This window comes from Paramacrobiotus metropolitanus, unplaced genomic scaffold (assembly GCF_019649055.1).
Source record: "Paramacrobiotus metropolitanus isolate TYO unplaced genomic scaffold, Prichtersi_v1.0 Parri_scaffold0000010, whole genome shotgun sequence".
NCBI classification, from domain to species: Eukaryota; Metazoa; Tardigrada; class Eutardigrada; order Parachela; family Macrobiotidae; genus Paramacrobiotus; species Paramacrobiotus metropolitanus.
The window spans coordinates 1,892,572-1,949,753 of NW_026570230.1; the positions used below are offsets into that span (position 1 = coordinate 1,892,572).

Below are 57,182 nucleotides of genomic sequence, written 5' to 3' on the forward strand. Positions count from 1 at the left end.
GAAATTGTCCCATTTAATGTTCTTTATAATCATCTCGTGCGCGTTATAACCTACGTCTAAAAGTACCGTGTAAAAACGGGTTCAAACTTGATATCCATGTTGTTCAATGGAAGGGACACCTGCTGAGCTTTTGACGTACTAGACGCTAATGGATTTCCTGTTGTGCCAGTGTGGGACTGTGGGTTACCGTCGGATTGTTTGACTCGTAAGATGCACTTACAGGTCGCGTTAGGCATATAAGTGCGTGGAGCCGCATGGCGAACAATAGCCATAACAATTTCAGTTAGGGTTATTTCTGAACATATTTCAATTATAGATCTATTACAATTCAGCAAAACAATAATATTCTGGTGGTCCTCCAAATGCCACACTCCACCCCGGTTCGCCAGGTAGCACTTTTTTGACGTGTGTTGCGCAGACCCGAGACGTGACGGCGACAGTATGTTTAAGTAGAGTTATCGCGCAATGTTTGACGTTAATTGGTACGTCTGGAGTACGTAGACTACGTAAAATTACAACGAAATTGTTACAATTAAAACACATCCGTCCTGGCTTTGTATTTTGACGGTGCTCGGCACATGTAATCCATGAATGCCTTTTTACGAAATCGAACCGGGCACGTAATTAATAATTGTGCATTTGCGCTGTATTTAGAATGTACATCATGAGTCATGATAAACTCCATAATGCGATGTTACTTCTGTTATGAACAAGTATATACAATTGTATGCATACGCAAACTCATACCGAGTAGTGTTTGTTTCTTGGACAAAAACTTAGAAATCAGTCTGTTTGAGTTGTACTTTGCCTCTCGCGAAGATTAAACACGATTTTATCAAATTTTCCGTCACAATATTTTCTGATTTGTATTGTTATATGAAGCACCCAAGTCAAGTTGTTCTAGTCATAATAAAATACTAAACAGTATAAAATCACTAGAAGACTTTTGCGAACAACTAGTACATAAACGCTTCGTGATATTGCAATACAATTTTAATAGCAAGTTAGAAATACCCAAAACCGAATTAAGCTGCATATCGGCGGCAAATGCAGATAAGCTGAAGGGTCAGCAAATCCATGGATCAGCTAGCTGGAGCTCTAAATACACGACAGGATCGTCAGAATAAATCGTACCCATGCTGACGCAGGAAGACCAATAGGGGCGTTACCGTGGAATTGGGCGTGGACGTCGTATTGAAAGTGGGAATAAAATCCGCTGGAGGCTCAATGAACGGCGAAGGAGTGAATGTCGCGTTAAATAACGCCTCCGTTTCTTTAGTTGCCCGCATGGCCACAATGGCAGCATTGAGACGCGCCATGGTTTCCGGAGCTGTATGTAGCAAAAATCAGCCATGATTTTTGAGCGCTTTGGTAAGAAAGTAGTAATGCGTATCATGATTATAATCATCTTACGAGAGAGAAGCGATGTATTTCTTTTTATAAAACTTAAGACATATCGACTGCTTTCGAGCGGTTTTCTCATTGTTTCACGTACCGCTTTTCACCGCAAAACTGGAGAAAACCGGCAGTGGAGTGGACGCGCCCTGCATAGTGTCCAGAAACAAATCCGGGTACTTCGGATCTCTTATGGCTGTGTCAACAACGGGCGTTCGTCCGACCAGAGTCGTTTTGCCATCCTGAACGGCTTTCAGTGCATCAGCCAGTGTTCCGGGCTGCGCACTGTCACCTTGTGGCGGTCCTAACTGACCGGATACTGGATAATTTCCTGGTTGCGCCTATTTAAACAAAAATAATAATTTCAGCAATTACCGCTGTGCCTGTGGCACCATATTGCTGCTAGTCCTCTCTTTATTCACCTGTGGTACAACGTATTATTAGGTAATCAAAAAAACAACGGCAAATAGCGTGCTACAATTACCGGCAAATAGGCTCAAGGCCGTCATCGGCAAATAGGCTTAGTCATCGTTATAGATAACGTACGGTACAAATATAACACTGCATCGCGCTGATTTTCGTATAAAAAGGTTAATACTCTACTACTAGTTTTTCATAAAGGTCATGCTGCATCACTGCTAAAAGTCTACCTATGTGACGTGATTTAGGCATGAAAGTGCAACGTACCTGCATTGTTTGTTGCGTTGGTGTGGTGCTGAGAACGGATACCGTGGTGACATCCATCTTTTTCTTATTCCTCACTTGTATAACATGAGAGCCCCAAATCGGATATGTGAAATGTAGATCGCCACTGAAAACGCCGTCATTTTCCACAGCCGCCGCAAAAATGTCGAGATTGTATTTCTGCATAATATATGCATATAAAAAGATTGCAGCAGATTAGTTATTATCAGCAGGCTGTGGTTAAAATAAAGGTACATACTCGATCCATAATCCAGTTTTTCGCTTCGGTGAAGTCATGAGCAAAAGTAATATTATCCAGATCCAGATTTAATGCTCCATATTGCGCGAAACGTTTCAGGAGATTCGGTATAAATCCTGTTTTATCCTTGTTGAATAGGTATGGAATCTGCAAGAATATATCGTGCGCTGCAAAACTCAAGCCAGTTTGTATTGAGATTATTTTGCTACCTCCACAGTAACGATCTTCAGCTTCTTGTCAATCGGATATATGGACGTAAACTGGGCAAAGCCGGTACTAACAATTGTCACGCATAGTAAAGCAAACAGAATATTCCGCGACATTGTGGCTAGTAGGAAAGTGTAAATCTTAAGAAAATGGTATAAGAGATTGCTAAACTATGTAATAGTAACCGCCAATACGCCATGTGCAACTACATTTGGGGTTCTTAAAGCATTTCTCGTGAGATTTCTGGAGATTCAGCAGAAAACGTGAAGTAGGCCACGATATAACGTGCGCGACGGAAATCGGTGCAGTAATGCTGATGGGGCATCTTACAGGTTCCGGTTTTTCTAAGAAGTGAAAACGACTTCCGGTACATACGCCGCGCTTTGTGCAGTTAACTGAAAACTTCAAACGTCAATTGATTCACGTGTTACCGAAATTGAAGTGGGGACAGATTTACGTTCGAAACCGCATTTATGCTGATTTAATGACAAAAACCAGGTTGCGAGAAGCCGGGTTTGCTTGGCGATCGTGACCGATCAACATACAAGGTACGAGTACACCTACGTACGTTAGGGAACACGACTGTACTTCTGCACGTTCATTTTCAAGGTTGTAAGCTTTATGACTTAATTAAATGTATTTGCTAATGCATTTAGCCACATTAAATATATCAGCTCGTGACAATCATGCACTGCACTTTGTACAAGTACAGCAGAAAGTACGTACAAATTATATAATACAAATGTACAATGTCCAGTGTAATGCGGCATACGTTAACAAAAAACGAGTCCCGGGTTATATCTACGATATATAGATATATATGGCTTGTATATATAGTTTACTATTTCAACTAAGCCGGCAGCAGAATTCGTTTACGCTACAGAATTCCTTACAACCGTACTTAATTTTATGCAGCCATTGTTTTGATAATGATGGGCGTAAATGGTTTCAGTTAAACAATTTTCTGAGGCTACATCGTCGTGGAACGACGTTAAAGTTGTTAATAAACAAGTTAGCGAGCCACCTGTTTGCGAATTACCAGTGCTTTTCTCAAGCGAATTTATGTAGCTGGCCGTAAACGGGTGGGAGTTTGACAAAAAGTCTGGCCGCATAAAAGCAACCGTGACACGAAAATAAACATTTGTTTAAGTCTGTATTACTCGTTCGGTAAAGCCGGGTATGATGGTTGGTAACAAAGCACAAATCCACAATGAAATTCCTATATCCAAAGGGATCGGGATTATGTAATTCTGCACGATAGCAATTCCGCATCTTGTTTACAGACTGCAGCATCAGCATGTTTGGATACTCATCTCTTTTCGTTTGTTTTGTTGTTAGTGGGACGTGAGTGTTTAATAATGTGATCATTGCGATGTGGTGACCTCAAAAGACAGTTTGGTTATTAACAGACATTACATATACAGTCTGTATACTGTGTTGCTGTAAGTTCTGTGCGCGCTGTAATTAATACACTTATATAAAAGATGGCCGCTTCTACGTCAGTGAAACATCACCTAGTTGACCTTTGCCGTCCCCTGCTTCTTCTTATGAGTATAGGTGGCTGTTTTTACCATACTGATGATTTTTTTAAAGACAACGTTGCAAGCCCCAAGTTACTGGAAGACAGCTCGTCAGTGAAGGAAAAACCTCGCAAATGCAACATCAGTCGCTACTGGAATTGGACGGCAGTGACCATACTGATTGTCTACTTTGGAAAATATTTGTGGAATTTTCAAAGTTTACTGCGCGAAATGGGGAATCCACTAAGCGGCAGCAATCTATCCGGTTTCGTGTTAACATTGACATTTCTCATCTGGTTCATTCAAGTTGTTTCCTGGCACATTATGTTGATTAATTCATGCCAAACCAAATGTTTCGACAAACTGTACATCCAATGGGAAGTACTGCGTTTTAGCTCGAGCGACGCAAACCTTGCTACACAACTGCCACGCAAACGAAACTGGATTGTTATAGCGGCAATTATTTTTACCCTACTCAATGTGCAAAGTATTTGGTCGGCTGTACTGATCGACAATGGGACATTCGATGCGCAGCGGCACATGTTATTTGCTGGAATGGACGGTTCTGCTCTGAAGACCATCAATATTGTCATTTGTATGGCTGGACATTTTGTTGCGAGTTTTGTTTACATCCTTCCGCTAATGCTCTTTGCACTGTTGGGTGACTGCGTTTGTGCCGAATTTGACAGTCTATATAAGCATTTGCAAAGGCATATTACCTCAGATGGCGAAATTATTCATCGGTCAGTGGAGTGGTACCGGCAAGCTCACGAAAAGCTGTGTGTTCTGATTGAGATGATCGATGAGATATTCGCACCAGTTGTTTTAGTCGGCATTTTTGCGAGTGTACTAGAAATGTTCATGCTCGTGTTTACCGTGTCGGATTTTTTGACGCACGGACGGTTTACCGCTCTTATCGCCTTTAATGAATTTTTCTGGTTCTCCTTCCATTTTGGTCAAGTGTGCATCAGTACCGTCATCGGGATAAAGGTCAACAGAGCGGTGAGAATGTGCGTCGAGTCAGTTTAAGGGCGTTTCCCATTATTCGGTTTTGCTGTTGTAGGCTCACTCCATTCTGCAGTTGCTGTACAAGCTGAATATTCCCAGGTTGAAGCAGTCGGGAGAAATTCCTAGTCTGTCGGTATTTTTGAATAAGCTTACCGGTAACCATATCGGCTTTACGTGCGGAGGCTTGTTTACCATTGACGCTTCGGCTGTGTTGACTGTAAGCGATTATGCCGTCTCTTTTGTTGAATCTCTGTGGGGTATAAACACCAGTTCACAACATCTTTGAACGTTTTACAGATATCCGGAACTTATATCACTTACCAGCTTTTGCTGTTTCAATTGCAAAAAGATTTCGGCTCACCTACCGATACCACCGCCGCTGTGTCTGTATTCGATCAAATTCATAACGTAACAAAGTAGAACAAAATGTACAAAAGTACTGTCTCTCCCCGTATAAAGGATAACTGTTAACTGTCCATGTACAAAGTACTTCACGAAAAAGTTTTCACTTTTCAGAGCGGTGATAATATGACCGTTTCTCCGCGCTATGCTATCTGACTTACTGTTGTACGATATTATTTACAAAATGTGTTAAATAATGCAATCGTTATTTTGCATTACATTAAATTTACTGTATGCGATCGAAAGAGGGCAGAGATTTCGTAATTCTACGCTAGCACTATGCACACGCTTTGGCAAGGCCTAAACAAAGCTGCTAGTAGGCTATCGCATCGAGTAGTTTGGTCTTGAAGTTGTATTGTATATTTCTATTCAAATACAAAATTACAAGCTGTTACACGAACGTCAAAAAATCCATAATTTTAATTAGGTTGACCAGCGTTGATTTATCTATGCGCGCAGCGACAGTCGCAAAGCGAATATGTGTACATAGAGATGGGCAAACTAAAATTAGTCGACTAATTAACGGTTAACTTCGGTTAACCTGACCAAAACTAAAAAAATTAGTTTAGCAAACTTTGGTAACTAAAAAATTTAGTAAGAAGCTTTTTAGTGACTAAATATTTTAGTCAAGTTGATTTTAGTTACTAAATTTCCACGGTTAACAGGTTAACCAAAATTATTTGGTTAGGGCCCTAGCAGACTAAGCCCAAATATACAAAATAAATTCATTGGTGCATTACACTCCTTCCCTGTACTCAGTACTAAAATTAGTCGACTAATTAACGGTTAACTTCGGTTAACCTGACCAAAACTAAAAAAATTAGTTTAGCAAACTTTGGTAACTAAAAAATTTAGTAAGAAGCTTTTTAGTGACTAAATATTTTAGTCAAGTTGATTTTAGTTACTAAATTTCCACGGTTAACCGGTTAACCAAAATTGTTTGGTTAGGGCCCTAGCAGACTAAGCCCAAATATACAAAATAAATTCATTGGTGCATTACACTCCTTCCCTTCCCCTAATAATCGCCTCAAGTATGATCAAATAGCGAAACTACGGACGGACGACTGCAGCAGTACCAGGAGGTGTGTAATGCATCTTGATTTACGGCTATATTATTCCAGTGTCTGAGTGAGCCGCAATTAAATGACTGTTTATATACGTGTTCTGTAAAGTTTAAGCTCGTCTGGCTCGGCAACCATAGGCGTACGGCGAAATGAGCAATATATTTTTACAAATGACAATAGCTTGGACGCAGTAAATTACACTTGATTTGAAAACCGAAAAATTTAACTTTAGTCTCGGTTAACCTTGGTTAACCGGTTAAAAATTTTAACCAACTCGTGGTTAACCGCTAAGAAATTTAGTCGCCAGCGTTTAGTTGACTAAAAGGTTTAACCAAGTCAGTTTTAGCAACTAAAACTTTTAACCGAGTTTTAGTTTAGTTTAGTCAGTTTTAGTTTGCCCATCTCTATGTGTACACACTAATACACAGAGTTACCTTGGTAGCTGATCCTTTTATCTTTCACATGTGAGACTGCCGAAAACAGCTTTTTTGCCTAAAAGCATGCAAATTACCTAGTCAATATGCGTGAAAATAGTAGTACAGTACTTTAGAATGCGGCACCTAACGACATCGATCTGTGAAGCAAAATTCGCACAATACTGTAATTTGTTGAGACAGATGTGGTCATCCGAGCGACATTTCACCTTTTAATAATTATTATTATAATGTTTATTTCTAATAAGAATTAGAAATAAACACAGTACATCATTTTAAACCGCTAGAAATTATGGCCTTGACAACTTCTCAACATACAACTTCCAACACAACGAGAGCAAAATGTCAACGAATATGAAAAAAATAAAACTGCATGATTATCTATCCCCTTCCCCCGTCCAACGTTCCATACGTAATGCGGCGTACACATTCATCCCGGTAAAGCACTGTCAAGGCCGTTTAAGTTTCATCTGTACACAGCCGAAGCCAAAATTGCAGGATGGCAGCCGGCATTGATGTAGCTCCCAACGATCCGCATCGGCGTCGTACACTTCAATGGTCTCATTCTCAGCACCGATCGGTCCAATGCCACCGAGAACGTACAGCTTCCCGTCCACGCAGCCAAATCCCGGACGCCAGCGCGGATAAACCAGATCGCCTGTATTAGCAAAAATACTACGGGCCGATTCCCATGCAAACGATTTTCATGTAAATCCAGAATCATACCCCGTACCCGTATACGACCATTGCGTACAATGTAATACGAAAACACAAACCTTTCTTCTGCCATTGATTGGTTACGGGGTTGTAGGCCTCTACGTCCACGAGGTCTTCGTCGTCCATTTCTCCACCTACACAAATACAGTAAGAACTAATTGCTAGAACTAATTAAGTTCATTCATTGAGGTACCAACTACGTAAATCAGCCCGCTGGGCGCCAGACATGCAGAGCAGCTGTAACGTGGAGTGGGCATATCGGCCAGTCGTCTCCAAGCGTTAACTGCAGGGCTGTAGGCGAACACCAAGCTGCTAGCGCGTCCCTTCTTGTCTACACCACCGACTGCGTACAACAGCCCGCTATGTCCCATCATATGCAAGCCCCTCAGAGCAACGGGTAGAGAGGCCACCGCACTCCAGGAATTGCTCCTGAAATCATAGGCTTCCACGGACGACAGTTCTTCGCCAGACCCAGGTGTACAGCCGCCGGCCACATAAACGCGACCGTTCAGGACAGCCAAACCTGCCGAATGGCGCGGTGTCTGCATGTCGGCCACCGGCGGTCCCCACTCCTCACGCAGGCCTGTGTATCGGTTGTCGACTTCGATGGTCTTGAAGTCATACTTGCTGGAGATCATCATCCAACGATCGTCCAACATCACTGCCCCCAAGCAGTCCTGGCGCAGTGGAAACTCCTTCAGACGCCACACTGCCGGGATTGACGGGCAGAAGATCTCGACCGCAGCTCCTTTCTCATTCTTATCCCCACCGCCCAAGCAGACTAACACTTCCCGCGCACATGACGCCAGAAAAACAATATTAACTTATATTTGTTCCACAACAAAGTCCATAATGTCCATTAGACGTAGAGAGTAAAACCAGGCTCAGGTCGATCAAACTAAGCAGTCCAAGTCCCAAGCAATGAAATAATCATGAAAAACGTACTGCGCCTGTCTCAAGTCTAAATATACTAACCATCGGCTTCACAAGAAGCCAGATCGTACAACTTTGTACCGCTTCAGTGACTCTTACCGAATGAATGTCGCGGTGTGGTGTTCTGCGTTGACATGCCAGCCAATCCGGACGGGGGCGGTGGCATTTCCGTCGGCACACTGGCCAAGGTCCCAACATACTCCTGTCGACACTGGTCCGTCAAAGAAGAAACGCGGACACTCTGCAGGACCGTGTGTAGGTGAGTCAGTCGCTCGGGACGGCCGTAATCCAACCAGCGCAGCACCGCCTCCCACACTTCATCCTCACTAAACACCTCCACGTCATCGGATGCGATCAGGGCATTTAGCTGCAACAAAAAAACCTGTACAATTTAAAAACATTATCTCATTACAGCTAGCATAATGTCGCTGAGTAAACTGCGTCATAGGAAGACCACACATGTTCTACACCGGATTTCTCCCATTTAATCAAACTCCGCACCTGTTGCGCGTCCATCTGCAGGAAATCCTGGCTGTGCGCCAAGCGCAGGAAATGAGGATGGATGATAGTCAAGGCTTTCTCGGCCAGATATGGATTAGCGTGATTAGAAGCCAGAGCATAGACCAGCAGGCAGTTGGACAGGCTCATGTGCTCTTCAACGAATTTCCAACACTTCTTGGCAACCGTAGTCATCTGCAGAAACTCCGCGGCAATCAGTATGACTTCCACGTTGTTTTCGTTCAGGCTTAGATCCAGGGTATAGGCATATTTTACTAACCTACATAGAACGACTGTAATTAACAGTTTGCACTGGGAAATGTGACAAGTCAGCTCCGCTCCAGCCATCACGATTTACCATTCATGGTACCATTTTTTTTGCGATCAGGAAGACGCCCAGACAAACGTCGTACAATCATAATAATTATCTTATTCTATACTTATTAATTTAAAAGTACTGTACAGTACTCGTATCATACAGCAGCACACTTTTGCCACTTTGCCTTTGCCTCGTATACCATGCACTGTAAAGTGTAAAATATCGACTTGTTACGATTTTAGAACCAGCTTCTTATCGTTAAAAGTTAAAACTTAAAACTTAAAGACCTTCCTGACTTTTAATTGATAATCTACTTTCTGTTAGTTTTTGTTAGCCATTAGACAGCTCAATCATTAGCTGCGCTTCCCTGAATATTCCGTTTGGGACTGACTGACTCTTTATCATCCTTATTTCCTACGCGATGTCGAAGCCGAACAGTTTTACAGATCCTCTTCCTGAATGTCCCGCTGACGCTGTGGAATTTCTACGCGGACTGCGGGATCTGCAGTCGACGGGCGCCTTCTGTGATGTTGTCTTGAAAGGCAACGGCGAATCCTCGGTGGGCATTCCGTGCCATCGTAGTGTGCTCAGCGTGCAGAGCCCCTATTTTCGCGCCATCTTTACTCACAACTGGAAAGAGTCATCCGAGCCAGAATTCCAGCTACGAAACATCGATAACCGCACGTTGAACGAGTGAGTAATGGTAAACAGCGTAACATGATATTAATTCGGCTGAACAAGCTGTCCGAGCAGTCATGAACTGGAATTGGAACTTTAGCAGTGCGAGTCGTGAAATGATTGATGACGCTGCAGATTTGCCGCTTGCTCCTTCGCCAACACCACACTACAGATGGTTCTGTATGACTGTTTAAGTTTATCTTACCTTCCTGTTTAATTTATGGCCAAACATGATCAAACTTAACTCGCTGTGCAGGTTGGTAATGTATGCCTACACGATGGATCTGAGCCTCAGCGATGACAACGTGGTGCCCGTGTTGATTGCTGCGCAGTTTCTGCAAATGACTCCAGTGGCCAGACTCTGCTGGGCATACTTGGAGAAGCACATGAGCCTGTCCAACTGTCTGACCGTCCACGCTCTGGCTTCTCAGCACCACAATCCCCGTCTGTCTCACACAGCGCTGGCCTTAATCCATCCAAATTTCCTGCGCTTGGCGCAAAGCCAGGACTTCCTGCAGATGGACGCGCAACAGGTGCCGAGTCTACTTACTGGGCGATATTACAGCGTAGCAGATCATATGCGGTTTTGTCAGTGAGAGTCAGCACAATGACCGTGGCGGTTTTCTCAGCGACAATAAGCTGACGCTAATGAAACAGTGCTCTTACATTGCACATTTTATTTGTTTGCAGCTGACTGCGCTGATCGCATCGGATGAAGTGGAAGTCTTCAGTGAGGATGAGGTATTGGAAGCTGTGCTGCGCTGGTTGGATTACGACCGCGCCCGACGGTTGGCGCACGTGCCCACAGTCCTGCATAGTGTTCGCGCTATCTTCCTGAGCGTCCCGTCTCGACAGGAGTACGATGAGGCCCTGGCTGGTGCACCGACGGGCATGCCACCGTGTCCGTCCGGAATGTTCGGTGAATGGACCGGCGGAATGACACTGAACACCACCCCGCGGCCTTCTTTCGGTATGGGTGACTCAGTTGGTTAAAGTGGTAATTATATTTGGTTTGCCCGACCTGGTTTCTCATATAGCAGATAGTTTGACTTTTATTATCCTGAGTCAGGACGGAGAACGCTATAGACGGTGAATTCGCTGGTCAGGTTAATTTACACTCCGAAAATGCATTGTTTTGGTCGATATAAGCTTCGAATTCATGTTAAGCCGATACAAACATATAATGGAAATTATGGAGGAATGCCAGTTAATGTAGTTTTATTGGTGTCAGGTGCGCAGGAAGTGATCGTCTGTGTGGGCGGTGGCGATGATAATGAGGATGGAGCTACGGTGGAGGTTTTCAATCCGTTGATCCCGGCAGTATGGCGCCTGAAAGAATTGGATATGTTCGCGGATTGCTTGAATGCAGTTATGATGGACGATCGTTGGATGATGATCTCCAGCATGCGTGGTTTAAAGACCGTTAAACGCAACAGCCGCTACACGGGCCTGCGTGGCAAGTGGGGACCGCCCGTGGCCGACATGCAGACACTGCGCCACTCAGAAGGTTTGGCTGCCCTGAATGGTCGCGTTTATGCGGCCGGTGGCTATATACCTTTTGGTGACCCAGTGTCGTCCGTGGAAGCATATGATTTCAAAAGCAATTCCTGGAGTGCGGTAGCCGCTCTGCCTGTTGGTGTTATGGGCTTGGAGATAGTGACATGGAACGGGAAGTTGTACGCATTCGGTGGGGAAATCGAAGAGGGAAACGGTAGCAGTTTGGCGCTGGCCTACGACCCCGAAGCAGATAACTGGGCGCGACTGGCCGACATGCCCACTGCACGTTACGGTTGCGCTGCGTGTGTGGCGCCCAGCGGGCTGATTTACGTTGTCGGTACGAGTATTGCTGAGCATCATGACAGAGTTTAATTCCTCAGGTAATTCCTTCGGTACATTGTGTAGGTGGAGAATTAAACGACCAGTACTCTGCGCTCGTGGAGGCTTACAACCCCGTCACCAATCAGTGGCAGAGGAAAGGTAGGTGTATATCCGTTGTAAATACTTGGAGAAGCCCTGCACGTCTGCGGCAATAGGTGTTCAAATGAAAATCGTGTTGTCAGTGCCATGTTTTGCCATGACAGGGGATTTGGTCCAACCGCGCTGGTTGCCGGGGTGTATATCTCTTGACGGGAAACTCTTCGTTCTGGGTGGGGCGGGACCGAAAGGTGTTGAAAGGGACACCATCGAAGTATACGACCCCGATGCGGATTGTTGGAAGCTTCATGAATGCCGGCTATCGTCTGGCAACTTTGGTTTCGGCTGCGTAAAGATGAAACTGAAGTCAGCTTGACGTTGCTTTTCCGTCCTCGTTTTTTTATGAGTTTTGTCTCTAATTTGGTGGCATTTTGGATGTTTTGGGTGAAGATTTCCCAGATGCTAAGACCATTATTCTAGGTTATTCGTTTCTGCTCCAGAGATTTTACCATGAATTTAAATATCGTTCGGAGGATCTTTTGTAGACCAAATTTGTCAGCCGTGTTTCAGTAAATAACTGGAATAACAAGTTTTCTCCAGATTGATCTTATACTCGTTCCCTCGCGTATATAAATGCAATTCACGAAATTTAGTGTGCTTCGTGATTATTTCGCTAATTTAATGTGCAAGTGTAGAAGCACTGCAGAAATATTTTCGACAGTTTTACGCGTTTTCGACATTTTTAATCGGAAATCCGGTTTATTTCTAATCTAATTTGTTTTGTTTTCAGTTTAAATAAGGACATTATAGGGTCAACAAAATACGTAGGTAACAGTCATTATTATAATAATTATGCAGTACGAGTATTGCGCGACCACCGCTAAAAATACCTTGATATCGAAAAAATATAAAATTTCGACTATAAGGTTGTGGCACCATTACCGGCGAACACTAGGTGACTACTGTAGAGTACACTTTAACGGTTTCTGAATCGTGACAATCACCAAACAGCCAACTTTCGCAGTTGAGGGGATTGCCTGAGGCCTCACATATGCCTGACAGCCAATGCTATCTCAGTGTTATACTTCGTCCCCGTATTGGTTATGTATTTCCGATCGCTAAACGTTCCCGGTATCAGTAAGCTATGGACTTGTCCGGATTTCCAGGTACCCAGTCGGTAGCGGACAAGTTTGGCCAAAGCCAGCCGGTAGTCGCCCTTCATCGCAAAGCAAATCAGCTAAAACATCGAAAAGCGGTAAAATTTTGTTATTATTATAAGAACATATATTAAATTTCGATTTACCGGATTCACAGCGTATCCGAACAGCTGACCGGCTGCCATCCAAATGAGAATTAAAGGGAAGTCTACATCATCGGGCGCCACCCGGATGATTGTAATCAATACCGGTAAGAGCATCGAGCAGCCAGCAATCAGTATAAACGATAAACACATCATGTTGGTGGTGACCATCCGTCTGTAACGCCTGTTATTCTGCTGATCACCAACTGATCGTTCTAACCCAATATGTCGTCTTTTCCTTAAAATATCTCCGTAGATGATAACGTACAAAGCAGCCGTGGCAGCACTGGGTATATAAAATCCCGTATAAAACATGAACGTTCCAAAGCGTCCGCTGGGCGCCGTGGCACACGTACCTATCGGAAGCATGAAAAACACAACTCCCACGTTAAACCAACCCAAACCGGCATATAGAAAGGCTGCACTCCATAATAAGGTCACCATTATTATTTCACTGCGTTTGCTGGAAAATCGCCGGTATCGGTGCGGAAAACACAGCGCCACCGTGCGGTTAACCGCAATGTAAAGGTCAAACCAGTTGGACGCAAATCGCAGCGCCAGCTGGATCCACTGATACAGTTTGCAGTATTTCGTGTCGATGGACCAGTGTAAGATCTGTTTACGGTATAAACTGGTGGCGACGATGGGAAAACTGAAACCGCACAATAGCGCGTATGATACAAGGCAATGGGCGATTAGTAATCCGCATCCACTGCGCAGATTCCGATTGGAAAAGATGAGGCACGCAATGAGAAGATTTCCTATCGCGCCTTCGAAGGAACCAAATAAATAGACTGCAGTCCATAGTTTCACCGATTTCTCGGGGATATAACCAAGAGATTTGTTCGACGTGATGTTGAAACAAGAACTATTAGCCACACAGCGTGAAGACATTTTTATAATGGCAATTACTCTGTGTCAGACGTTGTCTTGAACAGAGTCTCAGCGTCAAACAGACAACAATCGTATGCTGTATTAGGAATGCTGGAAAACCCATCATGATGAATAAAACGGTGTAACGTTTCTGCTATAAGTACATGTTGCGCTGGGATGACCTTTCGACCTTGCACGAGGGGAAAGAATGCTGGGACTGAATAGATGATTATTATTAAAACATTTCATTGTGTCGTGCAAAGCGAAGAATGCCTTACATACCGTATAAACCCTTACTCCTCCACTGGAAGCCGGTTGTTGCAAAGACGCATGCTACCATACTTAACCAGCACGATAAGCTGTTTTAATCAGGATTACTTCCATGCACAATTGACCTGCGACAAGATGCAGAATACTGAGAATAGGGAGAACACCCACTCGGTACAGACTAATTCCGATGTTTAGAGACGGCCACGACCTTTTGGATATCTGCTTGTCAGTCGACCTAGGCCTGTAATATGTGGCGACGGATACTTTGTCAAAGGATGACGGGCGCCGGACGAGAAACTGCATTTCCTATTATCGGAGAAGTCAGTGCTAATATGTGTACCAGTGCCACCAACCGCGGTGGATGCAAAAACATCCGCCGTACGCTAAACTATCGTTGTTTCCGCGCACAGCACCACACCCGTGGAGTCTTGTTAATTAGAAAGCATAACCGTCAACCGTCGTCGCCCTAATCTGACTTATTTGCTCGAGGAAAACGGAAGAAACGTGTTAGGTACATTCATGCAATTTATCCCAGTGTTGAACGGATCAATGCTAGCCGGTAATGCGTAATCCGTACGTGCAGCGTTTAATTACAAAATAAGTCCCGCAGTTGCAACTGAATTTTATCTACAAAACCGCTTGCATTAAATTTATAAAATTAGGGGCGCGGGCAGGCGAGTTTGTCATTGGTCATTTGCTAACTAATACAGATTATCCACCGCACATCCTACGCTGCTTGTCAATAATTGATGATTTATTCCAGTTTTAGATTTTAAAAATTTATCACGCTTCTCTGTGGAGTTTGTTGTATCCTTCAATGTACTTACTCGTATTGTGCATATCGCCAGATGGACGCTCTCTTAGCTCTCAGCTGTTACTTGAAAATAACTGTACAGCGTTGCGCTGCATATTTTTGTCCTCCTATTTCAGTTATTAAGATATTAATACTGAATGTTTTCATGCTTCTTTCTGCCTGAGTGAGGGAATAGTGGCGAATAGTATACAGACGTACACGTGTACCTTTATAGTGGTGAAGTAATTTTCATGCGGCGTTTTACAATTCTTACTCGCACGCGGATGGTGTTAAGTAAATAATCGGCATTTCGCATTGTATGGTTTTAGATTTCCTGCGAATTTGTATTTGCGTAATGTATCAATCCCCTATAGAGTAATCTTTAGGATAAATCATTAGAAACCAGGTTTTCGTTTTTCATTGTTTAATATTAGCGTCATGCCGGCTTAACGCAAAAAGCGGTATACAGTATCCAATCAAACGGCACACTAATACGTATTTTGGCCCGATTACAAAAGCAGAATAATTACAGAGGCATAACATTGCTGTTGAACTCCGAAGTCTATACTAGAGGGAATACGGAGGCATCAACCACTAAAGGCATTGCAATATTAATGCTCAAGAAATTTCATACAATTTCAGCGCAGAAGTTACTTAAAATTTTTCTAAAAATTTATCCCAGGGTCGTAGTCCGTCGAGTACGTACTCCTAAAATGTCCTACCTCAACAACGACATCGATATCATTCTGCATCGATTACAAATCGACTGTATTCCTAAAAATACGGCGAAATTGCTGTTACGCACCGATTAGTTCAGCAATCACTAATCTCTTTAAATATGTCTGACAACTAAGGCTAGATGAGTATTAAATTTTGCTCCCGTCTCGGAAACATGTTTCCGTTGGCTTCCAGTTGCCGGTGAAATACTGTGATCTTGCTTGCCTTTGGGCGTTGAAAATAGTGAGCGGAGTATCCTCGCCAACGTAAAACGATAATCGGCTTTCATTGCGAAGCACACAAGCTGCAGTAATTAAAAGAGAATGACAGTCATGTAATGGTAATTCATTGTTACGCATGATGCGTAATGACTACGAATTTCGCAAGGCCATAATCTGAAAATTTCTACTTTTTGACTTACAGGATTTACAGCAAAACCAACAAGCTGAGTGGCTGCCATCCAAATCAGTACTAACGGATAATTCACGTCATCTTCGGCAACTTTAATGATGGTGATCAATACAGGCAAAATTACTGAGCAGCCCGCGGTCATTAGAAACGAGACACACATCATATTCGTGGTGACCATTCGTTTGCGGCGTCTGCTGTCTTCACCCGCTGCACCATCCAGCCCAAGATGTCGTTGTCTCAGAACCATCGCATAGATAAACACGTATAATCTGGCGGTGGTTGCACTCGGGAAATAAAACCCCGTAAAATAAATGAACGTCCCCAAGCGTCCGTTTGGCAAACTGGCACACGTCCCTATAGGGATCACCACAAAACTGAACCCCACATCAAACCAGCCTAAACCGGCGTAGAGGAACGCCACAATCCATAACACCGTGACAACCGTCACTTCGGTTCGTTTGTGGGAGAAACCGCGGTACCGGTGCGGTAGGCATAATGCCACCATCCGGTTGATGGCGATATAAAGGTCAAGCCAGTTGGACACGAACCGGCATCCCATCTGTATCCACTGGTATATTTTACAGTGTTTCGGGTCCATTTGCCAGTTTAGCATCTGTCGCCGGTAGACGCTAGTGGCGACAATAGGAAAGTTGAAGCCACACAGAATTGTATAAGCCAAAAGACAGTGAGCGATCAGTAATCCGCATCCAGTGCGGAGACTGCGGTTGGAAAAGATCAGGTATGAAATCAGCAGATTGCCAATGGCCCCCTCGAAACAAGAAAATAGATAGACGCCTGCCCATGCCTTCACCCAGTGGGCGGAAATTGGGACAAATGAAATATTAGACGTTGTAATTGTAATAATATTATCATAGCCAGAGTTATTAGCCAAAATAGACGCACTGTAACTATACATTTTCGCGTAGCGCGAACCAGAAGTAGCATCAAATTTATGGAAAAGAAAAGAAAGTCAACATCGGAGAAAATCACAGCGGCAACGTTTTCGTCAGTTAACGCATTCAATTGAAGAAGAATAGCGAAAGACAAAAAACGGAAGAGTCGAGGCACACTTTACGCACAATTTCGCAGATGTTTGGATTTGTTAGCGATTTCTTTGTCAACATGGCAAACACAGTATTTCTTGATGCACGAGTAGTTAAAGGTTTCCTCGATTACTCACTGAAGCATGTTGAGAAGTTGAATGTCTTTTTAATTAAATCAGTGTGAAGCGAGCTGTTAAGCGTTTAAAGTCTCTGTTCTCCATAATCCAGATCACCCGCTTCCGGTATCTTCTGCGATGCGTGCTCCACTGAAAAAAGAGGTGCGGCAACGTTTTCCTCCTTTATACAGTTTCAAGGCCTACCTTACGATCCAGTGCAATAGTTAGTTTCATACGGAGATACTTTTCTCGTAAGAGATACATACTGTCTCATCAGGATGATCCTGTACTCGAAAGGTTGGTATATTGGACACCAGGATTACGTTGCAAGAACGCTTCTTTGCAATGATTATCCTGTGGACCTTTACTTACCGTTAGCAATACAATACGACGGACAGGAGCTACATTCAGACCGACAACAAGCCAAATAAGAACAATTAAGAATTTCATTGCCAGAGCGGAAAAAATTATCCAACAATTTTACCCAGTCTCCATGCAAGGGTTTCAGTTTTTTGTTTCTCCAGTTTTCGTTGTCACGCGTGTTTTGATGGTCGGGCGGCTACCGTGCTGCAAAATGTACGGCTTTTTTTCTCCTAGAACACAACCGTTTCTGAGATGTACTTGGGGACGTGGATGTCTGTTCTTGTACAGTCACTTGGCTTCCTGGTGCTTCCATCTGGCATCTGGTAAACAGGATCCCCAATCGGTTCATCATAAATAGCCTCGATACTGGTGTTCCCGGATAATTCGTGGTCGCCCGAACAGCATACCGGTGTGCGACTGCTGGCTTCTCGCGCAAGGACACAGACGCTCCGTTCCACAAAAGTAGAACAGTAGTCCAGATGAGACTGGACAAAAGGTCAAAGCATTGAGAATCACACAGGTCGTCTGCTGCATGATTAATAAGAGAAATTTCATGACTAACGCTCTAATGCGTCCCAGGAATTACTGTTTGCACCACAGAAATACATATTTCGTGCCTGTCAGCAAATGTGCAGTTTATACGTCACGAATACCGGAGGAATACAATTACAACTTCAAAAAGCAATATTCGGCAGGATGGCAGTATTCTACTCCAAACTTGAACTGCGATAAGGTACGTATATGTTGTCAAAATACCATTATTAAATTAAACATGTCACCGCCGTAAAACGGATTCGCCTGGTAAACGGGCGCCGTAGTAAACGGGCGCCGAGTGTTTTTTCACCGTAATAACGTTAAACATGATTCATGAGTAGTTTACAGTTAATTCTGCTGTATGGGGAAAGAAAAGCTACCCGTTTCACATAAAGCAATAGTATTGTACCGAAACGTGCTTTGGAGTTTGGAATGAATGTACCGTGTACTCGTCTTGATAAACTGTGCAGTCTGCTGTTGACCTTATTGCTGTTGATCATGACCTTATTGCGCATCGGTGGATTGACATTGCTCTACTTGTCAATTCCAAAGACTTTTCGGGTGATGCGGCAACGGCAGTGGCCCGAAGACTAATCTAAACGAATCGTTTCCTGAACTAGGGAACTGCTGACCAATCGTCACTTTACCGTTTTGTTGGGGCAAACAGTTTGCAGAGTGTGCATTTGCAAGTAATACTGCGTGCCGATGAACCCGTCACCAACAAAGTCTTATCTGGTTTCGTTGACATATATTATTTTCTCTGTTATTAAACAGGCCCCAAAAACATAATTAAACTACGTGAATTATTTTTCCTGTTATGGAACTGCTATGTTATCAACACTGTACTGTATCATTTGGGTTAAAGTTGTGCTTGCCGATGATCCTATGTATCGGTAATAAAACTTGATCTGGCTGCGCATTGACGTTACTCTAGGAGTGCGAGAGGAATGAATGAACATTCCATCTGTTCATTCATTCCTCTCGTACTCCTAGAGTAACTGCAATGGCTTGCGTTAATACACCGTATTTCCCGTGGTATGGCAGCTTAATGCGTCGCTGCTCCATATTAAATGTGACTGCTTTCCAGATCGTATCTTGAGTATCAGTGGGATTTGTAAAATTAGAATAAAACAAAGAATGTTTTAACCAGTAAGCTGCATTCAAGTGTAAGCACGGGCCTGAAGTCCAACACAACAGGGTCCCTCTGCTTGTCAGCAATGTGTCTACACTGTAGGGTAAAACTGGACACAAAGTGCCGGTGGATTTTCTTTATTGATAAGGCCTTGATACTGACCTGGTGAGAGTAAGCCAACAAGAGATTACTTATGTAAACTGCAGCTACTGCCCAGTTATTTGCGGTTCTATTGTGCAATAGATTACCGGAAGGTACATCACTTAATAACTGGTACGTTTTCAACAGCAATCGGATCTTTCGCAAACACAAAATTTAATACGTCTGCATAATAGCAGTTTCGAAAATTCTTGGCTTGGTTCGTATTATGCTAACTATAGTTTGTTATCATGGCGTCAACCGATACGCATGTTATAATTATTATTACTGGTCTGCTCTGCTTTAGATATGTATTCCCAAAAACGAGTTACTCCTCATTTAACCTTCTGGTAGGGCTCCTGTTTTGCTTTTACTCCTACTATCTAAATAATCTTTTGCTGCTGCGTCTGACGTCCTGAGTTTTTTAGTATTAAACTCAGTCTTCAGATACTGTAATTACAGATAGAAACCGTGACGATCACTTTTGTAAACAAGATAAGGTCAAACGCAACAGCCGCTCCGTTCCATTGCGGAAGGAGCGCTTTATTACGAGTTATCGATACATCCTGCAGGCTGCAAGGTAATGCAGTATCATCGAAGTCACCATGGACGAAGTTATACATTACTGGTGAGTGATGACACTAGTAAGTAAGTGATTAAGATGCTGTGCGGTCCCGTAAGTCTGTGGTAACAATCGAGAGAAAGCAACAGAGACAAGGTCATTTTTCAATTTGAAAAATTATTGTGCTTGCCTTCCTACTGACCTCATAGCGCATGATACGCAGGTCCATAGCGGCTTGTGCATGTGCGCTAACCTGACGTGATTTAAATAATAAATCTGGCATCTCAGTTTGCTAAAAGTCACGTTGTGGAATGCAGCCTGCAAGAAATTGCCGGAAATTATTTGACTGCATGGCATGTTCCTTGTGTGACGTTCCTGTTTCTGGGCGTGTCGACTGGTATGTTTTACGGATTCAGAAGTCAAAGGCTCAAAGCGCTTAGAAAAATTTATGAAATCAGCCGCAGTTACTGTAATAAAGTCCTTTAATTAAACATGAGCATGTGCGAGTACAAAGCCAAGCTGCCGCGCCGGCCGAGACAGAATCCATATACACGCACATTCCCAAGAGGAAGGCCGAAAATATGAAGTATTTCCTCGATTGTGCAGGTTCTACAGTACGCACTTGGCAAGTCTAGCTTTATTAATTTTGATGCTCATCAACGGATAAGGACATGTGAGAATGTCTGTTTACGGGCTTGGATAGTCGAAAATAAATCAGATGATAAATCTTTTGAACATACGCTTTCCGTACAAATTCCGCCTGGAACAGCAAGGACAGCATAAACGACTAAACGCGTATAACGAAAATTCAGTTTTTTAGGTTCGCGATGTCCTGGAACTGCACCACAAATAGCGCCGCATTTCATAATACCACAGTGAATATTTCCATTCCAGCCAAATTGGTGAAACCATGGGGCGCCGTATATCTGTTTCTGTGCTTCAAAGGAGCCGTTGGCAATCTACTTATCGTATGTCTGACCCTGGCCAACCGAAAACTCCGCACCGGATGCGGCTTGCTAATCGCACACTGCCTCCTGACTTATACAATACTATGTGGTTTCAGTTTTCCCATTGTTGGCACTAGTGTTTACCGCAAACTTGTATACGACTGGCAAATGGACCCTAAACACTGCAAACTGTTCCAGTGGATACAGATGGGAGCGCGGTTCGCTTCCCACTGGTTTGACCTTTATATCGCTATCAACCGGATAGTGGCGCTGATCTTTCCGCATCATTATCGTAGATTTTCCCGTAAAACTGTCCAGGGTTTTGTTGTGGCATTCATATGGATAGGAGCTTTTGGAACTTCCCTTTTGGGCTGGTTTGATTGGGCTTTGACATTTGTAATGATCCCATTAGGAACATGTGCTTGTATACCAAAAGGACACTTTGGAATGATACTATACACGATTGTTTTCTATCTGCCAAGTGTGATCACGGCTGGGTTATACATCTCGATTTATCTTAAGATTCTTACGAGGCGACACCAAACCGAACCTGAAAGAGGAATCCACGAAAATCAGCAAAGTATACGCCAGAAGCGGATGGTTACCACCAATATGATGTGTGTCTCATTTGTATTTGCTGGCGGGTGTTCAGTTATTTTACCGGTGCTGGCTGCCATCGTTCACGTTGACGAAGACGATGTTCGTTATCCGCTAATGGTAATGTGGATGGGTGCCGCTCAGCTGCTTGGATATACTGTCAATCCTGTAAGCAAAAGCAAAGCTATAAGATAAAGTTTAAGGTCAAGTTCTTCGGAACATTTCGCGAGACGTTATACGAGAAAGCGCGAGAAATACGCTTGCATATAAATGAATGTGCAAGGAAAACTCCAGTCTTTTTCGCCGACGAATTTGTTGTACTCGTAGACTGTGGTTAGTTTTTGATCCATTTAGCACTTAACAAGTAACTTGCTCGTAATGTTTTCCCCATTTTTGACAGCAGGCGCTCCAGCGCTCGTAGTCGGTTGAAGTGGCGTAATGATTGATCCTGTTTTTTTCCCAGATAATTTGTTTCCTGATGAATCCTCGCTACCGCCTTGCACTGCGGCAAGCGACACTGGCCATGCTTCTGATTCGAACTTCCACAGTCCACTGAAGGAAATATCTCTAGCGCTCCTAAATGCCCCTACCTGCGTGTGGAATTTATGGAAATCAAAATACCAGCAGTGCTGTACCATCTGTAAACTGAGACTACATCCTGTAATTAAAGTACTGCAGTTTGAGGAAGTCCTTCGCCTCCCATTAGATTTTGGAACAAATATTTCCAGTTGCCAGACGCATGTTTCTCCATCAATACTGTGAAAATGCCGAACATAATATTAGATTACCATTTACCAGTCAGCTGCAATTTTATAAATATAAGTATCATAAATATAGATATATATACATATATGTACCCGTACCCTGTATGCAAAAATCTTTCTGCGCGCCGCTTAGGTTTTGACATTGTTAAAATAATTACTGTGATGTTAGGACAGCCTTTAATAAGCAACAGCCATCAAATCATAAAAAACGCAAAACAGGCACACTAACTTGTAAGTACTTGACAGTTAAAACTTAAACATTAAAAAGCAACCAAAACCTATATCCATCCGCGGGTTAAAACTTAAAAGGTAAAGTACTTGAGACTTCAAAAGCATTTCCCTTAATGACAGCCAAATTGAAATGTTGCTTGATAAAACCAGTTGAATGCGCCTCTCCAGTTAATTCACGAATTTTGCGGCCCATAAAGTAATTTTATTAATATTTTAATAAAGAAGCCGGGAAATGAGTATGAATTCTGCGTGCCCGGTTGTACCCGTATTGCGTAATATTGTCGTACAATTGTACAGCAGCTTGCCACATACGGTGCGGTACGCCGTACGGCCCGTACCGTACTGTACCGTCCGGGTACGGTCCAGTTTTTTTTCCTTCTAATCTACCAACGGATAAAATTTCAATGCTTTTTTGCCTTTTTCGTTCGAACTTTGTCCAAGAGGATTGTGAGTCTGCGCTCGTAAAATCCCGGCAGTATCACTTATTAATGTCTGAAGCATGTCTAAAAGTTCAGCAGAATCCTCCAAGCAGGATAACCGCGGTGACATCGGGAAGATCGCGGAGTGTCTGAGACACATGCTAGCCTGTGGCGAATCGAGCGATGTACAGTTCGCAGCGGGACGTCAATATGGCGCAGTGCAGATGTTTTCTGCTCACAGGTGCTTAGCTCTACTGATCTGCTCTGTCTTCGACTGTTCGCAGTTTGGTGGAAGGGAGTTTTATGTAATCTGTTCTGATTGATGCGGTCGTTGTTGTTTGTGCAGACTCATCATGGGAGCCCGTAGTTTTGTGTTCCACACCATGTTCTACGGAAGCATACCAGAGGACTGCTCAGTTCCCCTTGATATTCCCGATATCCATCCTGACGCCTTCGCTAATATGCTGAGGTCGGTTTGCTCTTTGGCAGCATTTCCAGGCATACTGCTACATGTTCAGGATTGCGCACAGTGAATCGGTTTACTGGTTGTAGCTTCATCTACACGGACACCGTGGAGAATCTCAACAGCGATAACGTGTTCCACACACTGAGTTGCGCTGACAAATATGATTTGTCATCGCTGGTTGGTCTGTGCACCCGCTTTATCGTGAACGGCCTCAACATGGACAGCTGTCTAGAAATTTTGGAGAAGGTTAGTTTCCTAAGCTGCTCCCGTTTGTCGTATAAATACTCCAATGTTTTTTTTCAAGATAAATTATTTTCTTGTGTAGGCTAACCGTCATACATGCGAATCGCCCAGTGTCACGGAAGAGTGTTTGCGTCTGATTGATGAATCCAGGGAGCATGTCTGGCAATCCGATTATTTCTCTGCCATCAGACAGGAGACGTTACTGATGATTCTCCAACGAGAGACGTTAGCCGCCGAAGAGCAGATCATCTATTCGTCTGTTGAAAAGTAAGGAAAGCAAAGCACCGTATTCTCGACTTGGCAAATTGGTCAGAGTTATTACAGTTGTACTATGGGCTACTACCACAGAGAAATTAACCGCATTCCACTAGGAATGAAGCGTAAAGCGTGGTAGGAAAAGCGAGAAAACGGTGCTCTATGGAATTACTATAATGATTTATTTCTCGCTTTTTCTGCTACACTTAATCTCTGCTAGAAATGCTACAGTAGCGTATAAAGGGTAATAGAAATGAAAATGTGAAGTAATAATTTTGCTGTATGCATTCTGAAACTGTGAGCTGACACTGTACTGTAGTGTATATGAGAAGTTTTACGTACGCATCCGTCTCTTTTTAGGATGCTACGTAGACAAGACACTGAATTCTTGAACCGAAAGTCCGTAAATTTTCTGCTAAGTTGTTTGCCTTGGCTGGTAATATTGAAAGTTTTCTGGTTGACAGGTGGGCTGTGAACGCGTGCATTCAGAATTCTCGGGATGCGTCTGCCGTTAATCGGCGTGCAATGCTGGGCCCGGCACTGTATCTCGTCCGCTTCCCACTTTTAACCAATGAGCAGCTGATGGCTGGCCCAGCTAAGGTACGAGTACACGTAATTTACAATGTTTTTGGTGACTGATGACCATCGCTTGCCTAGTTTGAAGCTACAATTTAGCCAGTGCTTGCAGAAGTACCAATACTATGTGTACGAAATGTGGGATTTTTTTCAGACTGGTTTGTTACTGCAGTCGGAGCTATGGGACATCTTCCGCTACAAGCATGACACCGTAAAGCCACCGATTCCATTCATTGGGGAGCCCCGACAAAGTTAGCGCGCGTTCACGGCTGCGACGAAAAATGCAGTCTGTGTTGCAGTCATCGCTTTGGCCTTTCTAGTACATGCCATTTACTATACGATTCCGGATGTGAGGTTGCTGCCGGAGAACACTATGTACAGTAATCCTGTAACCATCCGAAAGCTGCAATGGTGAGAAAGCAGACATCATGAAGCAGAAACCCAGCAACGCTTGACATCATTGATATGCATCGTTTTGCAGGAAGATAAGGATTAAGAAAAATGACGATGACTCAACCTTTCTCGGCTTCTATCTGCGTTGTGATTATTACCCGAAATCGACTCCGTGGACGTGCCGGGTTAGGGCAGAGCTACGTCTGCTGCCATGGAAAGCGGGAACTGCACCTGTCAAGAGAGGTATGCTTAAATACATGGTTATTGAAACCTGAGACAACCCATGATTGTAACCTTCGGAAAGGTACTCTGAACCTTTCTAGAGATTTGCCATCAGTACAGCAATCAGGACCATATTTTGGGATTCCCGAAATATATCTCTATGAAGGTGAGGGTTTTTCGTGTGTTTTGAGTTACACATTGCTCACCTATGCTGATATTTTCAGGAATTACTGGACCCCACGAAAGGCTACGTCAGCCCTATTGATTTCTCCGTGAGACTGCAAATCCGAGTGGCTGTTGAACCTCCCTCTGGAATTTAGTGATACAGTGTGCGTTGGTGTCGAGGAAATGTGGCGCATTTAATGGATAAAAAATTGTCTTTGGTTTTAACGATAAGTTTGTAGTTTACTCGTACGTACATTGAATACAGTTTATGTATGCGATCTAACGCAGACTTTTGCCAGATCCCTTTTTTGAAGTTTGACCGTTTACATTGAATAATGCTGTAGTTTATTTATCCGATCCGACGCAGACTTGTTTCTGTTAACAAATCGAAAGGAGCCCTTTTTTGAAGTTTGAAATTGCATATTAAAACATTAAAACAAGAATTTTACAATGTGCTCAAATTGCGTTTCGGAACCAATGACGTACGTAGGTGATTATCCACTTTTGACAGACAGGGTCGGGGAGGACATACTTTGAAAGTTAATAATACTAAATTTCCACGCAACTGACTGGTGAGATACGCTGACTGTCGATATTTGCGCAACAGAAGTATTTCAGTTCACCCTTTAACAACAGTGTAATTTCCTGCATTCCTACGTATGCAAGAGTAACAGTCCTACATCCACAATACAAACAAAATATACCATGTATTTCACAAACCCTGTTAATTGTTATCATGGCACTGATGATAATATTCCACTCCAACTTTTGTGGTCACAATTTTAGTTGTCAAAATGCCACTATTGGAAGTATGTATAACATATAATGCGGATCGCGACAGTTGAGTGCAGTACTAGAATGAGATCAAATTTTAATTTCTTTAACGTTAAGAACGTTAACTATGTAGTACTGTAGTAAGTTTGAAAGTGATTTCGCTGTTAAATTAACTGCATTAAAAAAAGCTAGCAACAGGATAGTTTGCAACGTCCTTATGGATGTCGGCTGTATTCGACATAAGCTGTTGCAGTCCACTGTTGACCTTACCGCGCATCGGTGGATTGTTCTACGTGCAAAAGGTCAATCCAGTCGACAAAGCTGGCTTCCCGGGTGATGTGGTAACGGCATTCAAAGCCCGAAAGCATAACCTACGCGAACCATTTTTCGAATTACAGTATGGAACTGCTGTGCAGTCGTCATTATAATGTGCTGTGTGGGCAAAAGTGTGTACAAAGCGCAAGTAGAGATGCGTACCGAGGATCCGATCAGAAACAAAACTTATCCGGCTGCGTTATCGTATTTTGCGTGGTAATTTGGTACATTGGTACGATATCGTACTGTATCTATCTTCGTGTTCAGTTGGTTTACCGTTCGCGCTGTTCGGGCCTACTCGTGCAGTTGTTTGTTGAATGGGAAAATTTTGCTCTCAAAAGATCTCTAATTTTGCCATACCAGTATACGGCATTCTAATTTTCAGCAAGGCAATGAAATTTCACGGTCTTTTCTATACGAGTACTTATAGATATTTAAAGTACAGTACTGTACAGTACTCGTATCATACAGCAGCACACTTTTGCCACTTTGCCTTTGCCTCGTATACCATGCAGTACGTAGTTTCAGATTGAATCAGTTTTGTAGAAAAACATGGGTAGTTTTTATTGCTTGTGCAATTTGTCCGAACTCTTCTGCCCAAGACGGTCGTGAACCTGCGCTCGTAAAAATTTCTGACTTATTCAACTTCTAAAGACTGAAGCATGTCTAAAAGTTCAGCAGAATCGTCCAAACAAGATAATCGTGGTGATGTCTGGAAGATTGCTGAGTGTCTGAAACAGATGTTAGCCTGTGGCGAATCGAGTGATGTGCAGTTCGCTGTCGGACGTCAGTATGGCGCAGTGCGGATATTTCGAGCTCACAGGTGCTTTGCTTCTAGTTTGAGTGTTCGCAGCTGGTGAAAGGAAGTTCTTTGTAATGTGGTCTGATGGATGCATTCGTTATTGTTTGTGCAGACTCATCATGGGAGCCCGTAGTTTTGTGTTCCACACCATGTTCTGCGGAAGCATACCAGAGGACTGCTCTGCTCCCATTGATATCCCGGATATCCACCCTGACGCTTTCGCTAATATGCTGAGGTCTGTGTGCTCTTTGGCAACATTTCCAGGCATACTGCTACATGTTCAGGATTGCATACAGTGAATCGGTTTACTGGTTGTAGCTTTATCTACACGGACACCGTGGAGAATCTCAACAGCGATAACGTGTTCCACACGTTGAGCTGCGCTGACAAATATGACTTATCCTCGCTGGTTGGTGTGTGCACCCGCTTTATCGTGAATGATCTCGACATGGACAGCTGCCTGTAAATTTTGGAGAAGGTTGGTGTCCTTGGCTGCTTCAATTTGTCGTACACTCAGCTTTTTTTCTCGTTAGTTATTTATTCTCCTGTGTAGGCTATTGGTTGTGAATGCGCATCGCCCAGCGTCATGGAGGAGTGTTTGCGTCTGATTGATGAATCCATGGAGCATGTCTGGCTGTCAGATTATTTCTCTGCCATCAAACAGGAGACCTTACTAATGATTCTACAGCGAGAGACGTTGGCCGCCGATGAGCAGACCATCTATTGTTCGGTTGAAAAGTAAGGACGGCCTCTTGGTAGTGGCAGGAGTTGTACCATCAGTGCATTACTACCATGCGCCACTACTGCAGAGAAATAAAGCCTATACAATTTCTGTACAAATAAGGAACGAAATAAGCAGAAAAAGGAGAAATAAAGCGCACTGTAAAAGTTGCTACAATGATTTATTTCCCGCTTTTGCTACTACTTGTACGCTTAATTTTCTACTTGAAACTGACTGGTGAGCGAATAAGCAGTAAGGCCTCGTCCCGAATCCAAAGCGAATCTCGTTATGGTACGGTTGCTCAACCACACGAGGTGGCTGTTTGCAGTGGCCACGCCTACAGATACGGTACGCGAAGCCACCTCGCGAGGTGGAGTTGCTGTATCGCAACGAGATTCGCTTCGAATTCGGGACAAGGCCTAAGAGAAATGATGTGTGCACAGTGCACACTGATATTTTGCAATCACTCGTTTTAAGGTGCTTCGAAGACAAGACACTAATTTATTGATCCGGAAGTCCGTAGGAATTTTTTACTAATTTGTGCCCTGACTGGTAATATGGAAAGGTCTTGTTGTTGACAGGTGGGCTGTGAACGCGTGCAATAAGCGTTCTCCGGAGTCGTCTGCTTCTAATCGGCGTAAAATGCTGGGACCGGCTCTGTATCTCGTCCGATTCCCGCTCTTAATTAATGAGCAGCTCATGGCTGGCCCTGCTAAGGTAACCGTGTTGCAAAGTATTTTTGGTGATCAATAAAACGCTTGCCTGGCTTGAAAGCAGAATAGCCGCCTACTTCTCGCAGTGATACAATAAGTTTACTTCAGTATTAAAAGTAACGTAATATTATCATCATTAGTATAATCTAACGTGGCGTGGGATGGTTTTGTCAGACTGGTTTGTTACTTGAATCGGAGCTATGGGACATCTTCCGCTACAAGCACGACGCGGTCAAGCCGCAAATTCTGTTCCTTGCAGAGCCCCGAAAAAGTTAGGGTGTTCACGTTGTCGATAAAAGTGTAGGGTAGGCTTTCTTGTAGTATTTGTCTTGGCATTTGTAGTACGTGTCATTTACTATACGGCTCCGGATGCAAGGGTACTGCCAGGGACTATTTACAGCGATCCCATAACCATCGGAAAGCTGCGCTGGTGAGGAAGTTCTCGTAGCTAGAACTTGAAAAATCGATGAACGCCGTTGGGATACATGGTTTTGCAGGAAGATGCTTGTCAAGAAAAATGACCGTGAATCTGCTTTTCTCGGCTTTTACCTGCGTTGCGCTGACTATCCGAAGTCGACTCCTTGGACGTGCCGGGCTGAGGCAGAGCTATGCCTGCTGCCATGGAAAACGGGAACTGCAGCAATTAAGAAGAGTATGCTTGCTTGTACCCATGATTGTAATATTCGTAAAACGTAGCTTGTACTCTTCAACGTTTTAGAGATTTCCCATTTGTACACCAAGGAACACCATGGCTGGGGATTCCCGGAATATATCTCTATGGAGGCGAGTTTCATGTTAAAAGTCTGGGTTACGTCATACATGTTGTTCACGTAAGTTTGTCTTCTCAGGAGTTACTGGATCCGTCGAAAGGCTACGTCAATCCCACGGATTTTTCATTGAAGCTGCAGATCCATGTGGCTGCTGAACCTCCTACTGGAATCGAGTGATAAAGTGCGCGTGTAAACCTGTTGACGAACTGTCACATATTGAGTGATAAAAAATTGTCTTTGGTTTAAATTTATAGTTTATATCGTTTGCTGACAGATTATAATCGTTTCCGCACCTTGTGGAATTTTGTGAGTTTTTATTGCCACATTCTCGGTGATCCCGGAGCTTGTCAGCTAAATAGATGGGAGTTTTGGTCTCCTAGCAGATGGAATGTTTTCCGGTTTTATAGTGAAAGAGTTTTATTTTTTTATAGATTATCGGCACAGTACCGTTGGTACAACTGTAGGCCGTTTGCTTTTTCATTTGGCTACGAGTGTGCGATCTGACGCAGACATTTTCTATGGGTAGTTATTAAATCGATGTATTTTCTACAAGGAAAGCAGCACTTTTTGGAGTTTAGCAATACATTTTAAAGCAGGGATTCACACTGTGCTGAAATTGCTTTTCGGAACCAGCTACATCCTTAATTGTACTTAATCACTGTTTACCCACTTTCGACAGACATGTTCGGAGCGCAGTCGCTGAAAAGTAAACATATTAAACCGTTAAATAAGGTTTCCCAGACACCTGAGATGGGCTGACAGCCGATAGTTTGCGCCACAGAAGTATTTCCTTTCTTTGCCCGCGCCTTTGAACCGCGGTGTAATTTCCTGCGTCGCGAGTATAAGTTTCCTACATCCCAATACAAATACACCAATTGTTCAAATGCCACTACGTACAGTACAGCATGTCACTTGTCGTGAAACGGATCGCGATGATTGAGTGCAGTATGAGATGCTTCGTTCACGTTAACAAAGTTAACAGTAGGTTTGTAACTAACGTACGGTACAATTGGTCTTGCTGTTAATTCACCCCTGCTTTGAAAAAAAGGTAACAGCAGTAGAAGTATAGTAGTGAAACTTCCTTTGCAATGGATGTCGCGCACACTCGGCTATATAAGCTGTGCAGTCCGCTGCTAACTTTACTGCGCGTCAGTGGATTGTTTTTCTTGCCAAAGGTCAATCCAGTCGACAAAGGATTCTCTGGCGATGCGGTAACAGCATTCAAAGCCCGAAAGCATAATCTACGCGAATCATTTTTCGAATTATGGAACTGCTGTGCAATCGTCGCTATACTGTGCTATTTGGGCAAAAGTGTGTACAGTGCACAAGTTATGATGCGTGCCGATGATCCCATCAGTAACAAAAACTTATCCGGCTGCGTTAACGTATTTTCCGTGGTAATTTGGTACGGCATCGTATTCGTGCTTAGTTGGTTTACCGTTCGCGCCTGCCGAGAAAAATTACTCGCGCAGTTGTTTATCGAATGGGAAGCTCTCAGATTCTGCCATACCAATTTACGGCATTCTCAATTACTGCAGCGGCAACGAAATTTCACGGTCTTTTCTACAGTAATTCTGTTATTAATCAACCTGCTAATGACTTGGGTGATTCTCGCTATTGATAACGGGACATTCGATGGAGAACGAAATTTCATTTACGCTGGATTCGATAACTACCGCACAGTGGCGACGGTGGTGACCTTAGTCGGTCATTTCTTCTCCACGTTAGCGTATCTGATACCGTTGGCTTTGCTGTATCTTCTTAGTTGTGCGCTTGCTTCAGAATTCAATGAGCTGACCGAACATCTTCGGAACAATGTCGTTAAAGGAGAATTAATTTCATATAGTGTCGACTGGTACCGGGAACAGCACGAAAAACTGTGCACATTACTCGATTTTGTCGATGACATTTTTAGTAATATGGTGTTTTTGATTGTTTTTTTAAATGTTATCGCGGTATTTACGGTTGTCTTCATCGTGGCTGAGAACTGTTCGAAAGGTTTATTATCCATTCCAATGGCCGCTATTCAATGCTTCTGGTGCTTGTTACATGTTTTACAACTAGCCATCATTATTGCAGCTGGAGTAAAGGTCAACACTGCGGTAAGCGCTGTCACTTTCGCCGCTGCACGCAGAAGCCTTTTCATATTTCGTTTACTTTTACTGTTGACTTTATCCAGTGGTTAGTGATACTACTTTACGCAGCTGTACTAAGCGGTTATCATTTTTTTACAGGCTCACACTCCTGCAAAAATTCTCTACAAATTAAGCTGTGCAAAACTGAAACCAGGAGAAATGCAGCACTTGCAGCTTTTTCTTAACAGATTATCGGGAGCTGGAATTGGACTTAGCGCCGGTGGTTTTTTTCTTGTTGATAAGGTTTTTGCAATGAGCGTAAGCAAAGAAGTCATTTTGCATGCAAAGTCAGCTGCTTGTTGTAGTTACTTATAGTTGACTGTATGGTTCTGTTGTTGGGTTAGATTATTGGAACGTACATCACCTATCAACTGCTGCTTTTCCAGTTGCAACTGGATTTAAGCTCATCAAGCCCGGCTCCAAACACAAATGCGACTGCGTGATCAGTACCAGTTTCGTGAATTCCGGTGATGATCTGGTTCATATTATTTTAATTTCATGGCACGTTTTCATGGCTGTACCAGATACCATACGTATGCAATTAATATTACTAGTTTGTCTTACTGGCACCAGTAAAGATCCGTACCAACGGTGCATATTTATGCACCACTGGTGCATGCACCGTATGTTTTGTGCACCATGAACCTGACCACTACTTACCTCACAATTGTCAGTTATTGTACAGAGTATAGTATCTATCGTCACCCCTTCGCCGCTTGCTACTCTGCCCATATATGCCCCTTATATTATGGTGCATGTTTATGAACATTATGGTTCATATTTTTGTGCACCACTGGTACTTGCATAATTGCATTTACAAGTATTTACGCTTCATTAAATTTTTTCAGGTTGTTTATCGACATCGAGAAAATTCACGTCGTGTTCGAGCACTGGGGCATATTAAGGGTATAACTTTGCATTACTAAAACTCTGACCCATAAACCAATTTAAAATTTAAAGCCTTAGTTCAATAACTTCCATTGTTTTACACTCAACCGCAGTCGTACACGTGGGGTTTGGGGCAGCAGCATACTAAGTATTTTAGAGTACAGTGGCGCCATTAACTTCGGTCAGTATCATAGTACAGAAATTTCTGTACAGTATATTTCCTGTTTTTCAGCGAATTTTTTTTATTTGTGATTACACAGACTGTTTGCACTGCAGTCATACTGATTCACATGCTGCTTTTCTTAGATAGTTAGTGTATTTATTAAACTGTTATTAATAGATTGATAGTTAACTACAGTACTGATTTGAACCAGAATGCGCATTATTGGGCAGTACAGTACTCATGCAACCATAAAGCCCATACTAACTATTACAAAAACTTAGTCAGTACTTTTACTGACAATAATGGTTTCTTTGATATCGCATGCTTCTTTAACAGTCGCTTGGAGACAGTTTGTGCTTAGTCAATTTTCGTCGCGATGAGTTAACAAACTGTGTGTTAGTAAAAGGATGAGTATGAGTTGCTGTATGTTTATGCAACAACAGCAACAACACCAACAAACCGTGAGTTAGTAAAAGGGTTGTAAGACAACGATGAGTACTACGGGTAGCAGTACTACTGTAAAACAAATGTGGTGCTAAATAACTGCTAATGCCATACTTGCACTGCGTATTATACACAAATTAATACTGGGCCAAGGTGCATACTGTATAATTTGCAGCAGCGCCTTGTAAGTCAACTTGAAAGCCGTCGGAATTACCTCGTAAATCGACCGATTTGTGGTGTGAACGATGGCGAAAGCACTTTACAGTAAGTACTTACGCACTACAGATATTGCAGTATTTATTTCAAAATAATATAATACAGTACTACCAATACATTTTCAAGGTGATCTTCCCGAACACCGCCGAACATCCCGAAACAGGCGAACAGTATATGGGGCATTTGCACAAGTACTGCCCTGCTACAAAGTACTGCAGTACATTATAATCTTCCAGTACCACCACACTACAACTAAAACATATTCTTTCCAAAAAAATTAAGGTAGAAAGTAGTTCTATACCTGAAAAATGTGTAAGCGAGGTACAATCAGCTCGAGAAAAGTCTACCTTAATTACAGTATTTCTATTTGGTTTCATTGTGTGTTTTTTTATCAAAGATTAACTCTACTAATGAATCGCACATTTATTCAGTACTAACTCGAATCCGATTGTTTATGGTAAACATTAAAAGCTAGTACTTAGCTGCAAAGTATTATAGTATTTTCAAAGCGTAGCAGCACTTTGCTTTATTCGGCACTGCAGTACTTTCAGGTGTCTCAATCACTTTGGTGCATCATTACTATGGCAGTATTATACCACTATCAAAGTACTGTTCTACTTTCAAAGTACTACAGTACATTCCAGGTGTCTCAGCGCTCAGTCATCTGTTTCGGCCTGTTCGGGGATGTTCGGGAAGGTCACTTTGGTGCATCAGTACGGTGAAAGTATTACCCCTACGTCCAACTTTCAAAGCACTGTAATACTTCCAAAGTACTGATGCACCAAAGTGACCTTCCCGAACATCCCCGAATAGGCCGAAACAGGCGATTGAGCACTGAGGCACCTGGAAAGTACTGCAGTACTTTGAAAGTAGGACAGTGCTTTGAAAGTACTGTAATACTTCCAAAGTACTGATGCACCAAAGTGACCTTCCCGAACATCCCCGAACAGGCCGAAACAGGCGATTGAGCACTGAGACACCTGGAAAGTACTGCAGTACTTTGAAAGTAGGACAGTGCTTTGAAAGTACTGTAATACTTCCAAAGTACTGATGCACCAAAGTGACCTTCCCGAACATCCCCGAACAGGCCGAAACAGGCGATTGAGCACTGAGACACCTGGAAAGTACTGCAGTACTTTGAAAGTAGGACAGTGCTTTGAAAGTACTGTAATACTTCCAAAGTACTGATGCACCAAAGTGACCTTCCCGAACATCCCCGAATAGGCCGAAACAGGCGATTGAGCACTGAGGCACCTGGAAAGTACTGCAGTACTTTGAAAGTAGGACAGTGCTTTGAAAGTACTGTAATACTTCCAAAGTACTGATGCACCAAAGTGACCTTCCCGAACATCCCCGAACAGGCCGAAACAGGCGATTGAGCACTGAGACACCTGGAAAGTACTGCAGTACTTTGAAAGTAGGACAGTGCTTTGAAAATACTGTAATACTTCCAAAGTACTGATGCAACAAAGTGACCTTCCCGAACATCCCCGAATAGGCCGAAACAGGCGATTGAGCACTGAGGCACCTGGAAAGTACTGCAGTACTTTGAAAGTAGGACAGTGCTTTGAAAGTACTGTAATACTTCCAAAGTACTGATGCACCAAAGTGACCTTCCCGAACATCCCCGAACAGGCCGAAACAGGCGATTGAGCACTGAGACACCTGGAAAGTACTGCAGTACTTTGAAAGTAGGACAGTGCTTTGAAAGTACTGTAATACTTCCAAAGTACTGATGCACCAAAGTGACCTTCCCGAACATCCCCGAACAGGCCGAAACAGGCGATTGATCACTGAGACACCTGGAAAGTACTGCAGTACTTTGAAAGTAGGACAGTGCTTTGAAAGTACTGTAATACTTCCAAAGTACTGATGCACCAAAGTGACCTTCCCGAACATCCCCGAACAGGCCGAAACAGGCGATTGAGCACTGAGACACCTGGAAAGTACTGCAGTACTTTGAAAGTAGGACAGTGCTTTGAAAATACTGTAATACTTCCAAAGTACTGATGCACCAAAGTGTCCTTCCCGAACATCCCCGAATAGGCCGAAACAGGCGATTGAGCACTGAGGCACCTGGAAAGTACTGCAGTACTTTGAAAGTAGGACAGTGCTTTGAAAGTACTGTAATACTTCCAAAGTACTGATGCACCAAAGTGACCTTCCCGAACATCCCCGAATAGGCCGAAACAGGCGATTGAGCACTGAGGCACCTGGAAAGTACTGCAGTACTTTGAAAGTAGGACAGTGCTTTGAAAGTACTGTAATACTTCCAAAGTACTGATGCACCAAAGTGACCTTCCCGAACATCCCCGAACAGGCCGAAACAGGCGATTGAGCACTGAGACACCTGGAAAGTACTGCAGTACTTTGAAAGTAGGACAGTGCTTTGAAAGTACTGTAATACTTCCAAAGTACTGATGCACCAAAGTGACCTTCCCGAACATCCCCGAACAGGCCGAAACAGGCGATTGAGCACTGAGACACCTGGAAAGTACTGCAGTACTTTGAAAGTAGGACAGTGCTTTGAAAGTACTGTAATACTTCCAAAGTACTGATGCACCAAAGTGACCTTCCCGAACATCCCCGAACAGGCCGAAACAGGCGATTGAGCACTGAGACACCTGGAAAGTACTGCAGTACTTTGAAAGTAGGACAGTGCTTTGAAAGTACTGTAATACTTCCAAAGTACTGATGCACCAAAGTGACCTTCCCGAACATCCCCGAACAGGCCGAAACAGGCGATTGAGCACTGAGACACCTGGAAAGTACTGCAGTACTTTGAAAGTAGGACAGTGCTTTGAAAGTACTGTAATACTTCCAAAGTACTGATGCACCAAAGTGACCTTCCCGAACATCCCCGAATAGGCCGAAACAGGCGATTGAGCACTGAGGCACCTGGAAAGTACTGCAGTACTTTGAAAGTAGGACAGTGCTTTGAAAGTACTGTAATACTTCCAAAGTACTGATGCACCAAAGTGACCTTCCCGAACATCCCCGAACAGGCCGAAACAGGCGATTGAGCACTGAGACACCTGGAAAGTACTGCAGTACTTTGAAAGTAGGACAGTGCTTTGAAAGTACTGTAATACTTCCAAAGTACTGATGCACCAAAGTGACCTTCCCGAACATCCCCCAGAATAGGCCGAAACAGGCGATTGAGCACTGAGGCACCTGGAAAGTACTGCAGTACTTTGAAAGTAGGACAGTGCTTTCAAAGTACTGTAATACTTCCAAAGTACTGATGCACCAAAGTGACCTTCCCGAACATCCCCGAACAGGCCGAAACAGGCGATTGAGCACTGAGACACCTGGAAAGTACTGCAGTACTTTGAAAGTAGGACAGTGCTTTGAAAGTACTGTAATACTTCCAAAGTACTGATGCACCAAAGTGACCTTCCCGAACATCCCCAGAACAGGCCGAAACAGGCGATTGAGCACTGAGACACCTGGAAAGTACTGCAGTACTTTGAAAGTAGGACAGTGCTTTGAAAGTACTGTAATACTTCCAAAGTACTGATGCACCAAAGTGACCTTCCCGAACATCCCCGAATAGGCCGAAACAGGCGATTGAGCACTGAGACACCCGGAAAGTACTGCAGTACTTTGAAAGTGGGACAGTGCTTTGAAAGTACTGTAATACTTCCAAAGTACTGATGCACCAAAGTGACCTTCCCGAACATCCCCGAACAGGCCGAAACAGGCGATTGAGCACTGAGACACCTGGAAAGTACTGCAGTACTTTGAAAGTAGGACAGTGCTTTGAAAGTACTGTAATACTTCCAAAGTACTGATGCACCAAAGTGACCTTCCGAACATCCCCGAACAGGCCGAAACAGGCGATTGAGCACTGAGACACCTGGAAAGTACTGCAGTACTTTGAAAGTAGGACAGTGCTTTGAAAGTACTGTAATACTTCCAAAGTACTGATGCACCAAAGTGACCTTCCCGAACATCCCCGAACAGGCCGAAACAGGCGATTGAGCACTGAGACACCTGGAAAGTACTGCAGTACTTTGAAAGTAGGACAGTGCTTTGAAAATACTGTAATACTTCCAAAGTACTGATGCAACAAAGTGACCTTCCCGAACATCCCCAGAATAGGCCGAAACAGGCGATTGAGCACTGAGGCACCTGGAAAGTACTGCAGTACTTTGAAAGTAGGACAGTGCTTTGAAAGTACTGTAATACTTCCAAAGTACTGATGCACCAAAGTGACCTTCCCGAACATCCCCGAACAGGCCGAAACAGGCGATTGAGCACTGAGACACCTGGAAAGTACTGCAGTACTTTGAAAGTAGGACAGTGCTTTGAAAGTACTGTAATACTTCCAAAGTACTGATGCACCAAAGTGACCTTCCCGAACATCCCCGAACAGGCCGAAACAGGCGATCGATCACTGAGACACCTGGAAAGTACTGCAGTACTTTGAAAGTAGGACAGTGCTTTGAAAGTACTGTAATACTTCCAAAGTACTGATGCACCAAAGTGACCTTCCCGAACAGGCCGAAACAGTCGATTGAGCACTGAGACACCTGGAAAGTACTGCAGTACTTTGAAAGTAGGACAGTGCTTTGAAAGTACTGTAATACTTCCAAAGTACTGATGCACCAAAGTGACCTTCCCGGAAATCCCCGAACAGGCCGAAACAGGCGATTGAGCACTGAGATACCTGGAAAGTACTGCAGTACTTTAAAAGTAGGACAGTGCTTTGAAAGTACTGTAATACTTCCAAAGTACTGATGCACCAAAGTGACCTTCCCGAACAGGCCGAAACAGTCGATTGAGCACTGAGACACCTGGAAAGTAGTACTTTGAAAGCACTGTAATACTTCCAAAACACCGCAGTACTTTCAAGGTGTCTCAGTGCTTAGTACTTTGAAAGCACTGTAATACTTCCAAAACACCGCAGTACTTTCAAGGTGTCTCAGTGCTTAGTTGCCTGTTTCGGCCTGTTCGGGGATGTTCGGGAAGGTCACTTTGGTGCATCAGTACTGCAGTACTTTGAAAGTAGGACAGTGCTTTGAAAGTACTGTAATACTTCCAAAGTACTGGTGCACCAAAGTGACCTTCCCGAACATCCCCGAACAGGCCGAAACAGGCGATTGAGCACTGAGACACCTGGAAAGTACTGCAGTACTTTGAAAGTAGGACAGTGCTTTGAAAGTACTATAATACTTCCAAAGTGCTGATGCACCAAAGTGACTTTCCCGAACATCCCCGAACAGGCCGAAACAGGCGATTGAGCACTGAGACACCTGGAAAGTACTGCAGTACTTTGAAAGTAGGACAGTGCTTTGAAAATACTGTAATACTTCCAAAGTACTGATGCACGAATGTGACCTTGCCGAACAGGCCGATTAAGCACTGAGGCACCTGGAAAGTACTGCAGTACTTTGAAAGTAGGACAGTACTTTGAAAGTACTGTAATACTTCCAAAGTAGTGATGCACCAATGTGACCTTGCCGAACATCCCCGAACAGGCCGAAACATGCGATTGAGCACTGAGACACCTGGAAAGTACTGCAGTACTTTAAATGTAATGTAAAGCAGTACTTTGAAATGGTTGTAATTTTTTTAAAGTACTGGTGTACGAGAGTTACCTTACCGAATAAACCGATACAGAAAAAACCGATACAGACGATGCAATTAAAGATTGTTCAGTCTTATGAATTTAATAACAGTGACAATACTTCTTATTGTACCATGGTGCTATATAGTGCAATAAACATGCAACGACGACGACGACATGTTAATTTTAATGAGTTTACTGTTAGGCCATAACAGTAATGTAATGCACCATACTGGTACAGATCTTTACCTTTACCGTCTTACTTTATATTTAATCATTTTCCACACACTTCCAAATGTGACAGGCAAATTAAAACCGATACGGACTGCACTGACTTACTAATATTACTGAAAGGCAGTGTATTGTATTTAGAAAACATGCAACCAAATAGAATCGAAAAAGAAAAACCGCTCGCTTTCATTGACGAAGGTTTAATTGTCGCACCTCACTGCGCACTTTGACAGTAAACCAATAACCAATAATCAAAGCTTCGTTGCACGGTCGCGTATATATAATTATGATCTAAAACTGTAATAAAGAGAAAACAACATAGCTAAGGTATTTCCCTTTGCAAATACAAGTATCAAAACTAATTTTAGCTGTCCACTTATTGACCGCACTGCCCAAACGCAGGTTCTTTAGCGGCTTTTCCATAATTGCTCTCTTGATTCAGTTTTAGAAATGTTTTGCGCATCTTACTTCGCTAATAACATGTTACGGAACGCAACCTGCAAGAAACTGTCATAAGACGGTTGACATATTTCGACGAAAATACATAGCGGCTTGCGTTAGATTTCCGCTCATTTCGGGGCGTGCCGACTGGCAGATGCTATGGACCCATAAATTAAAGGGCTGCGGCAAGGTTGTCTGGTTAATCAGCCGTCGCCCGAGCGATGTAATCTTTTAATTAGAAATACCTACCCCGCATGAAAGTGATGCGGAAAAATTATGCTGATTTGGTCGTGTTTCTGTATATTTCCAATTAAACTTTGCGCAAATTCGAGTGTTGCTATTATGTAGTTAGTTGGTCGTCTCTAAATCGCATACCAGGTATGCGCTCAGATACGGACGTTTCATCGCTTGCGCACATTTTAACAGCACTTTGCAGAACGTCCAATTTTCCAACGGAGCTGGCGCAAAATCCGATCGACTTCGACCATTGACTTTCTAGCCAACTGGGCTTTTAATTGAAGGAGAAAAATATAATAGCAGAGATTTTTTAAAAGTCGTTAGTTTCAGAAATTGTGCAGAATAAACGAATCCAGAATGCGCACGTTCGCATTCTGACCGCATCACTTTCGTGTGGGCCTACAATGCTAAGCTGCCGCGTCGGCACAGACAGATCACAAACATGCTCACAGATTCCTCGAACGAAAACGGAAAATATAATTATGTGACGTGTTTCCTCGATTTTATGCAGGCTGGGTATATCAGTGATGAAGTCTACGCAGATCCGCTTCCTGACCGAATTTCGCCTGGAGAAACAACACGAAGAGCAGAAACCGCTAAATACGCACCATACAGAGAAAGGTCAATTTTTCAGTATAACTATGTCGGGGAATTATACAGCGATCAGCGCTGTATTACATAATACCACATTAAATATTTCCATCCAAGCCGGACTAGTAAAACCATAGGCTGCCGTCTACCTGTTTTTGTGCTTTCAAGGAGCGGTTGGCAATCTCCTAATCGTTTATGTGATCCTGTCCAACCCGAAACTCCGCACCGGTTGTGGCTTACTAATCGCACATTGCCTTATAACTTATACGATCCAATGTGGTTTCAGTTTTCCCATTGTTGGCACCAGTGTTTATCGCAAACTCTTATTCCACTGGCAAATGAACCCGAAGCACTGCAAAGTGTACCAGTGGATACAGATGGGAGCGCGTTTCGCTTCCCACTGGTTTGACCTTTATATCACTCTTAACCGCATGGTGGCGCTGATTTTCCCGCATTGCTATCGTAGATTTTCTTGTAAAGCTATCCAAGGTTTTGTGATGGCTTTCATATGGATGGGAGCGTTTGCAACTTCCCTTTTGGGCTGGTTTGATTGGGGCTTGACGTTTATAATGATACCTTTAGGCACGTGTGCTTGTGTTCCAAAAGGCCACTATGGAATGATACTGTACAGGATTGCTTTAAAGCATCGGATATGCCGCCAATCCTGTAAGCAAGCAAGTACTGTAATACTCGATAAACTGCGTTTGTGAGAAAATTCCGGGAAGGGCGTATCTGTATAAGCGCCGAGACGCGTGTACGCAGGCATAAAGTATAGCAGTCTTTTTTGTCAGCAGACTTGTAGCAGCTAATTGTGGTATGATAAACAAGGACGGTAATTTGTTCTAGTAAATGTCACTGCAGCGCTCGTATTGGTTTTAGGTGTACTACCTGTATCTTTCTTGTTTTAGCTGATTTGCTTCCTAATGAACCCCCGCTTCCGGCATACATTGCGGCAGTTGATCTTTCGCGTTCTTCTGGTCCGGACTTCCACAGTTCACTGAAGCGCAAAATACCTGGAAAGCCTTTGAAAAGTGTGAAATTTGATGGAACTCAGAATATCAGGAATGCAACATTATCTGTGAATATCCCAAATATAATAAGGCACCCATATCAAAATTTGGTGAAAGTCAAACGCTCTGTTCCACTTGCAGTGCCGTGTGGCTGTAGCGAAACAGCGTGTTTGGCTTTACCATACAGATAGAGTGGCGTACAGTGATCCCGAACAGCAAGATGATGCCGAGCATAACAGAATTAGTCAAGCAGAGTTAATTTTATACGGATGCTATTTTCTGAAACATATGGGCATCGCCCCTCTGGTGAGGGTCAACTATAATTTGTAGCCGCTGCACGTTACTTTACCTTTTGGAAAACAATGTACGTCAAGCGATCATGTTTCATATGCAGCCTACGCAATCCTGACGTTTTTCTGCTGAAAATATGTATAATAATTATTATGTAAGTACAAAGTACATACACGGTTTAGATGCGCGTTACCAGCAGCAGCTGTGATCATGAGCACCTTCAAAATGCATCTTTTGTATACGTTCTTTAACTACAGAAGTTCTAAGAAAAATGCAGTATGTGCACTTGTATTAGTTTTACTAAATGTTTATGTACGAATGTTTTTTGCTAGGGCTCTGAGCATCCTGTGTTCCTACTACTATAATAGTCGCAGTACAAATACAATGCAGTTCAGTACAGTAATACGGGTTTAAGTGTAAAAGCGTTGTCGAGCGGGAAAATAGCATTCCGCAGTCAAACCTCATCTGGTAATGGAGACAAGAATATGGATTGGATATGGATTGGAATATGGAAAGCCGCATGCTGATTTTTGCGTGCGCGGTATTCCGCGCGTTGCAAATTCACGATTCAACAACGCAAAAGAATACAACAACTTTCTCGCCGACCAACTAAAGGCAAACGGGATTTCTACACGATTTGTGAGTGTCTTCATTCCGCCTCTTGGCGACAAGCGAACGTCCACATTTGCCCGCATTGGAACTTTCAAAGACATGTCCGAGAAAATCCTGGACCCGAAAATCTGGCCGTCAAATGTTTTTGTTCGTGAATGGGTATACTGATTGGTCTTGCCTAAATGTTTTCCTGCCTACGACTCCTTCTTTCTACCTTTGCCCTTTGGTAATATCCTGAATGTATCCCAGCATGTACTTAATTAGATACTGCAGCTCTCTAACGCTCATGATTAGTGAATATATTCCGGCGGCCCGCGCTCAAGCTCTGACTCAGACTCTGACCGCTCAAACTCTGACTCTGACTACTCAAAGTCTGACTCTGACTGTCCAAACTCTGACTCTGACTGAATAACCTAAGAATAACTTAAGAAACCTAAGAAAACAAAGAAACCTAAGAAACCTAAGAATAACTTAAGAAAACTAAGAACCTAAGAAGCCTAAGAAACCTAAGAAACCTATTAAGAAACCTAAGAAACCTTCAGAGTCAGAGTCAGACTTTGAGCGGTCAGAGTCAAACTTTGAGTAGTCGGAGTCAGAGTTTGAGTGGTCAGAATCAGAGTCAGAGTCAGAGTTGGAGTCTAGGCCTATTCGGGCCCATGTTTCCAGCTTTCTCTTTCTCGGTGTAATACGCAAGTGTTTAACCACTTTCCTGAAGTGATCTCCTTTTTTCCAAACTTGCTTAATGTGTACCAAAAGCTGTGCGTTTTTTTACTTTGACTAATTACTGTCTGAAGCCTCGAGGGGGCAACCGCTCCGTGCAAGGACAATAAACCTCCATTATTATTATTATTCTCATATTAATCAGCATGTGAAAAAATTATGAGGTATTATTTTCAGTACTTGTAAAATACGCAAAAATACTTGTAAAATACCGCTATACAGTATTACTCGCTTCTGCAGTATTACTCGCTTCTGCAGACTGTACACAGTAGGTGTATTAATGAACGGAGAGCACGACATTATTGGTAGTGCAATAGTGTATTCAATTGCGATGTCGTACAAGTCATGCATTATGTACCACACTAGAACAAAAAGCGCGTATTCAACAGGGTTTCGTTTAACTTTCCCACTTCCTGCGATTGTAGCGTGAACGCCGAGAACGCAACGCACGTCCCGTTTTCTACATGTGTACTAGATTTTCGGCTAAACTTTTGTCGGAAAAGTTATGTAAACGCACTTCTATAGTTTGCTTCTTCGGCCGCTTTCCCAGTGTACGAAATATTCCTTAAATGTACCACAGTTTGGCTATTAGTTTTATGGTGTAGCATAAATCTTGCCATTAGTGACAAAAGACACAACTTTTGACTTTCGCACAGGTGGTGTCATTGCTGTATTCGTACGTATCATGGTTCGGGATTACGACAACAAATTACAGCTGCGTACATAAGCACTTGTTTCCATGTTGTATCCGTAAAAGTCGGAAATTCTAGCAGGTCAGCCATTGCTCTGTCAGACGTTAATGTCATGTACAATTATACATCTGCTCATTTGTGAACATGCGACAGCTGCTTCCTTGTTACGGTGCGGCACATACCTGCAAACATAGATATCCCTACTAAGTACGACAGGTACAGTACAGTTTCAGTAAAGGTAATGGTATTCAGCATTCTCTTTAATGGTAAAAAATTTTATTTGTGGTTGTTTGATTTCGAAAACAGTCCTTGTTCATATTACCAAGACGTTTAAAAACATGAAACCTGAACTGCGGAAGCAGGCTGATACCGTGGAATTAGTGCTCAGTGGTGATGATTTATATGACCTGTGCAGACCGTTGTTGAGGTTAATGCGTATGGGTGGAGTGTTCTTCCTCCCAAAGATCCCGTCAGAATGTAATGATAGGAAGCGGAACAGCGGATACGCGCGCAAAACACACCATCACAATCGTCGAGAACGGCTGTGTGTTGCATGGAGTTGGTTCGTAATGCTGACCACGCTGTGCTACTGTGGGACAAGCCTATACACTGCTCAAATTGTCCAACGCTTTAACGGAATAAATCTGTCTAGTTTCGTCCATGACATTGCCTATGTGCTGTGGTTCCTCGTTCTTTTCGCTTTTAGTTGGTTTGTAATTTGTGCTTGCTGGAAGAACTTGTTTTTGCGCTTATTCATGGAATGGGACGCTCTCAAATTCCGTCTCCGTGATGCGCGTCGCGCCCGCATACTTAAGCGCAAGCGAAACTTCATCGTTTTCTTAACGATCGCGTTAGTATTTATAAATATCCTGACAATGTGTGTGACCATGTTTGTGGATAACAGAATGTTCAACAAGGAACTTGATGTCATCAGTACTGGTTTCGCGAATCAGCGCGTTCTCGTTTCTTTGATGACCTTAGCAGGTCACATTTTCGCTACGTTGATTTACGTAACACCGTCAGCCTTGCTTTATCTGCTGGCATGCGCTGTTGCTTCCGAGTTCAAGACATTGACGGAAAGTATGCGCTCAAATATCGGCAGTGGCGTCCTGCACGGCTACGGTGTGGAATGGTATCGTGTTCAACACGAAAAATTATGCACGCTTGTATGCTGTCTGGATGACCTTTACAGTCCGCTTGCGCTTCCGGCTGTCTTCCTCAACTTGACTATCTTTTTCATGGTAGTGTTCAGTGTGGTTCAAAACGCGGAGTCCGCATCCGCTATGGGTATCGTGGAGTGTATTTGGTGTTTGTATTGTGTCCTCCAGTTGGTCACTTTTATTGCAGCAGGCATTCTGATTAATACCGCGGTAATGATGATTCACTTGCTGATTTACATGACATTGTATTAAAACAGCCGTCGAAATCGTAATTTTTTACGTGACTGCATGAAATTTTCAGCTACATTCTCCACTTTCCGTTGTTTACAAGCTGAGCAGCGAAAAACTGCAACCCGGCGAAATTCATCATCTGCACACTTTTCTTAATAAGCTGTCCAGGTGCCAGACTGGACTCACCGCAGGAGGAATCTTCGTAATCGACAAAAGCTTTGCTCTCACTGTAAGCGAAGACACATTGCACTCGCGATAGTATGGTTAACCTTTTCCTGTCGTCAGGTTACAGGAATGTATATCACATACCAGCTTCTGCTGTTCCAGCTGCAGATGGATCTTGGATCGAATGTTGCAGAGTTCAACGCAACCCGCTGACTGCAGAATCCAAAACTAGTACTCGCATCGTAACTGAATAAGGGGTATCGCCGGAATAACAATCATACTTTACACACCAATCTGCTGGTTACAAGAAGGGGGTCATGGGCAATTACAAAATGGATTTGAGCAAGCGAATATCCTTAGCATACAGCACGCAGTTTGTTATCGTCGGTTTGTTGCAGAATCAGCAGTTCTCTACTGCGCCCTGCAAATTCATTGCGATTGCAGTTTTTCGTCGACCTTTGTGCATATTGTCCTTCTCACGAGAACACAATGTCATAGTGTAGAAAGCAATCACTTTAACACGCTTTACTCGTAAGTAAATAAGAACAGGTAGTTTGCTCATGGACCCATGTAGAATACAACTAACAATAGAAAAACCTTTTCTCGCAACGTAACTCACAGCTACACGCAGCAAAACAATACCCACAATTGTTTCAGATGTTGGTTTACAGCCGTTAATAAACTTTAAGATTGAGTACGTTGTATAACTACCAGAATGGACTCCACATTTTCTAATGACAGCCTCTATAAATTGTGCAATCCACTTCTTTTTTTAATGCGCATTGGCGGGTTCTTTTATCTCCCAAAGATCGAGCAAGAAGATTGTGCAGAAGATGCCGAAAGTACCACCAAGGGACGCAGCCATGACCGCCGGGAAGCATTCTTCAAAATCTGGAGTTGCATCGCGATGGGCTTTACAATGTGTTATTTTGGTAAGACTATGCACAGTATACAGACGATTCTGCGCCCCCTGGACAATGTGTTCGCCAGTGAAAATCTCTCGACTTTAATCCACGCTGTCTCGACTGCTCTTTGGTTTTTCGTTATTTTTATTTTTTATTCGCTCGTTTTGCGTGCATGCAGTAAGCATTTATTTGCCCAGTTATTTACTGAGTGGAAAACGTTGAAATTTTGTCGCCCTGATTTGAGCCGTGCTAAAGCACTACAGCACAAGCGAAAGGTCATCGTTTTGGTGACAGTCCTGGCTTTGATTATTAATTTATTACTGACATGGATAATCGTTCTCGTTGATAACGGAACATTTGATGGGGAACGTAGGATTTTTTACGCGGGTTTTGACCGCAGTCAAGCAGTCGCTTCAGTGTTGACCTTTATCGGTCATTACTTTGCCAGCTTCATATTTGTGCTGCCGTCGGCTTTGCTGTATTTATTATGTTTTATTGTGGCATCGGAATTTGACGCTTTAACGGATAATCTTCGTGCTAACATCAAAAGTGGCGAGCTAGTCGATTCCGGCGGCGTTGAGTGGTATCGGGAGCAGCACGAGAAACTCTGCACGCTTGTCGATCACGTAGATGAAATCTTTAGCCCGGTGGTATTTCTGGTAATTTTCTTCAATGTAGTATCTCTGTTTACGTTGGTGTTTATTGTGGCCGAGTACTCTGCAAAGGGAGTGTTTACGATTGCCATGGCCGGCATCGAAGGTATTTGGTGTCTGTTTCATGCCCTCAATATGATGATAGTTATCACAGCTGGCATAAAGGTCAACACTGCGGTAAGGATTACAACCTAAGCAAAACGGCTTCGGTAACGAGCATTGCTACAATTCCACCAAGATCGACAGTCTGACCATATTTTACAGGCACATTCTCCTCAAAAACTGCTATACAAACTGAGCAGTGCAAAACTAAAACCCGGTGATATTCATATTCTGCACACGTTTCTCCATAAGTTGTCCGGAGACCAAATCGGACTCACCGTAGCCGGATCTTTCACAATTGATAAGACGTTTGTTTTCAGTGTATGTAAAATACAATCTTATATTTCCCATATTACGATGAATACGCAGACTCATTCCGTGTTTTCAGATTGCAGGAATGTACATCACCTACCAACTGCTGCTTTTCCAACTTCAAATGGACCTTGGAGCCGTAGGTGATCCGGCATTTTGTGTTGGTTGTCGAAACGGCACCAAACTGAACTCAACCGTTCAAATATCAATGTACTAAACGAAATAACAGCACTCAAATTATTATTAATGTGCTGTATTCGTATGTTAGTACTAGGATAATGTTATGAATGATGTGGTGAGCATTTGACTGATTGGGCTAGATAATAATACTCGTACAACGGAATTCCTTTCTTATGTACCTACTCGTAAAATTTGTAAACGGACGTTTCAATCGGTTGTTCACATAAAACTTGGTGAACAAAAATTCACATGCTACAGCACTTCGAACTAATTTTGCCAATATCCTTGGAACTAAAAAAGTTAACTAGAAATTTTCGCTATTTAAATGAAGATCTTCACATCCTTGGTCTTCTCTAGCATACGGTATATCTGTATGTGGTGGAAAGCCGAAGTTAAGACTACTCGCAGTATTGTCCTCGCGGTCAGTTTCATAAAATTTCTGATAAAAGCACTTCCCTAACTACGTACCTAGATGTTACAAGGTACCGTTCAGCATATGTGATGTCACATGGTTCTCCATCCTAAGAAAACAAGATTCTACTGTTAGTTCACTCACTCTTCAACAGAAGTATGCTAAGTGTGTTTACGCTTTATATAGTGTGTTTACACTACGAAATACTGCACCAGTGCAATAAGCACCCTCTGCGGGTAGATCTCTCTGGGAGCGGAATTTACGCTGAAATGTAAACGGTTTTCGCCACATGAAATTTGCAATCGCTACTGCCATTTGCAACCGTGAAATCATTATACATACAGCATATGCATATGTATACAATGTCATTATTTCGTTTCACATCCATAAGAAAAGAGGAACCTGGAGTACAGTACTGCAGTGAAAGTTCATTTTATACTGATCTTACAGCCACCATCCATCGAACCTTTGTAGTAAATTTGTTAAGCTTGAGCGATTCTTACAACGAAAAGTATGTAAGCGACTAATTGTTATATACCATGACAAACAAACTGTTTTCCCTTACGGAGAAAAAATCAGCGCTTCGACACACGGGAACACTGTACAGCTTGTGCCGACCGCTTGTAATTCTGATGCGCATTGGTGGCATATTTTATTTACCAAAGGTCAAGTCTAGAGAGAAGTACGCCCACGATTACGACGACGCACGGGATGAACGACAACATAATGCCCGCGAATTGTTCTCCCGAATGTGGACCGGGTTTGCCATGATCAGCACCGTGTGCTACTTTAGCAAAAGTCTGCACAGTACGCAGACGGTATTTCGCTCCATCGAGCATCCCTTCAGCAAGAATAATCTCTCCGTGCTGATTCACACTCTAGCATTTGTGATGTGGTTCGCCATTCTCTTCGCTTTCAATGCCATCACCAATCGCGCCTGCAGGAAAAAACTGTACTTTCAGCTGTTTGCCGAATGGGACGATCTCATATTCTGTCTGCCCGATTTACATCGTGACCAAACGCTGCGGAGAAAACGCAACGTCATCACTGTAGCAACTATCATTTTTCTAGTAATAAATCTTTTAATGACATGGCTAATCGTTCTCGTTGATAACGGAACCTTCGATGGTGAACGCGATGTCGTATTTACTGGATTTACTGACTACAAAATGCTGGCAGCGGTCGTGACCTTAATCGGGCACTTCTTTGCCACATTTGTCTACTTGGTACCACTGGCTTTGCTGTATCTTCTCAGCTGCGCTTTAACGTCCCAGTTCGACGTCTTAACCGATCGGCTACGCAGAAATATTAAGAACGGCGAACTTGTGGATCATAGCGTGGAATGGTACCGGGAACAGCATGAAAAGCTCTGTACACTGGTGGATATTGTTGATGATATTTACGGCCCGATGACCTTTTTGTCGATCCTGTTCAATGTGGTCTCGTTGTTCATGATGGTGTTTATTGTGGCGGAGAACTTGGCCCAGGGATTATTTACGCTAGTTATGGCGGTTATCGAGTGTGTTTGGTGCTTCTTTCATATTCTGCATTTGGCAGTTTTTACTGTATCTGGAATCCAGATTAACGAAGCGGTAGGGGTCCGAACTTTTGCACTGTCTCTTATGATACAAACACGTTCACGTTTATATTTGCCAACGTAACGTTTTTGTTTGCAGGCCCATTCTCCCTTGAAAGTTTTATACAAACTAAGCGGTACGAAACTGAAATCCGGCGAAATTCATCATCTACACACCTTTCTCATGAGATTGTCAGGCGATCGCATTGGTCTGAGCGCGGGAGGATTGTTTACGATCGATAAGGTCTTCGTCCTTAGTGTAAGGGAAACGTGAACCGCAAACTGCAATGATTCGCGTTTTTAGTTAACGTTTCCTACGGTGTCAGATCACAGGAATGTACATCACCTACCAATTACTGCTCTTCCAGTTGCAAATGGATCTCGGATCAGTAGACGATCCGGAACCGGGTTACACACTTCCAACCAATTTGGCCAATTCGACCCTCTAACTGTATCAACGAATCATTAGTAATGACTGTTTAGTTGCAAATGGGTAATTGTTCATGCAGTAGCTAATAAACTATTGCTGGCTTGACCTTTCCATTTTTTTGGATATATCTGGGTATAGCAACAAGTACGGAGACTAAACTTAGCAGTTATTCAATGACGAATTCGAATGACTTTTGTCCAGTAATAAGTTGATTTTCGGTTGCCACAGTAATACATTTTTAACAACACAGCAAAAGCAAAAAACTGGGTAGCGTGGGCCGTTGGAAAAAATACTTTGTATAACAATACCAACAAGCGTTTGAATTCGACTATGTATAGTACAAATTGCAATTGGAAAACGTCGACGATATACACAGATGGAATAAAAATACTTACATACCCGACATTCTTATATTTTATTAAAACACGAGCTACTGAACGAAGCAGAACTGATCACACATTTATTCCTAAATTTGAAAAGGCGGTTGAATCGATACACACCTTTCAACAAAGCCACAGTACTACCAGTTTTGAGGGAACAAAGGACCGTGGAAATGTTTCCCGCATCCGCGTATGCAGTCGTACTCGCACAACGTCATATCCTGTTATCCACGTTGTAGTGTTGTAGTTGATGATTCCGAGTATCTCTCTGCCCGGAAATTAACGACATGTTTTGAAGAATTTATTTTCAAAAAGGAACCTCATTCGTCGTCCTGAATTGTATTGTACTCCGTAAAATTAATACTCCGATGTTTGTGCCTAAAGTAAAGCTAGAGTGCAGTTTCAGTTAAGGAAAACGACGCAGACGTTCTGAAATCGGTGCGTCTTTGTTCTATCGGCATTTAATAATCTGTCTGGACTCTCGTTACAGTACCGGAAATTTGCTTGCAATGGTAACCGAACATAATGCTTAAGAATCTCATTCAGTCTATTGCCAAGTAAACGTACCGGTATGGTACATGTATAACATATTCGCACTCATTTTGCCGGCGACCGCGGTAGGCAACCTGCAGCGTGTTTCTAATTACTCAGCTTCCAGGTGATAAAATAAACTAAAACCTTCGGATTCGGGATTCCCACATTGTGTTAATTTGTAATTGTGTATGTCTATTATCGTTTACTTATGCGTATCGCATGCTCACTTGCACCGTGGTACGGTTTTGACGGAAACAGACGACAAAGAACATTATCGTGTCCTGCCTGCTATATGACGCAACCAATAATCCTGACCGTCGGATCAATGTGCGTGTCTCGTGCAATGTGCGTGTCGACGACTATCGTATTGTTACCTGGAGGCTGTATCATACCGTCCAGAAAGTGCAGCTTATATTGGGATGCCGACTGTGCTCGCATAATGGCTGTTGTTAATATTTGTTACTGATTTCTTTTGGAAACGCTTCGGTGTTTCTAGACGGATCTGGCTGTTACACAACAACAGGATTTGTATTGTCCTGGTTGACGACAGAAACCTGACACGCGGCGCTACCCACTACCCACGGGATATGGTGTCCAAAATAAATACCGATGTTGTACGCGTAGGTGGCGATCATTTTCATTTACGCTCCCGACTTACCGCTAGTCCCAAATTAAACCAGATTTGATCACTGTAAATCAGAAGTGGCTGGGTGGTGTCCCAGTTACGGACAAAGCACACCCGGTTTCTCAGCAAATTAGCGGTGTTCTGGATTCGTTATTTATTTACTTATAAGACACACCCTGGTGTCAGAACTGTTCGACTAATAAAACCGTATCGTAACCGGATTATTTCCGTCGTGATTTGTGGTTGGTGCATTACTACACTCATTAGCAACAAATCTCTGGCGATCCACCGTAATGCTACAAATCTTCTACAGCTGCTGATCTGTCAGGGATCGGTACGTATGTTGTCAGCGGAAGCGGAAATGGAAGTACAGAAAGGAGAGCAACGACTTCCCACGTACGCTATGCACACTCGGGCGCTGCATTGTGCGCTCGTGCTAATTCGACTCGATCTACACCGCGTATGAGCACTGCTAATCTCTACATAAGAGGAAAGCGCGGGTAATGTGGACTCCTGCAGAGAAATGTTGAAATCGATGGGCATTGTAACTGCGTCAGATCCCAGACAGTATTACGCTTTTGTCAAAACCATAGCATTCGTGTTGAATTAATACCACGCAGCCGTTATTCCCAACAAAATTATAATGTCCTTTAACTGTGTGGCGGTACCGGCAAATGTCACCTGTTGGAATAATCTGACAACTAACAGATCCTTCGGTTCTCTCCCGGCCCGATGGATCCAGCCATGGGCGGCCACCTACCTGTTCCTCTGCTTCGAAGGGGCCGTTGGCAACCTGCTCATCGTGGGTCTGATCTTCTCTAACAGTAAAATGCGGACGGGATGCGGTGTATTAATCGGACACTGTCTCATTGCGTACTCCGTACTATGCGGCTTCAGTTTTCCCATTGTCGCGACCAGTGTCTATCGCAAACAAATGTTCCGCTGGCAGATGGATCCCAAAGACTGCCGACCCTACATGTGGATACAAATGGGATGCCGGTTCGCGGCATACTGGTTCGATCTGTACATTGCCATTAACCGTGTGGTGGCGCTGTGTTTCCCACACAAATACCGGCAATTTTCCCGTGCACGCACCGAAATCCTGGTGGTCTCCGTGTTGTGGGTAGCAGCATTTCTGCTATCCGGTTTCGGGTTTTTTAATTTCGGGATGGTATTCATCATGTTGCCCTTAGGCACCTGTGCTACTTTACCTGTTGGGCGTGTAGGATCGGCTGTAGTTTTAATTGGATTTTATGGTCCCGGCGCTTTGACAGCGGGGGCGTATCTTTTTGTATATGCCAAGATTGTGCGCAGAAAACAGCAGACGGAACCCGAACGCACAACCAATGATAATAAGGCTAAGAAACAGACCACGCGGAAGCGGATGATCACCACCAATATGATGTGTGCGTCGTTTGTGTGGACAGCTGCCTGTTCCATGATCTTGCCGGTGATGATAAATATGATAAATGTTGCCGAAACCGATTTGCGTTACCCGCTGATCGTCATATGGTTGGCGGCTGTGCAGCTTGTCGGATATGCTTCAAATCCGGTAAGCTTTATACCAATTGATTAAATGCATTCAAAAAATATATCTCCTTGAATTTATGATAATCCAGAATTTTTTCAGGTTATCTGCTTTGCAATGAAACCGGATTATCGGTTGGAAGTAAAAAGAGTGTTTCAGACCTGGTGTTTACCGCATAAAGCTAGTCGCGCGAGAAAGGCTTTGGGAACCGGGAGTGAGCTGAAAGATGTCACTAACACAGGAAACACTCGTTCTGGTACCAGATATAACACTCAAATAGCCTTAGCGATCAGGCACATTTAAGTTAGAAAAAAGGACCTAGTGATTGTCGAATATTTCGAGCGTTGGGTGCTCGACTGGAACATGTTGGTGGGAGGGTGTTTGTCTTGTACGGTAGTACAGTACCTACAGTAATCATAATTTTATTGTCTGCTGTGTAGAATCCTGCTTGCTGTTTTTAAAGCTGACGAAAATAACGGTCTATGCATTGTATGGCTTCGTACCGGTTCGTGTAAGGACATGCGACATTAATATGGCACATGGAAGCTTGCGTTCCGTACAAATGTACTGGTACAGATGCAATGTACAGTACAGTAACTGCAGTAAAATAGACCTATCATAGGCGAATTTAACTCGCTTGGCGGGAGGGGCACTGAGAACCCAAGAACCCCAAAGACAGCAAGATAATTTACTACAAAACCTATAAAAAATTTTGTATAAAGTAGGATTTGAATCAAAATTGTTGGTAAAGTCGAAATTGTTGGTAAAGTTGGTAATGTCAACAGTACATGATAAATGAACATTTTCGCGCGAAGCGCAAAGCCGCCGCACGATTTCATCGCAGAAAGCGCTAGAAATTGTATAAAAATTTGTAAAAATAAGTTAACTACGGATACGTGACTGAAATTTTTCTGCAGCGGATGTTAAACGGCACAACAACAATGTAATATCATATATAAAGTTGAGAAAAATAGTAAAATTTCGCGCGGAGCGCGAAGCCGATGCACGCTTTTACACCTGGAATTGCTAGAAATTCGATAAAAAATAGTAGAATATTACGCGTTTCTGATAAAACTCCTTTAGGAACATGGTTTATTAACAAAAGATTAGGATGTATTCTCTGATAATGTGAGCTTCGTGGAAGACCGTAAACTGTACAGGAACCTTCGCGCGGAGCGCGAAGATAACAAACGGTTTGACTGAAAAAATCGCTAGAAATTCAATAAAAAATAGCACTTTCTGCATTTCTTTGCAAAGCCGGTAAATTTTTTCAAGCAGTACTTTCCCCTTTACTTTTTTGAAGTACCCATTTTTCCAAAACTTCCGGAGGGGGCACGTGCCCCCTCCCTAAATTCGCCCCTGAGACCTATAACATTAAACCAAAAGCGCAAGAAAGTACTGTACATATACAAACTTCAACAAAATGTATCTGTACAGCTAATTTAATCGCTCTTTATCAATTAAAGTCACTGTTGTTCGCAAGCCCTCCAGGAAGTTCCTCGCTAATTCTTCCAAAGGGGACCTCTGTGAAAAAGCGATTTTTGAAGGGCAGGGAACTCTGTTCTAAACTACTTGTTAAAGAAACGTAATCCTGTACCAAATTTAAAAACCGTGTCATTAAAGCCTAAAGTGCGACCAGCAAGATGCCAAGCTGTAATCTAGCATGAGTAGTGTCGTCTCAGAATTAGCAAGTGTAGACAAATACATTTCTGAGAAAGTCATAATCAGGTTTAATTTAAATTCAAAGCCACCTAAGTTTTTCTCGTTATAGCGGGGTGGTCCCTCCAGGGTAGTTTCTGGATCATAATATACTCCAGACAACGGCCATCCAGAAAGGCTTCTGACCGGCTGCAGCCATCCATTATGCAACCTTTCGGCAATTATGTCCATATAGCGTATGGAAATAATTGCCCAAAGGTTGCACAACGGATTGCTGCCGACTAGGAAACCTCTCTGGGACTGATTATGCGCTTTTATTGGTTTCTGTCTGACGGCATTAAAATCTAGGTTAAAATCTTGCCGATGCCTTGCCAATAAACATTCCATTCCAGTAAACTGCAATTCTTATTACCGATCTTCATGATGACGCAAGTTAATTTGCACATCACATGCATTATCCAGTTTGAGGGTTTATTTTGGGCTTTTGTACTTTTCTACATTATGTTGTGAATTTGCACGAAAAGTATTGAAAAGTTCCAGGTATTCATCATATGTGCATACGTATCTGATTGGGTAAAATTATTAGAATAATTAAGTATTTTACTCAGTGGGCGACATAGACGCTTTATAGTATGCAAGCGTGTATGTATTTGTTAAGAGGGATACACTTGCCGTATACTGTAGGAGCACATTAGCTATGCCGATAGGCAGTTTTAACGCGATGTTCTAGCGGCGTCCTCTGCCGCCATGCTTTGTAAACTGTTTCGCTTACGCCGGCTGTCTTATATAATTATGTCGAAAAAGGTCACTCCCATAATAGCATTAGTGCATAGAAATAGGATTATTTTGACATAGGAAGGATTATTTAAAATAGGATTATTTTGACATATTTCGACATTTATTATGACATAGAAACAGGAATATTTTGTGAAAATATCGATTATGTTATGAAGATTATATAACTTCCTACGTCGGGCTTCTTTAATGTTCTTTTGTTCGATTGGACTTGAATATCTTAAGGTTTCGACCCTCCAAAGCCTGCTGTTGTTCCTGTCTTTCAAATTCCCAATGCGTTAAGGCGAACAAAGCCGATTCGCATCCCAGCCCTACTACAGCTGCCCATATTCCTCCTGTTTTCGACATGCTTTAATACCCATTGCTCATGCTAATTAACCTGAAACTAGAGAAATCAACACCCGCTGGTGCTGATTATAATCAGCCGGCGTAGGTAAAAGCAGCTGGAGACCTTTCCAGTTTCTTCACACTTCCCACTTTCCCACTGTACAAAGCAGAAGAGCAATCACAAGAAATAACTGGTTTCATCGATTACGCTTAATAAAGAATGTATAACCTGTAACCTGTTTCCGAAGGTATAAGAACATCCAGCGGAATGACGCAACTTCAAAATTCGATGTCCGACAGCGGACACGGGCGGCCAGTTATCAAGGTTAGAAAGGCGCCTTCTCTGGAATTCCTTCCCTAAGCAGCTAAGCTTACAAGCCTTTTTCTATGCTCATATTCAAATTTTTTAATTACAGCAATGATAGTAAATAAGCATAGGGTATAAAAATCAAAGACCACAATAAATCAAACACTATTCAGAAACGTGTGCCAGCATCATAATTGATTTAGTCCTATGTACAAGTACAGTCTGCAGTATGCTATGTACAATACTTGTATAGATAGTCAGATACTGAGCTTCGTAGCGTATGCCAAATTTCCAACCGCATAACAAGAACAACAAATTAATAAACAAGCCGTGCGGGTCCTGCCCTGATCTATTCCACATGAAACAGAAGCTTCCTTCAAAATTACCCATCTAGCAAACTACCACAACGTCCTGTCGGGATGTGAATCCATTTCAAATGATTCATTTCATTCTCCCATACCGGCGCTCTCCCCCTTCGCTTGGACGAGTTGACTTTTATCGGACGATTCGGTCGACTTCTCCACTTTATCCCACATCGCACCCGCCTTGTGATGCTTCTCCACGGTATCCAGCAACGGAGCGGCACACCCGTCGAATGCCTCGCCCGGTGTGATCTTTCCTTTAATCGCATCTTCCGCGGTGGCAATCGCGGCGTCCATATAACGATTTCCAGCGTCACCACCTTAAAGGTCATCGCAATACGTTACCTTTCAGATTTTTCAAATCAAACTTGAAAGCCAGCTGCGGTTCCCGCATCACCGTTGCAATATGTTGTGTCTTCAAAATTTTTAAGTATGCGAGCCAATTGCGAAACATTACCTGTAACGGCCCCGCCCAAACCTCCCACAGCCAATCCCACGATAGTTCCTCCAATGACGGCAGTGGAGCGGCTCGCGGCCTTCATGGCGCGTTCACCCTGAGGATGATCACCCATTGCGTAATGCACAGCACCCTTAATGTGGCCCACGCCAGGAATCACGTCGGCCAGCGCGTTGCAGACG

General features: G+C 43.1%; 10 protein-coding genes and 1 long non-coding RNA gene across 17 annotated transcripts in view; 7 read left to right on the forward strand and 4 right to left on the reverse strand.

Annotated features, from left to right (window-relative positions):
• Window positions 1-817: 817 nt before the first annotated feature.
• On the reverse strand, window positions 818-2,726 carry LOC129583395 (uncharacterized). Of its 2 annotated transcripts, XM_055475180.1 has the most exons (6): window positions 2,548-2,726; window positions 2,339-2,485; window positions 2,083-2,259; window positions 1,496-1,736; window positions 1,170-1,330; window positions 818-1,098 (listed from the first exon to the last, which is right to left on the reverse strand). In XM_055475180.1, the coding sequence occupies exons 1-6, from the start codon at window positions 2,659-2,661 to the stop codon at window positions 1,087-1,089; spliced, it is 852 nt and encodes a 283-aa protein (XP_055331155.1). In that variant the 5' UTR covers window positions 2,662-2,726; the 3' UTR covers window positions 818-1,086. The 2 variants fall into 2 exon arrangements, with proteins under 2 accessions (XP_055331155.1, XP_055331154.1); XM_055475179.1 differs by having other exon boundaries at window positions 818-1,330.
• Window positions 2,727-4,636: 1,910 nt separating this feature from the next.
• Window positions 4,637-5,582, forward strand: LOC129583397 (uncharacterized). The gene is made up of 3 exons (XM_055475184.1): window positions 4,637-5,067; window positions 5,129-5,290; window positions 5,371-5,582. Exons 1-3 carry the CDS (start codon window positions 4,663-4,665, stop codon window positions 5,491-5,493), a joined length of 690 nt encoding a protein of 229 aa, XP_055331159.1. The 5' UTR covers window positions 4,637-4,662; the 3' UTR covers window positions 5,494-5,582.
• A 1,629-nt stretch (window positions 5,583-7,211) lies between these two features.
• On the reverse strand, window positions 7,212-10,449 carry LOC129583393 (kelch-like protein 2). 2 transcript variants are annotated; one of them, XM_055475175.1, is made up of 6 exons: window positions 10,324-10,449; window positions 9,125-10,101; window positions 8,723-8,990; window positions 7,884-8,477; window positions 7,750-7,824; window positions 7,212-7,631 (listed from the first exon to the last, which is right to left on the reverse strand). In XM_055475175.1, the coding sequence occupies exons 2-6, from the start codon at window positions 9,467-9,469 to the stop codon at window positions 7,423-7,425; spliced, it is 1,491 nt and encodes a 496-aa protein (XP_055331150.1). In that variant the 5' UTR covers window positions 9,470-10,101; window positions 10,324-10,449; the 3' UTR covers window positions 7,212-7,422. The 2 variants fall into 2 exon arrangements, with proteins under 2 accessions (XP_055331150.1, XP_055331151.1); XM_055475176.1 differs by lacking the exon at window positions 10,324-10,449 and having other exon boundaries at window positions 7,493-7,631; window positions 7,888-8,477; window positions 9,125-10,214.
• On the forward strand, window positions 9,321-12,622 carry LOC129583392 (kelch-like protein 41b). 3 transcript variants are annotated; one of them, XM_055475174.1, is made up of 7 exons: window positions 9,321-9,487; window positions 9,887-10,133; window positions 10,375-10,651; window positions 10,809-11,088; window positions 11,350-11,952; window positions 12,021-12,095; window positions 12,200-12,622. In XM_055475174.1, exons 3-7 carry the CDS (start codon window positions 10,382-10,384, stop codon window positions 12,406-12,408), a joined length of 1,437 nt encoding a protein of 478 aa, XP_055331149.1. In that variant the 5' UTR covers window positions 9,321-9,487; window positions 9,887-10,133; window positions 10,375-10,381; the 3' UTR covers window positions 12,409-12,622. The 3 variants fall into 3 exon arrangements, with proteins under 3 accessions (XP_055331149.1, XP_055331147.1, XP_055331148.1); XM_055475172.1 differs by lacking the exon at window positions 9,321-9,487 and having other exon boundaries at window positions 9,561-10,133; XM_055475173.1 differs by lacking the exons at window positions 9,321-9,487; window positions 9,887-10,133 and adding an exon at window positions 10,279-10,298.
• Window positions 12,623-14,405: 1,783 nt separating this feature from the next.
• LOC129583400 (uncharacterized) lies at window positions 14,406-16,010 on the reverse strand. The gene is made up of 3 exons (XR_008689780.1): window positions 15,991-16,010; window positions 14,488-14,600; window positions 14,406-14,422 (listed from the first exon to the last, which is right to left on the reverse strand). It is a non-coding gene; the product is annotated as an uncharacterized LOC129583400 (long non-coding RNA).
• A 5,020-nt stretch (window positions 16,011-21,030) lies between these two features.
• On the forward strand, window positions 21,031-21,756 carry LOC129583398 (melatonin receptor type 1B-like; the record flags this gene model as incomplete). The annotated part of the gene is made up of 1 exon (XM_055475185.1): window positions 21,031-21,756. A coding segment is annotated over exon 1 (645 nt), but the record flags the coding sequence as incomplete, so codon positions are not given.
• Window positions 21,757-23,228: 1,472 nt separating this feature from the next.
• Window positions 23,229-26,013, forward strand: LOC129583394 (BTB/POZ domain-containing protein 1-like). 2 transcript variants are annotated; one of them, XM_055475178.1, is made up of 10 exons: window positions 23,229-23,483; window positions 23,589-23,711; window positions 23,795-23,954; window positions 24,034-24,218; window positions 24,671-24,806; window positions 24,937-25,033; window positions 25,103-25,193; window positions 25,264-25,418; window positions 25,480-25,563; window positions 25,622-26,013. In XM_055475178.1, the coding sequence occupies exons 1-10, from the start codon at window positions 23,323-23,325 to the stop codon at window positions 25,660-25,662; spliced, it is 1,233 nt and encodes a 410-aa protein (XP_055331153.1). In that variant the 5' UTR covers window positions 23,229-23,322; the 3' UTR covers window positions 25,663-26,013. The 2 variants fall into 2 exon arrangements, with proteins under 2 accessions (XP_055331153.1, XP_055331152.1); XM_055475177.1 differs by having other exon boundaries at window positions 25,499-25,563.
• Window positions 26,014-27,104: 1,091 nt separating this feature from the next.
• On the forward strand, window positions 27,105-30,137 carry LOC129583396 (uncharacterized). 2 transcript variants are annotated; one of them, XM_055475183.1, is made up of 11 exons: window positions 27,105-27,474; window positions 27,566-27,688; window positions 27,772-27,931; window positions 28,007-28,191; window positions 28,756-28,891; window positions 29,062-29,158; window positions 29,230-29,317; window positions 29,385-29,539; window positions 29,606-29,670; window positions 29,736-29,838; window positions 29,932-30,137. In XM_055475183.1, exons 4-10 carry the CDS (start codon window positions 28,040-28,042, stop codon window positions 29,832-29,834), a joined length of 792 nt encoding a protein of 263 aa, XP_055331158.1. In that variant the 5' UTR covers window positions 27,105-27,474; window positions 27,566-27,688; window positions 27,772-27,931; window positions 28,007-28,039; the 3' UTR covers window positions 29,835-29,838; window positions 29,932-30,137. The 2 variants fall into 2 exon arrangements, with proteins under 2 accessions (XP_055331158.1, XP_055331157.1); XM_055475182.1 differs by having other exon boundaries at window positions 29,736-30,137.
• A 1,489-nt stretch (window positions 30,138-31,626) lies between these two features.
• On the forward strand, window positions 31,627-32,260 carry LOC129583434 (uncharacterized). Its single transcript, XM_055475231.1, has 3 exons — window positions 31,627-31,759; window positions 31,892-32,050; window positions 32,137-32,260. Exons 1-3 carry the CDS (start codon window positions 31,673-31,675, stop codon window positions 32,233-32,235), a joined length of 345 nt encoding a protein of 114 aa, XP_055331206.1. The 5' UTR covers window positions 31,627-31,672; the 3' UTR covers window positions 32,236-32,260.
• A 19,893-nt stretch (window positions 32,261-52,153) lies between these two features.
• LOC129583485 (substance-P receptor-like) lies at window positions 52,154-53,141 on the forward strand. The gene has a single exon (XM_055475279.1). The coding sequence runs from the start codon at window positions 52,209-52,211 to the stop codon at window positions 53,139-53,141; it is 933 nt and encodes a 310-aa protein (XP_055331254.1). The 5' UTR covers window positions 52,154-52,208.
• Window positions 53,142-56,339: 3,198 nt separating this feature from the next.
• Window positions 56,340-57,182, reverse strand: part of LOC129583416 (uncharacterized) — a 1,465-nt gene continuing 622 nt past the window's right edge. Inside the window, exons 2-3 of the mRNA XM_055475203.1 lie at window positions 57,001-57,182; window positions 56,340-56,863 (exon numbers count right to left, since the gene is read on the reverse strand). The exon at window positions 57,001-57,182 is cut by the window's right edge and continues 244 nt beyond it. Of these exons, the coding sequence (XP_055331178.1) occupies window positions 56,628-56,863; window positions 57,001-57,182 (418 nt within the window). The 3' untranslated portion in view covers window positions 56,340-56,627. The remainder of the gene's footprint in view (window positions 56,864-57,000) is intronic.

Bases quoted from the DNA above. Each gene is read 5' to 3' on its own strand.
- LOC129583393 (XM_055475175.1), bottom strand. From the start codon at position 9,469: ATGGCTGGAGCGGAGCTGACTTGTCACATTTCCCAGTGCAAACTGTTA. The intron at 8,991-9,124 runs GTGCGGAGTTTG...TTTTTGTTGCAG, and splicing joins TGCAGATGGACGCGCAACAG to CTAAATGCCCTGATCGCATC. The intron at 8,478-8,722 runs GTAAGAGTCACT...GTGCGCGGGAAG, and splicing joins CACACCGCGACATTCATTCG to TGTTAGTCTGCTTGGGCGGT.
- LOC129583392 (XM_055475172.1), top strand. From the start codon at position 9,862: ATGTCGAAGCCGAACAGTTTTACAGATCCTCTTCCTGAATGTCCCGCT. The intron at 10,134-10,374 runs GTGAGTAATGGT...CTCGCTGTGCAG, and splicing joins GATAACCGCACGTTGAACGA to GTTGGTAATGTATGCCTACA. The intron at 11,089-11,349 runs GTATGGGTGACT...TATTGGTGTCAG, and splicing joins CACCCCGCGGCCTTCTTTCG to GTGCGCAGGAAGTGATCGTC.
- LOC129583434 (XM_055475231.1), top strand. From the start codon at position 31,673: ATGGCCGCTATTCAATGCTTCTGGTGCTTGTTACATGTTTTACAACTA. The intron at 31,760-31,891 runs GTAAGCGCTGTC...ATTTTTTTACAG, and splicing joins GAGTAAAGGTCAACACTGCG to GCTCACACTCCTGCAAAAAT. The intron at 32,051-32,136 runs GTAAGCAAAGAA...TTGTTGGGTTAG, and splicing joins ATAAGGTTTTTGCAATGAGC to ATTATTGGAACGTACATCAC.
- LOC129583397 (XM_055475184.1), top strand. From the start codon at position 4,663: ATGGCTGGACATTTTGTTGCGAGTTTTGTTTACATCCTTCCGCTAATG. The intron at 5,068-5,128 runs GTGAGAATGTGC...TTGCTGTTGTAG, and splicing joins GGATAAAGGTCAACAGAGCG to GCTCACTCCATTCTGCAGTT. The intron at 5,291-5,370 runs GTAAGCGATTAT...AACGTTTTACAG, and splicing joins ACGCTTCGGCTGTGTTGACT to ATATCCGGAACTTATATCAC.
- LOC129583396 (XM_055475182.1), top strand. From the start codon at position 28,040: ATGGAGGAGTGTTTGCGTCTGATTGATGAATCCATGGAGCATGTCTGG. The intron at 29,318-29,384 runs GTGAGGAAGTTC...ATGGTTTTGCAG, and splicing joins ACCATCGGAAAGCTGCGCTG to GAAGATGCTTGTCAAGAAAA. The intron at 29,540-29,605 runs GTATGCTTGCTT...TCAACGTTTTAG, and splicing joins AACTGCAGCAATTAAGAAGA to AGATTTCCCATTTGTACACC.
- LOC129583485 (XM_055475279.1), top strand. From the start codon at position 52,209: ATGTCCTTTAACTGTGTGGCGGTACCGGCAAATGTCACCTGTTGGAAT.
- LOC129583394 (XM_055475177.1), top strand. From the start codon at position 23,323: ATGTCTAAAAGTTCAGCAGAATCCTCCAAGCAGGATAACCGCGGTGAC. The intron at 25,419-25,498 runs GTATGCTTAAAT...GAACCTTTCTAG, and splicing joins AACTGCACCTGTCAAGAGAG to AGATTTGCCATCAGTACAGC. The intron at 25,564-25,621 runs GTGAGGGTTTTT...TGATATTTTCAG, and splicing joins CGAAATATATCTCTATGAAG to GAATTACTGGACCCCACGAA.
- LOC129583395 (XM_055475179.1), bottom strand. From the start codon at position 2,661: ATGTCGCGGAATATTCTGTTTGCTTTACTATGCGTGACAATTGTTAGT. The intron at 2,486-2,547 runs GTAGCAAAATAA...ATATTCTTGCAG, and splicing joins TGAAGATCGTTACTGTGGAG to ATTCCATACCTATTCAACAA. The intron at 1,737-2,082 runs GTACGTTGCACT...TTGTTTAAATAG, and splicing joins CAACGCAACAAACAATGCAG to GCGCAACCAGGAAATTATCC.